The sequence below is a fragment of the Ambystoma mexicanum genome, chromosome 2q (genome assembly GCF_040938575.1).
Source record: "Ambystoma mexicanum isolate Mex_15411 chromosome 2q, UKY_AmexF1_1, whole genome shotgun sequence".
Classification (NCBI taxonomy): Eukaryota; Metazoa; Chordata; class Amphibia; order Caudata; family Ambystomatidae; genus Ambystoma; species Ambystoma mexicanum.
The window spans coordinates 1,434,315,618-1,434,387,706 of NC_090924.1; positions in this window are offsets into that span (position 1 = coordinate 1,434,315,618).

Genomic DNA, 72,089 nt, shown 5'->3' on the forward strand with positions numbered 1-72,089 from the left:
TTTGTCCTACATACTCCACCTGGTTTGTCTCATGTAAGCCCACCTTTGTGCTACATACCCCACCTGTGTTGTCTCATGTAAACCCGCCTTTGCCCTACATACTCCACCTGGTTTGTCTCATGTAAACCCACCGTGGTAGCTTTGTCCTACATACTCCACCTGGTTTGTCTCATGTAAACCCACCTTTGTGCTACATACTCCACCTGGTTTGTCTCATGTAAGCCCACCTTTGTGCTACATACTCCACCTGGTTTGTCTCATGTAAACCCACCTTTGTGCTACATGCTTCACCTGGTTTGTCTCATGTAAACCCACCTTGGTAGCTTTGTCCTACATACTCCACCTGGTTTGTCTCATGTAAGCCCACCTTTGTGCTACATACTCCACCTGGTTTGTCTCGTATAAACCCACCTTTGTACTACATGCTTCACCTGGTTTGCCTCATGTAAACCCACCTTGGTAGCTTTGTCCTACATACTCCACCTGGTTTGTCTCATGTAAACCCACCTTTGTGCTACATGCTTCACCTGGTTTGTCTCATGTAACCCACCTTTGTGCTACATACTCCACCTGGTTTGTCTCATGTTAACCCACCTTGGTAGCTTTGTCCTACATACTCCACCTGGTTTGTCTCATGTAAGCCCACCTTTGTCCTACATACTCCACCTGGTTTGTCTCATGTAAACCCACCTTTGTGCTACATGCTACACCTGGTTTGTCTCATGTAAACCCACCTTGGTAGCTTTGTCCTACATACTTCACCCGGTTTGTCTCATGTAAACCCACCTTTGTGCTACATACTCCACCTGGTTTGTCTCATGTAAGCCCACCTTTGTGCTACATGCTTCACCTGGTTTGTCTCATGTAAACCCACCTTGGTAGCTTTTCCCTACATACTCCACCTGGTTTGTCTCATGTAAACCAACCTTTGTCCTACATACTCCACCTGGTTTGTCTCATGTAAGCCCACCTTTGTGCTACATACCCCACCTATGTTGTCTCATGTAAACCCGCCTTTGTCCTACATACTCCGCATGGTTTGTCTCATGTAAACCCACCTTGGTAGCTTTGTGCTACATACTCCACCTGGTTTGTCTCATGTAAGCCCACCTTTGTGCTACATACTCCACCTGGTTTGTCTCATGTAAACCCACCTTGGTAGCTTTGTCCTACATACTCCACCTGGTTCGTCTCATGTAAACCCACCTTTCTGCTACATACTCCACCTGGTTTGTCTCATGTAAACCCACCTTTGTGCTACATACTCCACCTGGTTTGTCTCATGCAAACCCACCTTTGTGCTACATGCTTCACCTGGTGTGTCTCATGTAGACCCACCTTTGTGCTACATGCTCCACCTGGTTTGTCTCATGTAAGCACACCTTTGTGCTACATGCTTCACCTGGTTTGTCTCATGTAAACCCACCTTGGTAGCTTTGTCCTATATACTCCACCTGACTTGTCTCATGTAAGCCCACCTTTGTGCTGCATGCTTCACCTGGTTTGTCTCATGTAAACCCACCTTGGTAGCTTTGTCCTACATACTCCACCTGGTTTGTCTCATGTAAACCCACCTTTGTGCTACATGCTTCACCTGGTTTGTCTCATGTAAACCCACCTTGGTAGCTTTGTCCTACATACTCCACCTGGTTTGTCTCATGTAAACCCACATTTGTGCTACATGCTTCACCTGGTTTGTCTCATGTAAACCCACCTTGGTAGCTTTGTCCTACATACTCCACCTGGTTTGTCTCATGTAAAGCCACCTTTGTGCTACATACTCCACCTGGTTTGTCTCATGTAAATCCACCTTTGTGCTACATGCTCCACCTGGTTTGTCTCATGTAAACCCACCTTGGTAGCTTTGTCCTACATACTTCACCTGGTTTGTCTCATGTAAGCCCACCTTTGTGCTACATACCCCACCTGTGTTGTCTCATGTAAACCCGCCTTTGTCCTACATACTCCACCTGGTTTGTCTCATGTAAGCCCACCTTTGTGCTACATACCCCACCTGTGTTGTCTCATGTAAACCCGCCTTTGCCCTACATACTCCACCTGGTTTGTCTCATGTAAGCCCACCGTGGTAGCTTTGTCCTACATACTCCACCTGGTTTGTCTCATGTAAACCCACCTTTGTGCTACATACTCCACCTGGTTTGTCTCATGTAAGCCCACCTTTGTGCTACATACTCCACCTGGTTTGTCTCATGTAAACCCACCTTTGTGCTACATGCTTCACCTGGTTTGTCTCATGTAAACCCACCTTGGTAGCTTTGTCCTACATACTCCACCTGGTTTGTCTCATGTAAGCCCACCTTTATGCTACATACTCCACCTGGTTTGTCTCATGTAAACCCACCTTTGTGCTACATGCTTCACCTGGTTTGCCTCATGTAAACCCACCTTGGTAGCTTTGTCCTACATACTCCACCTGGTTTGTCTCATGTAAACCCACCTTTGTGCTACAGGCTTCACCTGGTTTGTCTCATGTAACCCACCTTTGTGCTACATACTCCACCTGGTTTGTCTCATGTAAACCCACCTTGGTAGCTTTGTCCTACATACTCCACCTGGTTTGTCTCATGTAAGCCCACCTTTGTCCTACATACTCCACCTGGTTTGTCTCATGTAAACCCACCTTTGTGCTACATGCTACACCTGGTTTGTCTCATGTAAACCCACCTTGGTAGCTTTGTCCTACATACTTCACCTGGTTTGTCTCATGTAAACCCACCTTTGTGCTACATACTCCACCTGGTTTGTCTCATGTAAGCCCACATTTGTGCTACATGCTTCACCTGGTTTGTCTCATGTAAACCCACCTTGGTAGCTTTGTCCTACATACTCCACCTGGTTTGTCTCATGTAAACCAACCTTTGTCCTACATACTCCACCTGGTTTGTCTCATGTAAGCCCACCTTTGTGCTACATACCCCACCTGTGTTGTCTCATGTAAACCCGCCTTTGCCCTACATACTCCACCTGGTTTGTCTCATGTAAACCCACCGTGGTAGCTTTGTCCTACATACTCCACCTGGTTTGTCTCATGTAAACCCACCTTTGTGCTACATACTCCACCTGGTTTGTCTCATGTAAGCCCACCTTTGTGCTACATACTCCACCTGGTTTGTCTCATGTAAACCCACCTTTGTGCTACATGCTTCACCTGGTTTGTCTCATGTAAACCCACCTTGGTAGCTTTGTCCTACATACTCCACCTGGTTTGTCTCATGTAAGCCCACCTTTGTGCTACATACTCCACCTGGTTTGTCTCATATAAACCCACCTTTGTACTACATGCTTCACCTGGTTTGCCTCATGTAAACCCACCTTGGTAGCTTTGTCCTACATACTCCACCTGGTTTGTCTCATGTAAACCCACCTTTGTGCTACATGCTTCACCTGGTTTGTCTCATGTAACCCACCTTTGTGCTACATACTCCACCTGGTTTGTCTCATGTTAACCCACCTTGGTAGCTTTGTCCTACATACTCCACCTGGTTTGTCTCATGTAAGCCCACCTTTGTCCTACATACTCCACCTGGTTTGTCTCATGTAAACCCACCTTTGTGCTACATGCTACACCTGGTTTGTCTCATGTAAACCCACCTTGGTAGCTTTGTCCTACATACTTCACCTGGTTTGTCTCATGTAAACCCACCTTTGTGCTACATACTCCACCTGGTTTGTCTCATGTAAGCCCACCTTGGTAGCTTTGTGCTACATACTCCACCTGGTTTGTCTCATGTAAGCCCACCTTTGTGCTACATACTCCACCTGGTTTGTCTCATGTAAACCCACCTTGGTAGCTTTGTCCTACATACTCCACCTGGTTCGTCTCATGTAAACCCACCTTTCTGCTACATACTCCACCTGGTTTGTCTCATGTAAACCCACCTTTGTGCTACATACTCCACCTGGTTTGTCTCATGCAAACCCACCTTTGTGCTACATGCTTCACCTGGTGTGTCTCATGTAGACCCACCTTTGTGCTACATGCTCCACCTGGTTTGTCTCATGTAAGCACACCTTTGTGCTACATGCTTCACCTGGTTTGTCTCGTGTAAACCCACCTTGGTAGCTTTGTCCTATATACTCCACCTGGTTTGTCACATGTAAGCCCACCTTTGTGCTGCATGCTTCACCTGGTTTGTCTCATGTAAACCCACCTTGGTAGCTTTGTCCTACATACTCCACCTGGTTTGTCTCATGTAAACCCACCTTTGTGCTACATGCTTCACCTGGTTTGTCTCATGTAAACCCACCTTGGTAGCTTTGTCCTACATACTCCACCTGGTTTGTCTCATGTAAACCCACATTTGTGCTACATGCTTCACCTGGTTTGTCTCATGTAAACCCACCTTGGTAGCTTTGTCCTACATGCTCCACCTGGTTTGTCTCATGTAAAGCCACCTTTGTGCTACATACTCCACCTGGTTTGTCTCATGTAAACCCACCTTTGTGCTACATGCTCCACCTGGTTTGTCTCATGTAAACCCACCTTGGTAGCTTTGTCCTACATACTTCACCTGGTTTGTCTCATGTAAACCCACCTTTGTGCTACATACTCCACCTGGTTTGTCTCATGTAAGCCCACCTTTGTGCTACATGCTTCACCTGGTTTGTCTCATGTAAACCCACCTCGGTAGCTTTGTCCTACATACTCCACCTGGTTTGTCTCATGTAAACCAACCTTTGTCCTACATACTCCACCTGGTTTGTCTCATGTAAGCCCACCTTTGTGCTACATACCCCACCTGTGTTGTCTCATGTAAACCCGCCTTTGTCCTACATACTCCACCTGGTTTGTCTCATGTAAGCCCACCTTTGTGCTACATACCCCACCTGTGTTGTCTCATGTAAACCCGCCTTTGCCCTACATACTCCACCTGGTTTGTCTCATGTAAACCCACCTTTGTGCTACATACTCCACCTGGTTTGTCTCATGTAAGCCCACCTTTGTGCTACATACTCCACCTGGTTTGTCTCATGTAAGCCCACCTTTGTGCTACATGCTTCACCTGGTTTGTCTCATGTAAACCCACCTTGGTAGCTTTGTCCTACATACTCCACCTGGTTTGTCTCATGTAAGCCCACCTTTGTGCTACATACTCCACCTGGTTTGTCTCATGTAAACCCACCTTTGTGCTACATGCTTCACCTGGTTTGTCTCATGTAAACCCACCGTGGTAGCTTTGTCCTACATACTCCACCTGGTTTGTCTCATGTAAACCCACCTTTGTGCTACATACTCCACCTGGTTTGTCTCATGTAAGCCCACCTTTGTGCTACATACTCCACCTGGTTTGTCTCATGTAAACCCACCTTTGTGCTACATGCTTCACCTGGTTTGTCTCATGTAAACCCACCTTGGTAGCTTTGTCCTACATACTCCACCTGGTTTGTCTCATGTAAGCCCACCTTTGTGCTACATACTCCACCTGGTTTGTCTCATATAAACCCACCTTTGTACTACATGCTTCACCTGGTTTGCCTCATGTAAACCCACCTTGGTAGCTTTGTCCTACATACTCCACCTGGTTTGTCTCATGTAAACCCACCTTTGTGCTACATGCTTCACCTGGTTTGTCTCATGTAACCCACCTTTGTGCTACATACTCCACCTGGTTTGTCTCATGTTAACCCACCTTGGTAGCTTTGTCCTACATACCCCACCTGGTTTGTCTCATGTAAGCCCACCTTTGTCCTACATACTCCACCTGGTTTGTCTCATGTAAACCCACCTTTGTGCTACATGCTACACCTGGTTTGTCTCATGTAAACCCACCTTGGTAGCTTTGTCCTACATACTTCACCTGGTTTGTCTCATGTAAACCCACCTTTGTGCTACATACTCCACCTGGTTTGTCTCATGTAAGCCCACCTTTGTGCTACATGCTTCACCTGGTTTGTCTCATGTAAACCCACCTTGGTAGCTTTGCCCTACATACTCCACCTGGTTTGTCTCATGTAAACCAACCTTTGTCCTACATACTCCACCTGGTTTGTCTCATGTAAGCCCACCTTTGTGCTACATACCCCACCTATGTTGTCTCATGTAAACCCGCCTTTGTCCTACATACTCCGCATGGTTTGTCTCATGTAAACCCACCTTGGTAGCTTTGTGCTACATACTCCACCTGGTTTGTCTCATGTAAGCCCACCTTTGTGCTACATACTCCACCTGGTTTGTCTCATGTAAACCCACCGTGGTAGCTTTGTCCTACATACTCCACCTGGTTTGTCTCATGTAAACCCACCTTTGTGCTACATACTCCACCTAGTTTGTCTCATGTAAGCCCACCTTTGTGCTACATACTCCACCTGGTTTGTCTCATATAAGCCCACCTTTGTGCTACATACTCCACCTGGTTTGTCTCATGCAAACCCACCTTTGTGCTACATGCTTCACCTGGTGTGTCTCATGTAGACCCACCTTTGTGCTACATACTCCACCTGGTTTGTCTCATGTAAACCCACCTTTGTGCTACATACTCCACCTGGTTTGTCTCATATAAGCCCACCTTTATACCTTTGTCCTACATACTCCACCTGGTTTGTCTCATGTAAACCCACCTTTGTGCTACATACTCCACCTGGTTTGTCTCATGTAAACCCACCTTTGTGCTACATACTCCACCTGGTTTGTCTCATATAAGCACACCTTTATACCTTTGTCCTACATACTCCACATGGTTTGTCTCATGTAAACCCACCTTTGTGCTACATACTCCACCTGGTTTGTCTCATATAAGCCCACCTTTATACCTTTGTCCTACATACTCCACCTGGTTTGTCTCATGTAAACCCACCTTTGTGCTACATACTCCACCTGGTTTGTCTCATGTAAACCCACCTTTGTGCTACATGCTTCACCTGGTTTGTCTCATGTAAACCCACCTTTGTGCTACATACTCCACCTGGTTTGTCTCATGTAAGCCCACCTTTATACCTTTGTCCTACATACTCCACCTGGTTTGTCTCATGTAAACCCACCTTTGTGCTACATACTCCACCTGGTTTGTCTCATGTAAACCCACCTTTGTGCTACATGCTTCACCTGGTGTGTCTCATGTAAACCCACCTTTGTGCTACATACTCCACCTGGTTTGTCTCATGTAAACCCACCTTTGTGCTACATACTCCACCTGGTTTGTCTCATGCAAACCCACCTTTGTGCTACATGCTTCACCTGGTGTGTCTCATGTAGACCCACCTTTGTGCTACATACTCCACCTGGTTTGTCTCATGTAAACCCACCTTTGTGCTACATACTCCACCTGGTTTGTCTCATGTAAACCCACCTTTGTGCTACATACTCCACCTGGTTTGTCTCATGTAAGCCCACCTTTGTGCTACATGCTCCACCTGGTTTGTCTCATGTAAGCACACCTTTGTGCTACATGCTTCACCTAGTTTGTCTCATGTAAACCCACCTTGGTAGCTTTGTCCTACATACTCCACCTGGTTTGTCTCATGTAAGCCCACCGTTGTGCTGCATGCTTCACCTGGTTTGTCTCATGTAAACCCACCTTGGTAGCTTTGTCCTACATACTCCACCTGGTTTGTCTCATGTAAACCCACCTTTGTGCTACATGCTTCACCTGGTTTGTCTCATGTAAACCCACCTTGGTAGCTTTGTCCTACATACTCCACCTGGTTTGTCTCATGTAAACCCACCTTTGTGCTACATGCTTCACCTGGTTTGTCTCATGTAAACCCACCTTGGTAGCTTTGTCCTACATACTCCACCTGGTTTGTCTCATGTAAAGCCACCTTTGTGCTACATACTCCACCTGGTTTGTCTCATGTACACCCACCTTTGTGCTACATGCTTCACCTGGTGTGTCTCATGTAAACCCACCTTTGTGCTACATACTCCACCTGGTTTGTCTCATGTAAACCCACCTTTGTGCTACATACTCCACCTGGTTTGTCTCATGCAAACCCACCTTTGTGCTACATGCTTCACCTGGTGTGTCTCATGTAGACCCACCTTTGTGCTACATACTCCACCTGGTTTGTCTCATGTAAACCCACCTTTGTGCTACATACTCCACCTGGTTTGTCTCATGTAAACCCACCTTTGTGCTACATACTCCACCTGGTTTGTCTCATGTAAGCCCACCTTTGTGCTACATGCTCCACCTGGTTTGTCTCATGTAAGCACACCTTTGTGCTACATGCTTCACCTAGTTTGTCTCATGTAAACCCACCTTGGTAGCTTTGTCCTACATACTCCACCTGGTTTGTCTCATGTAAGCCCACCGTTGTGCTGCATGCTTCACCTGGTTTGTCTCATGTAAACCCACCTTGGTAGCTTTGTCCTACATACTCCACCTGGTTTGTCTCATGTAAACCCACCTTTGTGCAACATGCTTCACCTGGTTTGTCTCATGTAAACCCACCTTGGTAGCTTTGTCCTACATACTCCACCTGGTTTGTCTCATGTAAACCCACCTTTGTGCTACATGCTTCACCTGGTTTGTCTCATGTAAACCCACCTCGGTAGCTTTGTCCTACATACTCCACCTGGTTTGTCTCATGTAAACCAACCTTTGTCCTACATACTCCACCTGGTTTGTCTCATGTAAGCCCACCTTTGTGCTACATACCCCACCTGTGTTGTCTCATGTAAACCCGCCTTTGTCCTACATACTCCACCTGGTTTGTCTCATGTAAGCCCACCTTTGTGCTACATACCCCACCTGTGTTGTCTCATGTAAACCCGCCTTTGCCCTACATACTCCACCTGGTTTGTCTCATGTAAACCCACCTTTGTGCTACATACTCCACCTGGTTTGTCTCATGTAAGCCCACCTTTGTGCTACATACTCCACCTGGTTTGTCTCATGTCAGCCCACCTTTGTGCTACATGCTTCACCTGGTTTGTCTCATGTAAACCCACCTTGGTAGCTTTGTCCTACATACTCCACCTGGTTTGTCTCATGTAAGCCCACCTTTGTGCTACATACTCCACCTGGTTTGTCCCATGTAAACCCACCTTTGTGCTACATGCTTCACCTGGTTTGTCTCATGTAAACCCACCGTGGTAGCATTGTCCTACATACTCCACCTGGTTTGTCTCATGTAAACCCACCTTTGTGCTACATACTCCACCTGGTTTGTCTCATGTAAGCCCACCTTTGTGCTACATACTCCACCTGGTTTGTCTCATGTAAACCCACCTTTGTGCTACATGCTTCACCTGGTTTGTCTCATGTAAACCCACCTTGGTAGCTTTGTCCTACATACTCCACCTGGTTTGTCTCATGTAAGCCCACCTTTGTGCTACATACTCCACCTGGTTTGTCTCATATAAACCCACCTTTGTACTACATGCTTCACCTGGTTTGCCTCATGTAAACCCACCTTGGTAGCTTTGTCCTACATACTCCACCTGGTTTGTCTCATGTAAACCCACCTTTGTGCTACATGCTTCACCTGGTTTGTCTCATGTAACCCACCTTTGTGCTACATACTCCACCTGGTTTGTCTCATGTTAACCCACCTTGGTAGCTTTGTCCTACATACCCCACCTGGTTTGTCTCATGTAAGCCCACCTTTGTCCTACATACTCCACCTGGTTTGTCTCATGTAAACCCACCTTTGTGCTACATGCTACACCTGGTTTGTCTCATGTAAACCCACCTTGGTAGCTTTGTCCTACATACTTCACCTGGTTTGTCTCATGTAAACCCACCTTTGTGCTACATACTCCACCTGGTTTGTCTCATGTAAGCCCACCTTTGTGCTACATGCTTCACCTGGTTTGTCTCATGTAAACCCACCTTGGTAGCTTTGCCCTACATACTCCACCTGGTTTGTCTCATGTAAACCAACCTTTGTCCTACATACTCCACCTGGTTTGTCTCATGTAAGCCCACCTTTGTGCTACATACCCCACCTATGTTGTCTCATGTAAACCCGCCTTTGTCCTACATACTCCGCATGGTTTGTCTCATGTAAACCCACCTTGGTAGCTTTGTGCTACATACTCCACCTGGTTTGTCTCATGTAAGCCCACCTTTGTGCTACATACTCCACCTGGTTTGTCTCATGTAAACCCACCGTGGTAGCTTTGTCCTACATACTCCACCTGGTTTGTCTCATGTAAACCCACCTTTGTGCTACATACTCCACCTAGTTTGTCTCATGTAAGCCCACCTTTGTGCTACATACTCCACCTGGTTTGTCTCATATAAGCCCACCTTTGTGCTACATACTCCACCTGGTTTGTCTCATGCAAACCCACCTTTGTGCTACATGCTTCACCTGGTGTGTCTCATGTAGACCCACCTTTGTGCTACATACTCCACCTGGTTTGTCTCATGTAAACCCACCTTTGTGCTACATACTCCACCTGGTTTGTCTCATATAAGCCCACCTTTATACCTTTGTCCTACATACTCCACCTGGTTTGTCTCATGTAAACCCACCTTTGTGCTACATACTCCACCTGGTTTGTCTCATGTAAACCCACCTTTGTGCTACATACTCCACCTGGTTTGTCTCATATAAGCACACCTTTATACCTTTGTCCTACATACTCCACATGGTTTGTCTCATGTAAACCCACCTTTGTGCTACATACTCCACCTGGTTTGTCTCATGTAAGCCCACCTTTGTGCTACATACTCCACCTGGTTTGTCTCATGTAAACCCACCTTTGTGCTACATGCTTCACCTGGTTTGTCTCATGTAAACCCACCTTGGTAGCTTTGTCCTACATACTCCACCTGGTTTGTCTCATGTAAGCCCACCTTTGTGCTACATACTCCACCTGGTTTGTCTCATATAAACCCACCTTTGTACTACATGCTTCACCTGGTTTGCCTCATGTAAACCCACCTTGGTAGCTTTGTCCTACATACTCCACCTGGTTTGTCTCATGTAAACCCACCTTTGTGCTACATGCTTCACCTGGTTTGTCTCATGTAACCCACCTTTGTGCTACATACTCCACCTGGTTTGTCTCATGTTAACCCACCTTGGTAGCTTTGTCCTACATACCCCACCTGGTTTGTCTCATGTAAGCCCACCTTTGTCCTACATACTCCACCTGGTTTGTCTCATGTAAACCCACCTTTGTGCTACATGCTACACCTGGTTTGTCTCATGTAAACCCACCTTGGTAGCTTTGTCCTACATACTTCACCTGGTTTGTCTCATGTAAACCCACCTTTGTGCTACATACTCCACCTGGTTTGTCTCATGTAAGCCCACCTTTGTGCTACATGCTTCACCTGGTTTGTCTCATGTAAACCCACCTTGGTAGCTTTGCCCTACATACTCCACCTGGTTTGTCTCATGTAAACCAACCTTTGTCCTACATACTCCACCTGGTTTGTCTCATGTAAGCCCACCTTTGTGCTACATACCCCACCTATGTTGTCTCATGTAAACCCGCCTTTGTCCTACATACTCCGCATGGTTTGTCTCATGTAAACCCACCTTGGTAGCTTTGTGCTACATACTCCACCTGGTTTGTCTCATGTAAGCCCACCTTTGTGCTACATACTCCACCTGGTTTGTCTCATGTAAACCCACCGTGGTAGCTTTGTCCTACATACTCCACCTGGTTTGTCTCATGTAAACCCACCTTTGTGCTACATACTCCACCTAGTTTGTCTCATGTAAGCCCACCTTTGTGCTACATACTCCACCTGGTTTGTCTCATATAAGCCCACCTTTGTGCTACATACTCCACCTGGTTTGTCTCATGCAAACCCACCTTTGTGCTACATGCTTCACCTGGTGTGTCTCATGTAGACCCACCTTTGTGCTACATACTCCACCTGGTTTGTCTCATGTAAACCCACCTTTGTGCTACATACTCCACCTGGTTTGTCTCATATAAGCCCACCTTTATACCTTTGTCCTACATACTCCACCTGGTTTGTCTCATGTAAACCCACCTTTGTGCTACATACTCCACCTGGTTTGTCTCATGTAAACCCACCTTTGTGCTACATACTCCACCTGGTTTGTCTCATATAAGCACACCTTTATACCTTTGTCCTACATACTCCACATGGTTTGTCTCATGTAAACCCACCTTTGTGCTACATACTCCACCTGGTTTGTCTCATATAAGCCCACCTTTATACCTTTGTCCTACATACTCCACCTGGTTTGTCTCATGTAAACCCACCTTTGTGCTACATGCTTCACCTGGTTTGTCTCATGTAAACCCACCTTGGTAGCTTTGTCCTACATACTCCACCTGGTTTGTCTCATGTAAGCCCACCTTTGTGCTACATACTCCACCTGGTTTGTCTCGTATAAACCCACCTTTGTACTACATGCTTCACCAGGTTTGCCTCATGTAAACCCACCTTGGTAGCTTTGTCCTACATACTCCACCTGGTTTGTCTCATGTAAACCCACCTTTGTGCTACATGCTTCACCTGGTTTGTCTCATGTAACCCACCTTTGTGCTACATACTCCACCTGGTTTGTCTCATGTTAACCCACCTTGGTAGCTTTGTCCTACATACTCCACCTGGTTTGTCTCATGTAAGCCCACCTTTGTCCTACATACTCCACCTGGTTTGTCTCATGTAAACCCACCTTTGTGCTACATGCTACACCTGGTTTGTCTCATGTAAACCCACCTTGGTAGCTTTGTCCTACATACTTCACCCGGTTTGTCTCATGTAAACCCACCTTTGTGCTACATACTCCACCTGGTTTGTCTCATGTAAGCCCACCTTTGTGCTACATGCTTCACCTGGTTTGTCTCATGTAAACCCACCTTGGTAGCTTTGCCCTACATACTCCACCTGGTTTGTCTCATGTAAACCAACCTTTGTCCTACATACTCCACCTGGTTTGTCTCATGTAAGCCCACCTTTGTGCTACATACCCCACCTATGTTGTCTCATGTAAACCCGCCTTTGTCCTACATACTCCGCATGGTTTGTCTCATGTAAACCCACCTTGGTAGCTTTGTGCTACATACTCCACCTGGTTTGTCTCATGTAAGCCCACCTTTGTGCTACATACTCCACCTGGTTTGTCTCATGTAAACCCACCTTGGTAGCTTTGTCCTACATACTCCACCTGGTTCGTCTCATGTAAACCCACCTTTCTGCTACATACTCCACCTGGTTTGTCTCATGTAAACCCACCTTTGTGCTACATACTCCACCTGGTTTGTCTCATGCAAACCCACCTTTGTGCTACATGCTTCACCTGGTGTGTCTCATGTAGACCCACCTTTGTGCTACATGCTCCACCTGGTTTGTCTCATGTAAGCACACCTTTGTGCTACATGCTTCACCTGGTTTGTCTCATGTAAACCCACCTTGGTAGCTTTGTCCTATATACTCCACCTGGTTTGTCTCATGTAAGCCCACCTTTGTGCTGCATGCTTCACCTGGTTTGTCTCATGTAAACCCACCTTGGTAGCTTTGTCCTACATACTCCACCTGGTTTGTCTCATGTAAACCCACCTTTGTGCTACATGCTTCACCTGGTTTGTCTCATGTAAACCCACCTTGGTAGCTTTGTCCTACATACTCCACCTGGTTTGTCTCATGTAAACCCACATTTGTGCTACATGCTTCACCTGGTTTGTCTCATGTAAACCCACCTTGGTAGCTTTGTCCTACATACTCCACCTGGTTTGTCTCATGTAAAGCCACCTTTGTGCTACATACTCCACCTGGTTTGTCTCATGTAAATCCACCTTTGTGCTACATGCTCCACCTGGTTTGTCTCATGTAAACCCACCTTGGTAGCTTTGTCCTACATACTTCACCTGGTTTGTCTCATGTAAACCCACCTTTGTGCTACATACTCCACTTGGTTTGTCTCATGTAAGCCCACCTTTGTGCTACATGCTTCACCTGGTTTGTCTCATGTAAACCCACCTCGGTAGCTTTGTCCTACATACTCCACCTGGTTTGTCTCATGTAAACCAACCTTTGTCCTACATACTCCACCTGGTTTGTCTCATGTAAGCCCACCTTTGTGCTACATACCCCACCTGTGTTGTCTCATGTAAACCCGCCTTTGTCCTACATACTCCACCTGGTTTGTCTCATGTAAGCCCACCTTTGTGCTACATACCCCACCTGTGTTGTCTCATGTAAACCCGCCTTTGCCCTACATACTCCACCTGGTTTGTCTCATGTAAACCCACCGTGGTAGCTTTGTCCTACATACTCCACCTGGTTTGTCTCATGTAAACCCACCTTTGTGCTACATACTCCACCTGGTTTGTCTCATGTAAGCCCACCTTTGTGCTACATACTCCACCTGGTTTGTCTCATGTAAACCCACCTTTGTGCTACATGCTTCACCTGGTTTGTCTCATGTAAACCCACCTTGGTAGCTTTGTCCTACATACTCCACCTGGTTTGTCTCATGTAAGCCCACCTTTATGCTACATACTCCACCTGGTTTGTCTCATGTAAACCCACCTTTGTGCTACATGCTTCACCTGGTTTGCCTCATGTAAACCCACCTTGGTAGCTTTGTCCTACATACTCCACCTGGTTTGTCTCATGTAAACCCACCTTTGTGCTACAGGCTTCACCTGGTTTGTCTCATGTAACCCACCTTTGTGCTACATACTCCACCTGGTTTGTCTCATGTAAACCCACCTTGGTAGCTTTGTCCTACATACTCCACCTGGTTTGTCTCATGTAAGCCCACCTTTGTCCTACATACTCCACCTGGTTTGTCTCATGTAAACCCACCTTTGTGCTACATGCTACACCTGGTTTGTCTCATGTAAACCCACCTTGGTAGCTTTGTCCTACATACTTCACCTGGTTTGTCTCATGTAAACCCACCTTTGTGCTACATACTCCACCTGGTTTGTCTCATGTAAGCCCACATTTGTGCTACATGCTTCACCTGGTTTGTCTCATGTAAACCCACCTTGGTAGCTTTGTCCTACATACTCCACCTGGTTTGTCTCATGTAAACCAACCTTTGTCCTACATACTCCACCTGGTTTGTCTCATGTAAGCCCACCTTTGTGCTACATACCCCACCTGTGTTGTCTCATGTAAACCCGCCTTTGCCCTACATACTCCACCTGGTTTGTCTCATGTAAACCCACCGTGGTAGCTTTGTCCTACATACTCCACCTGGTTTGTCTCATGTAAACCCACCTTTGTGCTACATACTCCACCTGGTTTGTCTCATGTAAGCCCACCTTTGTGCTACATACTCCAGCTGGTTTGTCTCATGTAAACCCACCTTTGTGCTACATGCTTCACCTGGTTTGTCTCATGTAAACCCACCTTGGTAGCTTTGTCCTACATACTCCACCTGGTTTGTCTCATGTAAGCCCACCTTTGTGCTACATACTCCACCTGGTTTGTCTCATATAAACCCACCTTTGTACTACATGCTTCACCTGGTTTGCCTCATGTAAACCCACCTTGGTAGCTTTGTCCTACATACTCCACCTGGTTTGTCTCATGTAAACCCACCTTTGTGCTACATGCTTCACCTGGTTTGTCTCATGTAACCCACCTTTGTGCTACATACTCCACCTGGTTTGTCTCATGTTAACCCACCTTGGTAGCTTTGTCCTACATACTCCACCTGGTTTGTCTCATGTAAGCCCACCTTTGTCCTACATACTCCACCTGGTTTGTCTCATGTAAACCCACCTTTGTGCTACATGCTACACCTGGTTTGTCTCATGTAAACCCACCTTGGTAGCTTTGTCCTACATACTTCACCTGGTTTGTCTCATGTAAACCCACCTTTGTGCTACATACTCCACCTGGTTTGTCTCATGTAAGCCCACCTTTGTGCTACATGCTTCACCTGGTTTGTCTCATGTAAACCCACCTTGGTAGCTTTGCCCTACATACTCCACCTGGTTTGTCTCATGTAAACCAACCTTTGTCCTACATACTCCACCTGGTTTGTCTCATGTAAGCCCACCTTTGTGCTACATACCCCACCTATGTTGTCTCATGTAAACCCGCCTTTGTCCTACATACTCCGCATGGTTTGTCTCATGTAAACCCACCTTGGTAGCTTTGTGCTACATACTCCACCTGGTTTGTCTCATGTAAGCCCACCTTTGTGCTACATACTCCACCTGGTTTGTCTCATGTAAACCCACCTTGGTAGCTTTGTCCTACATACTCCACCTGGTTCGTCTCATGTAAACCCACCTTTCTGCTACATACTCCACCTGGTTTGTCTCATGTAAACCCACCTTTGTGCTACATACTCCACCTGGTTTGTCTCATGCAAACCCACCTTTGTGCTACATGCTTCACCTGGTGTGTCTCATGTAGACCCACCTTTGTGCTACATGCTCCACCTGGTTTGTCTCATGTAAGCACACCTTTGTGCTACATGCTTCACCTGGTTTGTCTCGTGTAAACCCACCTTGGTAGCTTTGTCCTATATACTCCACCTGGTTTGTCACATGTAAGCCCACCTTTGTGCTGCATGCTTCACCTGGTTTGTCTCATGTAAACCCACCTTGGTAGCTTTGTCCTACATACTCCACCTGGTTTGTCTCATGTAAACCCACCTTTGTGCTACATGCTTCACCTGGTTTGTCTCATGTAAACCCACCTTGGTAGCTTTGTCCTACATACTCCACCTGGTTTGTCTCATGTAAACCCACATTTGTGCTACATGCTTCACCTGGTTTGTCTCATGTAAACCCACCTTGGTAGCTTTGTCCTACATGCTCCACCTGGTTTGTCTCATGTAAAGCCACCTTTGTGCTACATACTCCACCTGGTTTGTCTCATGTAAACCCACCTTTGTGCTACATGCTCCACCTGGTTTGTCTCATGTAAACCCACCTTGGTAGCTTTGTCCTACATACTTCACCTGGTTTGTCTCATGTAAACCCACCTTTGTGCTACATACTCCACCTGGTTTGTCTCATGTAAGCCCACCTTTGTGCTACATGCTTCACCTGGTTTGTCTCATGTAAACCCACCTCGGTAGCTTTGTCCTACATACTCCACCTGGTTTGTCTCATGTAAACCAACCTTTGTCCTACATACTCCACCTGGTTTGTCTCATGTAAGCCCACCTTTGTGCTACATACCCCACCTGTGTTGTCTCATGTAAACCCGCCTTTGTCCTACATACTCCACCTGGTTTGTCTCATGTAAGCCCACCTTTGTGCTACATACCCCACCTGTGTTGTCTCATGTAAACCCGCCTTTGCCCTACATACTCCACCTGGTTTGTCTCATGTAAACCCACCTTTGTGCTACATACTCCACCTGGTTTGTCTCATGTAAGCCCACCTTTGTGCTACATACTCCACCTGGTTTGTCTCATGTAAGCCCACCTTTGTGCTACATGCTTCACCTGGTTTGTCTCATGTAAACCCACCTTGGTAGCTTTGTCCTACATACTCCACCTGGTTTGTCTCATGTAAGCCCACCTTTGTGCTACATACTCCACCTGGTTTGTCTCATGTAAACCCACCTTTGTGCTACATGCTTCACCTGGTTTGTCTCATGTAAACCCACCGTGGTAGCTTTGTCCTACATACTCCACCTGGTTTGTCTCATGTAAACCCACCTTTGTGCTACATACTCCACCTGGTTTGTCTCATGTAAGCCCACCTTTGTGCTACATACTCCACCTGGTTTGTCTCATGTAAACCCACCTTTGTGCTACATGCTTCACCTGGTTTGTCTCATGTAAACCCACCTTGGTAGCTTTGTCCTACATACTCCACCTGGTTTGTCTCATGTAAGCCCACCTTTGTGCTACATACTCCACCTGGTTTGTCTCATATAAACCCACCTTTGTACTACATGCTTCACCTGGTTTGCCTCATGTAAACCCACCTTGGTAGCTTTGTCCTACATACTCCACCTGGTTTGTCTCATGTAAACCCACCTTTGTGCTACATGCTTCACCTGGTTTGTCTCATGTAACCCACCTTTGTGCTACATACTCCACCTGGTTTGTCTCATGTTAACCCACCTTGGTAGCTTTGTCCTACATACCCCACCTGGTTTGTCTCATGTAAGCCCACCTTTGTCCTACATACTCCACCTGGTTTGTCTCATGTAAACCCACCTTTGTGCTACATGCTACACCTGGTTTGTCTCATGTAAACCCACCTTGGTAGCTTTGTCCTACATACTTCACCTGGTTTGTCTCATGTAAACCCACCTTTGTGCTACATACTCCACCTGGTTTGTCTCATGTAAGCCCACCTTTGTGCTACATGCTTCACCTGGTTTGTCTCATGTAAACCCACCTTGGTAGCTTTGCCCTACATACTCCACCTGGTTTGTCTCATGTAAACCAACCTTTGTCCTACATACTCCACCTGGTTTGTCTCATGTAAGCCCACCTTTGTGCTACATACCCCACCTATGTTGTCTCATGTAAACCCGCCTTTGTCCTACATACTCCGCATGGTTTGTCTCATGTAAACCCACCTTGGTAGCTTTGTGCTACATACTCCACCTGGTTTGTCTCATGTAAGCCCACCTTTGTGCTACATACTCCACCTGGTTTGTCTCATGTAAACCCACCGTGGTAGCTTTGTCCTACATACTCCACCTGGTTTGTCTCATGTAAACCCACCTTTGTGCTACATACTCCACCTAGTTTGTCTCATGTAAGCCCACCTTTGTGCTACATACTCCACCTGGTTTGTCTCATATAAGCCCACCTTTGTGCTACATACTCCACCTGGTTTGTCTCATGCAAACCCACCTTTGTGCTACATGCTTCACCTGGTGTGTCTCATGTAGACCCACCTTTGTGCTACATACTCCACCTGGTTTGTCTCATGTAAACCCACCTTTGTGCTACATACTCCACCTGGTTTGTCTCATATAAGCCCACCTTTATACCTTTGTCCTACATACTCCACCTGGTTTGTCTCATGTAAACCCACCTTTGTGCTACATACTCCACCTGGTTTGTCTCATGTAAACCCACCTTTGTGCTACATACTCCACCTGGTTTGTCTCATATAAGCACACCTTTATACCTTTGTCCTACATACTCCACATGGTTTGTCTCATGTAAACCCACCTTTGTGCTACATACTCCACCTGGTTTGTCTCATATAAGCCCACCTTTATACCTTTGTCCTACATACTCCACCTGGTTTGTCTCATGTAAACCCACCTTTGTGCTACATACTCCACCTGGTTTGTCTCATGTAAACCCACCCTTGTGCTACATGCTTCACCTGGTTTGTCTCATGTAAACCCACCTTTGTGCTACATACTCCACCTGGTTTGTCTCATGTAAGCCCACCTTTATACCTTTGTCCTACATACTCCACCTGGTTTGTCTCATGTAAACCCACCTTTGTGCTACATACTCCACCTGGTTTGTCTCATGTAAACCCACCTTTGTGCTACATGCTTCACCTGGTGTGTCTCATGTAAACCCACCTTTGTGCTACATACTCCACCTGGTTTGTCTCATGTAAACCCACCTTTGTGCTACATACTCCACCTGGTTTGTCTCATGCAAACCCACCTTTGTGCTACATGCTTCACCTGGTGTGTCTCATGTAGACCCACCTTTGTGCTACATACTCCACCTGGTTTGTCTCATGTAAACCCACCTTTGTGCTACATACTCCACCTGGTTTGTCTCATGTAAACCCACCTTTGTGCTACATACTCCACCTGGTTTGTCTCATGTAAACCCACCTTTGTGCTACATGCTCCACCTGGTTTGTCTCATGTAAGCACACCTTTGTGCTACATGCTTCACCTAGTTTGTCTCATGTAAACCCACCTTGGTAGCTTTGTCCTACATACTCCACCTGGTTTGTCTCATGTAAGCCCACCGTTGTGCTGCATGCTTCACCTGGTTTGTCTCATGTAAACCCACCTTGGTAGCTTTGTCCTACATACTCCACCTGGTTTGTCTCATGTAAACCCACCTTTGTGCTACATGCTTCACCTGGTTTGTCTCATGTAAACCCACCTTGGTAGCTTTGTCCTACATACTCCACCTGGTTTGTCTCATGTAAACCCACCTTTGTGCTACATGCTTCACCTGGTTTGTCTCATGTAAACCCACCTTGGTAGCTTTGTCCTACATACTCCACCTGGTTTGTCTCATGTAAAGCCACCTTTGTGCTACATACTCCACCTGGTTTGTCTCATGTACACCCACCTTTGTGCTACATGCTTCACCTGGTGTGTCTCATGTAAACCCACCTTTGTGCTACATACTCCACCTGGTTTGTCTCATGTAAACCCACCTTTGTGCTACATACTCCACCTGGTTTGTCTCATGCAAACCCACCTTTGTGCTACATGCTTCACCTGGTGTGTCTCATGTAGACCCACCTTTGTGCTACATACTCCACCTGGTTTGTCTCATGTAAACCCACCTTTGTGCTACATACTCCACCTGGTTTGTCTTATGTAAACCCACCTTTGTGCTACATACTCCACCTGGTTTGTCTCATGTAAGCCCACCTTTGTGCTACATGCTCCACCTGGTTTGTCTCATGTAAGCACACCTTTGTGCTACATGCTTCACCTAGTTTGTCTCATGTAAACCCACCTTGGTAGCTTTGTCCTACATACTCCACCTGGTTTGTCTCATGTAAGCCCACCGTTGTGCTGCATGCTTCAGCTGGTTTGTCTCATGTAAACCCACCTTGGTAGCTTTGTCCTACATACTCCACCTGGTTTGTCTCATGTAAACCCACCTTTGTGCTACATGCTTCACCTGGTTTGTCTCATGTAAACCCACCTTGGTAGCTTTGTCCTACATACTCCACCTGGTTTGTCTCATGTAAACCCACCTTTGTGCTACATGCTTCACCTGGTTTGTCTCATGTAAACCCACCTCGGTAGCTTTGTCCTACATACTCCACCTGGTTTGTCTCATGTAAACCAACCTTTGTCCTACATACTCCACCTGGTTTGTCTCATGTAAGCCCACCTTTGTGCTACATACCCCACCTGTGTTGTCTCATGTAAACCCGCCTTTGTCCTACATACTCCACCTGGTTTGTCTCATGTAAGCCCACCTTTGTGCTACATACCCCACCTGTGTTGTCTCATGTAAACCCGCCTTTGCCCTACATACTCCACCTGGTTTGTCTCATGTAAACCCACCTTTGTGCTACATACTCCACCTGGTTTGTCTCATGTAAGCCCACCTTTGTGCTACATACTCCACCTGGTTTGTCTCATGTAAGCCCACCTTTGTGCTACATGCTTCACCTGGTTTGTCTCATGTAAACCCACCTTGGTAGCTTTGTCCTACATACTCCACCTGGTTTGTCTCATGTAAGCCCACCTTTGTGCTACATACTCCACCTGGTTTGTCTCATGTAAACCCACCTTTGTGCTACATGCTTCACCTGGTTTGTCTCATGTAAACCCACCGTGGTAGCTTTGTCCTACATACTCCACCTGGTTTGTCTCATGTAAACCCACCTTTGTGCTACATACTCCACCTGGTTTGTCTCATGTAAGCCCACCTTTGTGCTACATACTCCACCTGGTTTGTCTCATGTAAACCCACCTTTGTGCTACATGCTTCACCTGGTTTGTCTCATGTAAACCCACCTTGGTAGCTTTGTCCTACATACTCCACCTGGTTTGTCTCATGTAAGCCCACCTTTGTGCTACATACTCCACCTGGTTTGTCTCATATAAACCCACCTTTGTACTACATGCTTCACCTGGTTTGCCTCATGTAAACCCACCTTGGTAGCTTTGTCCTACATACTCCACCTGGTTTGTCTCATGTAAACCCACCTTTGTGCTACATGCTTCACCTGGTTTGTCTCATGTAACCCACCTTTGTGCTACATACTCCACCTGGTTTGTCTCATGTTAACCCACCTTGGTAGCTTTGTCCTACATACCCCACCTGGTTTGTCTCATGTAAGCCCACCTTTGTCCTACATACTCCACCTGGTTTGTCTCATGTAAACCCACCTTTGTGCTACATGCTACACCTGGTTTGTCTCATGTAAACCCACCTTGGTAGCTTTGTCCTACATACTTCACCTGGTTTGTCTCATGTAAACCCACCTTTGTGCTACATACTCCACCTGGTTTGTCTCATGTAAGCCCACCTTTGTGCTACATGCTTCACCTGGTTTGTCTCATGTAAACCCACCTTGGTAGCTTTGCCCTACATACTCCACCTGGTTTGTCTCATGTAAACCAACCTTTGTCCTACATACTCCACCTGGTTTGTCTCATGTAAGCCCACCTTTGTGCTACATACCCCACCTATGTTGTCTCATGTAAACCCGCCTTTGTCCTACATACTCCGCATGGTTTGTCTCATGTAAACCCACCTTGGTAGCTTTGTGCTACATACTCCACCTGGTTTGTCTCATGTAAGCCCACCTTTGTGCTACATACTCCACCTGGTTTGTCTCATGTAAACCCACCGTGGTAGCTTTGTCCTACATACTCCACCTGGTTTGTCTCATGTAAACCCACCTTTGTGCTACATACTCCACCTAGTTTGTCTCATGTAAGCCCACCTTTGTGCTACATACTCCACCTGGTTTGTCTCATATAAGCCCACCTTTGTGCTACATACTCCACCTGGTTTGTCTCATGCAAACCCACCTTTGTGCTACATGCTTCACCTGGTGTGTCTCATGTAGACCCACCTTTGTGCTACATACTCCACCTGGTTTGTCTCATGTAAACCCACCTTTGTGCTACATACTCCACCTGGTTTGTCTCATATAAGCCCACCTTTATACCTTTGTCCTACATACTCCACCTGGTTTGTCTCATGTAAACCCACCTTTGTGCTACATACTCCACCTGGTTTGTCTCATGTAAACCCACCTTTGTGCTACATACTCCACCTGGTTTGTCTCATATAAGCACACCTTTATACCTTTGTCCTACATACTCCACATGGTTTGTCTCATGTAAACCCACCTTTGTGCTACATACTCCACCTGGTTTGTCTCATATAAGCCCACCTTTATACCTTTGTCCTACATACTCCACCTGGTTTGTCTCATGTAAACCCACCTTTGTGCTACATACTCCACCTGGTTTGTCTCATGTAAACCCACCTTTGTGCTACATGCTTCACCTGGTTTGTCTCATGTAAACCCACCTTTGTGCTACATACTCCACCTGGTTTGTCTCATGTAAGCCCACCTTTATACCTTTGTCCTACATACTCCACCTGGTTTGTCTCATGTAAACCCACCTTTGTGCTACATACTCCACCTGGTTTGTCTCATGTAAACCCACCTTTGTGCTACATGCTTCACCTGGTGTGTCTCATGTAAACCCACCTTTGTGCTACATACTCCACCTGGTTTGTCTCATGTAAACCCACCTTTGTGCTACATACTCCACCTGGTTTGTCTCATGCAAACCCACCTTTGTGCTACATGCTTCACCTGGTGTGTCTCATGTAGACCCACCTTTGTGCTACATACTCCACCTGGTTTGTCTCATGTAAACCCACCTTTGTGCTACATACTCCACCTGGTTTGTCTCATGTAAACCCACCTTTGTGCTACATACTCCACCTGGTTTGTCTCATGTAAACCCACCTTTGTGCTACATGCTCCACCTGGTTTGTCTCATGTAAGCACACCTTTGTGCTACATGCTTCACCTAGTTTGTCTCATGTAAACCCACCTTGGTAGCTTTGTCCTACATACTCCACCTGGTTTGTCTCATGTAAGCCCACCGTTGTGCTGCATGCTTCACCTGGTTTGTCTCATGTAAACCCACCTTGGTAGCTTTGTCCTACATACTCCACCTGGTTTGTCTCATGTAAACCCACCTTTGTGCTACATGCTTCACCTGGTTTGTCTCATGTAAACCCACCTTGGTAGCTTTGTCCTACATACTCCACCTGGTTTGTCTCATGTAAACCCACCTTTGTGCTACATGCTTCACCTGGTTTGTCTCATGTAAACCCACCTTGGTAGCTTTGTCCTACATACTCCACCTGGTTTGTCTCATGTAAAGCCACCTTTGTGCTACATACTCCACCTGGTTTGTCTCATGTACACCCACCTTTGTGCTACATGCTTCACCTGGTGTGTCTCATGTAAACCCACCTTTGTGCTACATACTCCACCTGGTTTGTCTCATGTAAACCCACCTTTGTGCTACATACTCCACCTGGTTTGTCTCATGCAAACCCACCTTTGTGCTACATGCTTCACCTGGTGTGTCTCATGTAGACCCACCTTTGTGCTACATACTCCACCTGGTTTGTCTCATGTAAACCCACCTTTGTGCTACATACTCCACCTGGTTTGTCTTATGTAAACCCACCTTTGTGCTACATACTCCACCTGGTTTGTCTCATGTAAGCCCACCTTTGTGCTACATGCTCCACCTGGTTTGTCTCATGTAAGCACACCTTTGTGCTACATGCTTCACCTAGTTTGTCTCATGTAAACCCACCTTGGTAGCTTTGTCCTACATACTCCACCTGGTTTGTCTCATGTAAGCCCACCGTTGTGCTGCATGCTTCAGCTGGTTTGTCTCATGTAAACCCACCTTGGTAGCTTTGTCCTACATACTCCACCTGGTTTGTCTCATGTAAACCCACCTTTGTGCTACATGCTTCACCTGGTTTGTCTCATGTAAACCCACCTTGGTAGCTTTGTCCTACATACTCCACCTGGTTTGTCTCATGTAAACCCACCTTTGTGCTACATGCTTCACCTGGTTTGTCTCATGTAAACCCACCTCGGTAGCTTTGTCCTACATACTCCACCTGGTTTGTCTCATGTAAACCAACCTTTGTCCTACATACTCCACCTGGTTTGTCTCATGTAAGCCCACCTTTGTGCTACATACCCCACCTGTGTTGTCTCATGTAAACCCGCCTTTGTCCTACATACTCCACCTGGTTTGTCTCATGTAAGCCCACCTTTGTGCTACATACCCCACCTGTGTTGTCTCATGTAAACCCGCCTTTGCCCTACATACTCCACCTGGTTTGTCTCATGTAAACCCACCTTTGTGCTACATACTCCACCTGGTTTGTCTCATGTAAGCCCACCTTTGTGCTACATACTCCACCTGGTTTGTCTCATGTAAGCCCACCTTTGTGCTACATGCTTCACCTGGTTTGTCTCATGTAAACCCACCTTGGTAGCTTTGTCCTACATACTCCACCTGGTTTGTCTCATGTAAGCCCACCTTTGTGCTACATACTCCACCTGGTTTGTCTCATGTAAACCCACCTTTGTGCTACATGCTTCACCTGGTTTGTCTCATGTAAACCCACCGTGGTAGCTTTGTCCTACATACTCCACCTGGTTTGTCTCATGTAAACCCACCTTTGTGCTACATACTCCACCTGGTTTGTCTCATGTAAGCCCACCTTTGTGCTACATACTCCACCTGGTTTGTCTCATGTAAACCCACCTTTGTGCTACATGCTTCACCTGGTTTGTCTCATGTAAACCCACCTTGGTAGCTTTGTCCTACATACTCCACCTGGTTTGTCTCATGTAAGCCCACCTTTGTGCTACATACTCCACCTGGTTTGTCTCATATAAACCCACCTTTGTACTACATGCTTCACCTGGTTTGCCTCATGTAAACCCACCTTGGTAGCTTTGTCCTACATACTCCACCTGGTTTGTCTCATGTAAACCCACCTTTGTGCTACATGCTTCACCTGGTTTGTCTCATGTAACCCACCTTTGTGCTACATACTCCACCTGGTTTGTCTCATGTTAACCCACCTTGGTAGCTTTGTCCTACATACCCCACCTGGTTTGTCTCATGTAAGCCCACCTTTGTCCTACATACTCCACCTGGTTTGTCTCATGTAAACCCACCTTTGTGCTACATGCTACACCTGGTTTGTCTCATGTAAACCCACCTTGGTAGCTTTGTCCTACATACTTCACCTGGTTTGTCTCATGTAAACCCACCTTTGTGCTACATACTCCACCTGGTTTGTCTCATGTAAGCCCACCTTTGTGCTACATGCTTCACCTGGTTTGTCTCATGTAAACCCACCTTGGTAGCTTTGCCCTACATACTCCACCTGGTTTGTCTCATGTAAACCAACCTTTGTCCTACATACTCCACCTGGTTTGTCTCATGTAAGCCCACCTTTGTGCTACATACCCCACCTATGTTGTCTCATGTAAACCCGCCTTTGTCCTACATACTCCGCATGGTTTGTCTCATGTAAACCCACCTTGGTAGCTTTGTGCTACATACTCCACCTGGTTTGTCTCATGTAAGCCCACCTTTGTGCTACATACTCCACCTGGTTTGTCTCATGTAAACCCACCGTGGTAGCTTTGTCCTACATACTCCACCTGGTTTGTCTCATGTAAACCCACCTTTGTGCTACATACTCCACCTAGTTTGTCTCATGTAAGCCCACCTTTGTGCTACATACTCCACCTGGTTTGTCTCATATAAGCCCACCTTTGTGCTACATACTCCACCTGGTTTGTCTCATGCAAACCCACCTTTGTGCTACATGCTTCACCTGGTGTGTCTCATGTAGACCCACCTTTGTGCTACATACTCCACCTGGTTTGTCTCATGTAAACCCACCTTTGTGCTACATACTCCACCTGGTTTGTCTCATATAAGCCCACCTTTATACCTTTGTCCTACATACTCCACCTGGTTTGTCTCATGTAAACCCACCTTTGTGCTACATACTCCACCTGGTTTGTCTCATGTAAACCCACCTTTGTGCTACATACTCCACCTGGTTTGTCTCATATAAGCACACCTTTATACCTTTGTCCTACATACTCCACATGGTTTGTCTCATGTAAACCCACCTTTGTGCTACATACTCCACCTGGTTTGTCTCATATAAGCCCACCTTTATACCTTTGCCCTACATACTCCACCTGGTTTGTCTCATGTAAACCCACCTTTGTGCTACATACTCCACCTGGTTTGTCTCATGTAAACCCACCTTTGTGCTACATGCTTCACCTGGTTTGTCTCATGTAAACCCACCTTTGTGCTACATACTCCACCTGGTTTGTCTCATGTAAGCCCACCTTTATACCTTTGTCCTACATACTCCACCTGGTTTGTCTCATGTAAACCCACCTTTGTGCTACATACTCCACCTGGTTTGTCTCATGTAAACCCACCTTTGTGCTACATGCTTCACCTGGTGTGTCTCATGTAAACCCACCTTTGTGCTACATACTCCACCTGGTTTGTCTCATGTAAACCCACCTTTGTGCTACATACTCCACCTGGTTTGTCTCATGCAAACCCACCTTTGTGCTACATGCTTCACCTGGTGTGTCTCATGTAGACCCACCTTTGTGCTACATACTCCACCTGGTTTGTCTCATGTAAACCCACCTTTGTGCTACATACTCCACCTGGTTTGTCTCATGTAAACCCACCTTTGTGCTACATACTCCACCTGGTTTGTCTCATGTAAGCCCACCTTTGTGCTACATGCTCCACCTGGTTTGTCTCATGTAAGCACACCTTTGTGCTACATGCTTCACCTAGTTTGTCTCATGTAAACCCACCTTGGTAGCTTTGTCCTACATACTCCACCTGGTTTGTCTCATGTAAGCCCACCGTTGTGCTGCATGCTTCACCTGGTTTGTCTCATGTAAACCCACCTTGGTAGCTTTGTCCTACATACTCCACCTGGTTTGTCTCATGTAAACCCACCTTTGTGCTACATGCTTCACCTGGTTTGTCTCATGTAAACCCACCTTGGTAGCTTTGTCCTACATACTCCACCTGGTTTGTCTCATGTAAACCCACCTTTGTGCTACATGCTTCACCTGGTTTGTCTCATGTAAACCCACCTTGGTAGCTTTGTCCTACATACTCCACCTGGTTTGTCTCATGTAAAGCCACCTTTGTGCTACATACTCCACCTGGTTTGTCTCATGTAAACCCACCTTTGTGCTACATGCTCCACCTGGTTTGTCTCAAATAAACCCACCTTGGTACCTTTGTCCTACATACTTCACCTGGTTTGTCTCATGTAAACCCACCTTTGTGCTACATACTCCACCTGGTTTGTCTCATGAAAGGCCACCTTTGTGCTACATGCTTCACCTGGTTTGTCTCATGTAAACCCACCTCGGTAGCTTTGTCCTACATACTCCACCTGGTTTGTCTCATGTAAACCAACCTTTGTCCTACATACTCCACCTGGTTTGTCTCATGTAAGCCCACCTTTGTGCTACATACCCCACCTGTGTTGTCTCATGTAAACCCGCCTTTGTCCTACATACTCCACCTGGTTTGTCTCATGTAAGCCCACCTTTGTGCTACATACCCCACCTGTGTTGTCTCATGTAAACCCGCCTTTGTCCTACATACTCCACCTGGTTTGTCTCATGTAAATGTAAACCCACCGTGGTAGCTTTGTCCTACATACTCCACCTGGTTTGTCTCATGTAAACCCACCTTTGTGCTACATACTCCACCTGGTTTGTCTCATATAAGCCCACCTTTGTGCTACATACTCCACCTGGTTTGTCCCATGTAAACCCACCTTTGTGCTACATGCTTCACCTGGTTTGTCTCATGTAAACCCACCTTGGTAGCTTTGTCCTACATACTCCACCTGGTTTGTCTCATGTAAGCCCACCTTTGTGCTACATACTCCACCTGGTTTGTCTCATGTAAACCCACCTTTGTGCTACATGCTTCACCTGGTTTGTCTCATGTAAACCCACCTTTGTGCTACATGCTTCACCTGGTTTGTCTCATGTAAACCCACCTCGGTAGCTTTGTCCTACATACTCCACCTGGTTTGTCTCATGTAAACCAACCTTTGTCCTACATACTCCACCTGGTTTGTCTCATGTAAACCCACCTTGGTAGCTTTGTCCTACATACTCCACCTGGTTTGTCTCATGTAAGCCCACCTTTGTGCTACATACTCCACCTGGATTGTCTCATGTAAACCCACCTTTGTGCTACATACTCCACCTGGTTTGTCTCATGTAAACCCACCTTTGTGCTACATGCTTCACCTGGTTTGTCTCATGTAAACTCACCTTTGTGCTACATGCTTCACCTGGTTTGTCTCATGTAAACCCACCTCGGTAGCTTTGTCCTACATATTCCACCTGGTTTGTCTCATGTAAACCAACCTTTGTCCTACATACTCCACCTGGTTTGTCTCATGTAAACCCACCTTGGTAGCTTTGTCCTACATACTCCACCTGGTTTGTCTCATGTAAGCCCACCTTTGTGCTACATACTCCACCTGGATTGTCTCATGTAAACCCACCTTTGTGCTACATACTCCACCTGGTTTGTCTCATGTAAACCCACCTTTGTGCTACATACTCCACCTGGTTTGTCTCATGTAAACCCACCTTGGTAGCTTTGTCCTACATACTCCACCTGGTTTGTCTCATGTAAGCCCACCTTTGTGCTACATGCTTCACCTGGTTTGTCTCATGTAAGCCCACCTTTATACCTTTGTCCTACATACTCCACCTGGTTTGTCTCATGTAAACCCATCTTTGTGCTACATACTCCACCTGGTTTGTCTCATGTAAACCCACCTTGGTAGCTTTGTCCTACATACTCCACCTGGTTTGTCTCATGTAAGCCCACCTTTGTGCTACATGCTTCACCTGGTTTGTCTCATGTAAGCCCACCTTTATACCTTTGTGCTACATACTCCACCTGGTTTGTCTCATGTAAACCCACCTTTGTGCTACATACTCCACCTGGTTTGTCTCATGTAAACCCACCTTGGAAGCTTTGTCCTACATACCCCACCTGTGTTGTCTCATGTAAACCCGCCTTTGTCCTACATACTCCACCTGGTTTGTCTCATGTAAACCCACCTTGGTAGCTTTGTCCTACATACTCCACCTGGTTTGTCTCATGTAAGCCCACCTTTGTGCTACATGCTTCACCTGGTTTGTCTCATGTAAGACCACCTTTATACCTTTGTCCTACATACTCCACCTGGTTTGTCTCATGTAAACCCACCTTTGTGCTACATACTCCACCTGGTTTGTCTCATGTAAACCCACCTTGGTAGCTTTGTCCTACATACTCCACCTGGTTTGTCTCATGTAAGCCCACCTTTGTGCTACATACGCCACCTGGATTGTCTCATGTAAACCCACCTTTGTGGTACATACTCCACCTGGTTTCTCTCATGTAAACCCACCTTTGTGCTACATACTCCACCTGGTTTGTCTCATGTAAACCCACCTTTGTGCTACATACTCCACCTGGTTTGTCTCATGTAAGCCCACCTTTGTGCTACATGCTTCACCTGGTTTGTCTCATGTAAGCCCACCTTTATACCTTTGTCCTACATATTCCACCTGGTTTGTCTCATGTAAACCCACCTTTGTGCTACATACTCCACCTGGTTTGTCTCATGTAAGCCCACCTTTATACCTTTGTCCTACATACTCCACCTGGTTTGTCTCATGTAAGTCCACCTTTGTGCTACATGCTTCTCCTGGTTTGTCTCATGTAAGCCCACCTTTATACCTTTGTCCTACATACTCCACCTGGTTTGTCTCATGTAAACCCACCTTGGTAGCTTTGTCCTACATACTCCACCTGGTTTGTCTCATGTAAGCCCACCTTTGTGCTACATGCTTCACCTGGTTTGTCTCATGTAAACCCACCTTGGTAGCTTTGTCCTACATACTCCACCTGGTTTGTCTCATGTAAGCCCAACTTTATACCTTTGTCCTACATACTCCACCTGGTTTGTCTCATGTAAACCCACCTTTGTGCTACATACTCCACCTGGTTTGTCTCATATAAGCCCACCTTTATACCTTTGTCCTACATACTCCACCTGGTTTGTCTCATGTAAACCCACCTTTGTGCTACATACTCCACCTGGTTTGTTTCATGTAAACCCACCTTTGTGCTACATGCTTCACCTGGTTTGTCTCATGTAAACCCACCTTTGTGCTACATACTCCACCTGGTTTGTCTCATTTAAGCCCACCTTTATACCTTTGTCCTACATACTCCACCTGGTTTGTCTCATGTAAACCCACCTTTCTGCTACATACTCCACCTGGTTTGTCTCATGTAAACCCACCTTTGTGCTACATACTCCACCTGGTTTGTCTCATGCAAACCCACCTTTGTGCTACATGCTTCACCTGGTGTGTCTCATGTAGACCCACCTTTGTGCTACATACTCCACCTGGTTTGTCTCATGTAAACCCACCTTTGTGCTACATACTCCACCTGGTTTTTCTCATGTAAACGCACCTTTGTGCTACATGCTCCACCTGGTTTGTCTCATGTAAGCCCACCTTTGTGCTACATGCTCCACCTGGTTTGTCTCATGTAAGCACACCTTTGTGCTACATGCTTCACCTGGTTTGTCTCATGTAAACCCACCTTGGTAGCTTTGTCCTATATACTCCACCTGGTTTGTCTCATGTAAGCCCACCTTTGTGCTGCATGCTTCACCTGGTTTGTCTCATGTAAACCCACCTTGGTAGCTTTGTCCTACATACTCCACCTGGTTTGTCTCATGTAAACCCACCTTTGTGCTACATGCTTCACCTGGTTTGTCTCATGTAAACCCACCTTGGTAGCTTTGTCCTACATACTCCACCTGGTTTGTCTCATGTAAACCCACATTTGTGCTACATGCTTCACCTGGTTTGTCTCATGTAAACCCACCTTGGTAGCTTTGTCCTACATACTCCACCTGGTTTGTCTCATGTAAAGCCACCTTTGTGCTACATACTCCACCTGGTTTGTCTCATGTAAATCCACCTTTGTGCTACATGCTCCACCTGGTTTGTCTCATGTAAACCCACCTTGGTAGCTTTGTCCTACATACTTCACCTGGTTTGTCTCATGTAAACCCACCTTTGTGCTACATACTCCACCTGGTTTGTCTCATGTAAGCCCACCTTTGTGCTACATGCTTCACCTGGTTTGTCTCATGTAAACCCACCTCGGTAGCTTTGTCCTACATACTCCACCTGGTTTGTCTCATGTAAACCAACCTTTGTCCTACATACTCCACCTGGTTTGTCTCATGTAAGCCCACCTTTGTGCTACATACCCCACCTGTGTTGTCTCATGTAAACCCGCCTTTGTCCTACATACTCCACCTGGTTTGTCTCATGTAAGCCCACCTTTGTGCTACATACCCCACCTGTGTTGTCTCATGTAAACCCGCCTTTGCCCTACATACTCCACCTGGTTTGTCTCATGTAAACCCACCGTGGTAGCTTTGTCCTACATACTCCACCTGGTTTGTCTCATGTAAACCCACCTTTGTGCTACATACTCCACCTGGTTTGTCTCATGTAAGCCCACCTTTGTGCTACATACTCCACCTGGTTTGTCTCATGTAAACCCACCTTTGTGCTACATGCTTCACCTGGTTTGTCTCATGTAAACCCACCTTGGTAGCTTTGTCCTACATACTCCACCTGGTTTGTCTCATGTAAGCCCACCTTTATGCTACATACTCCACCTGGTTTGTCTCATGTAAACCCACCTTTGTGCTACATGCTTCACCTGGTTTGCCTCATGTAAACCCACCTTGGTAGCTTTGTCCTACATACTCCACCTGGTTTGTCTCATGTAAACCCACCTTTGTGCTACATGCTTCACCTGGTTTGTCTCATGTAACCCACCTTTGTGCTACATACTCCACCTGGTTTGTCTCATGTAAACCCACCTTGGTAGCTTTGTCCTACATACTCCACCTGGTTTGTCTCATGTAAGCCCACCTTTGTCCTACATACTCCACCTGGTTTGTCTCATGTAAACCCACCTTTGTGCTACATGCTACACCTGGTTTGTCTCATGTAAACCCACCTTGGTAGCTTTGTCCTACATACTTCACCTGGTTTGTCTCATGTAAACCCACCTTTGTGCTACATACTCCACCTGGTTTGTCTCATGTAAGCCCACATTTGTGCTACATGCTTCACCTGGTTTGTCTCATGTAAACCCACCTTGGTAGCTTTGTCCTACATACTCCACCTGGTTTGTCTCATGTAAACCAACCTTTGTCCTACATACTCCACCTGGTTTGTCTCATGTAAGCCCACCTTTGTGCTACATACCCCACCTGTGTTGTCTCATGTAAACCCGCCTTTGCCCTACATACTCCACCTGGTTTGTCTCATGTAAACCCACCGTGGTAGCTTTGTCCTACATACTCCACCTGGTTTGTCTCATGTAAACCCACCTTTGTGCTACATACTCCACCTGGTTTGTCTCATGTAAGCCCACCTTTGTGCTACATACTCCACCTGGTTTGTCTCATGTAAACCCACCTTTGTGCTACATGCTTCACCTGGTTTGTCTCATGTAAACCCACCTTGGTAGCTTTGTCCTACATACTCCACCTGGTTTGTCTCATGTAAGCCCACCTTTGTGCTACATACTCCACCTGGTTTGTCTCATATAAACCCACCTTTGTACTACATGCTTCACCTGGTTTGCCTCATGTAAACCCACCTTGGTAGCTTTGTCCTACATACTCCACCTGGTTTGTCTCATGTAAACCCACCTTTGTGCTACATGCTTCACCTGGTTTGTCTCATGTAACCCACCTTTGTGCTACATACTCCACCTGGTTTGTCTCATGTTAACCCACCTTGGTAGCTTTGTCCTACATACTCCACCTGGTTTGTCTCATGTAAGCCCACCTTTGTCCTACATACTCCACCTGGTTTGTCTCATGTAAACCCACCTTTGTGCTACATGCTACACCTGGTTTGTCTCATGTAAACCCACCTTGGTAGCTTTGTCCTACATACTTCACCTGGTTTGTCTCATGTAAACCCACCTTTGTGCTACATACTCCACCTGGTTTGTCTCATGTAAGCCCACCTTTGTGCTACATGCTTCACCTGGTTTGTCTCATGTAAACCCACCTTGGTAGCTTTGCCCTACATACTCCACCTGGTTTGTCTCATGTAAACCAACCTTTGTCCTACATACTCCACCTGGTTTGTCTCATGTAAGCCCACCTTTGTGCTACATACCCCACCTATGTTGTCTCATGTAAACCCGCCTTTGTCCTACATACTCCGCATGGTTTGTCTCATGTAAACCCACCTTGGTAGCTTTGTGCTACATACTCCACCTGGTTTGTCTCATGTAAGCCCACCTTTGTGCTACATACTCCACCTGGTTTGTCTCATGTAAACCCACCTTGGTAGCTTTGTCCTACATACTCCACCTGGTTCGTCTCATGTAAACCCACCTTTCTGCTACATACTCCACCTGGTTTGTCTCATGTAAACCCACCTTTGTGCTACATACTCCACCTGGTTTGTCTCATGCAAACCCACCTTTGTGCTACATGCTTCACCTGGTGTGTCTCATGTAAGCACACCTTTGTGCTACATGCTTCACCTGGTTTGTCTCATGTAAACCCACCTTGCTTTGTCCTATATACTCCACCTGGTTTGTCTCATGTAAGCCCACCTTTGTGCTGCATGCTTCACCTGGTTTGTCTCATGTAAACCCACCTTGGTAGCTTTGTCCTACATACTCCACCTGGTTTGTCTCATGTAAACCCACCTTTGTGCTACATGCTTCACCTGGTTTGTCTCATGTAAACCCACCTTGGTAGCTTTGTCCTACATACTCCACCTGGTTTGTCTCATGTAAACCCACATTTGTGCTACATGCTTCACCTGGTTTGTCTCATGTAAACCCACCTTGGTAGCTTTGTCCTACATGCTCCACCTGGTTTGTCTCATGTAAAGCCACCTTTGTGCTACATACTCCACCTGGTTTGTCTCATGTAAACCCACCTTTGTGCTACATGCTCCACCTGGTTTGTCTCATGTAAACCCACCTTGGTAGCTTTGTCCTACATACTTCACCTGGTTTGTCTCATGTAAACCCACCTTTGTGCTACATACTCCACCTGGTTTGTCTCATGTAAGCCCACCTTTGTGCTACATGCTTCACCTGGTGTGTCTCATGTAAACCCACCTCGGTAGCTTTGTCCTACATACTCCACCTGGTTTGTCTCATGTAAACCAACCTTTGTCCTACATACTCCACCTGGTTTGTCTCATGTAAGCCCACCTTTGTGCTACATACCCCACCTGTGTTTTCTCATGTAAACCCGCCTTCGTCCTACATACTCCACCTGGTTTGTCTCATGTAAGCCCACCTTTGTGCTACATACCCCACCTGTGTTGTCTCATGTAAACCCGCCTTTGCCCTACATACTCCACCTGGTTTGTCTCATGTAAACCCACCTTTGTGCTACATACTCCACCTGGTTTGTCTCATGTAAGCCCACCTTTGTGCTACATACTCCACCTGGTTTGACTCATGTAAACCCACCTTTGTGCTACATGCTTCACCTGGTTTGTCTCATGTAAACCCACCTTGGTAGCTTTGTCCTACATACTCCACCTGGTTTGTCTCATGTAAGCCCACCTTTGTGCTACATACTCCACCTGGTTTGTCTCATGTAAACCCACCTTTGTGCTACATGCTTCACCTGGTTTGTCTCATGTAAACCCACCGTGGTAGCTTTGTCCTACATACTCCACCTGGTTTGTCTCATGTAAACCCACCTTTGTGCTACATACTCCACCTGGTTTGTCTCATGTAAGCCCACCTTTGTGCTACATACTCCACCTGGTTTGTCTCATGTAAACCCACCTTTGTGCTACATGCTTCACCTGGTTTGTCTCATGTAAACCCACCTTGGTAGCTTTGTCCTACATACTCCACCTGGTTTGTCTCATGTAAGCCCACCTTTGTGCTACATACTCCACCTGGTTTGTCTCATATAAACCCACCTTTGTACTACATGCTTCACCTGGTTTGCCTCATGTAAACCCACCTTGGTAGCTTTGTCCTACATACTCCACCTGGTTTGTCTCATGTAAACCCACCTTTGTGCTACATGCTTCACCTGGTTTGTCTCATGTAACCCACCTTTGTGCTACATACTCCACCTGGTTTGTCTCATGTTAACCCACCTTGGTAGCTTTGTCCTACATACTCCACCTGGTTTGTCTCATGTAAGCCCACCTTTGTCCTACATACTCCACCTGGTTTGTCTCATGTAAACCCACCTTTGTGCTACATGCTACACCTGGTTTGTCTCATGTAAACCCACCTTGGTAGCTTTGTCCTACATACTTCACCTGGTTTGTCTCATGTAAACCCACCTTTGTGCTACATACTCCACCTGGTTTGTCTCATGTAAGCCCACCTTTGTGCTACATGCTTCACCTGGTTTGTCTCATGTAAACCCACCTTGGTAGCTTTGCCCTACATACTCCACCTGGTTTGTCTCATGTAAACCAACCTTTGTCCTACATACTCCACCTGGTTTGTCTCATGTAAGCCCACCTTTGTGCTACATACCCCACCTATGTTGTCTCATGTAAACCCGCCTTTGTCCTACATACTCCGCATGGTTTGTCTCATGTAAACCCACCTTGGTAGCTTTGTGCTACATACTCCACCTGGTTTGTCTCATGTAAGCCCACCTTTGTGCTACATACTCCACCTGGTTTGTCTCATGTAAACCCACCGTGGTAGCTTTGTCCTACATACTCCACCTGGTTTGTCTCATGTAAACCCACCTTTGTGCTACATACTCCACCTAGTTTGTCTCATGTAAGCCCACCTTTGTGCTACATACTCCACCTGGTTTGTCTCATGTAAACCCACCTTGGTAGCTTTGTCCTACATACTCCACCTGGTTGGTCTCATGTAAACCCACCTTTGTGCTACATGCTTCACCTGGTTTGTTTCATGTAAACCCACCTTGGTAGCTTTGTCCTACATACTCCACCTGGTTTGTCTCATGTAAACCCACCTTTGTGCTACATGCTTCACCTGGTTTGTCTCATGTAAACCCACCTTTGTGCTACATACTCCACCTGGTTTGTCTCATGTAAACCCACCTTGGTAGCTTTGTCCTACATACTCCACCTGGTTTGTCTCATGTAAACCCACCTTTGTGCTACATGCTCCACCTGGTTTGTCTCATGTAAACCCACCTTGGTAGCTTTGTCCTACATACTCCACCTGGTTTGTCTCATGTAAACCCACGTTTGTGCTACATGCTCCACCTGGTTTGTCTCATGTAAACCCACCTTGGTAGCTTTGTCCTACATACTCCACCTGGTTTGTCTCATGTAAACCCACCTTTGTGCTACATGCTTCACCTGGTTTGTCTCATGTAAACCCACCTTTGTGCTACATGCTTCACCTGGTTTGTCTCATGTAAACCCACCTTTGTGCTACATGCTTCACCTGGTGTGTCTCATGTAAACCCACCTTTGTGCTACATACTCCACCTGGTTTGTCTCATGAAAGCCCACCTTTGTGCTACATGCTTCACCTGGTTTGTCTCATGTAAACCCACCTTGGTAGCTTTGTCCTACATACTCCACCTGGTTTGTCTCATGTAAGCCCACCTTTGTGCTACATACTCCACCTGGTTTGTCTCATGTAAGCCCACCTTTGTGCTACATGCTTCACCTGGTTTGTCTCATGTAAACCCACCTTTGTGCTACATACTCCACCTGGTTTGTCTCATGTAAGCCCACCTTTGTGCTACATACTCCACCTGGTTTGTCTCATGTAAACCCACCTTGGTAGCTTTGTCCTACATACTCCACCTGGTTTGTCTCATGTAAGCCCACCTTTGTGCTACATGCTTCACCTGGTTTGTCTCATGAAACCCACCTTTGTGCTACATACTCCACCTGGTTTGTCTCATGTAAACCCACCTTTGTGCTACATGCTCCACCTCATTTGTCTCATGTAAACCCACCTTGGTAGCTTTGTCCTACATACTCCACCTGGTTTGTCTCATGTAAGCCCACCTTTATACCTTTGTCCTACATACTCCACCTGGTTTGTCTCATGTAAACCCACCTTTGTGCTACATACTCCACCTGGTTTGTCTCATGTAAACCAACCTTTGTCCTACATACTCCACCTGGTTTGTCTCATGTAAATCCACCTTTATACATTTGTCCTACATACTCCATCTGGTTTGTCTCATGTAAATCCACCTTTATACATTTGTCCTACATACTCCACCTGGTTTGTCTCATGTAAACCCACCTTTGTACCTTTGCCCTTCATACTCCACCTGTGTTGTCTCATGTAAACCCACCTCTGTCCTACATACTTCACCTGGTTTGCCTCATGTAAACCCACTGTTGTACCTTTGTCCTACATACTCCACCTGTGTTGTCTCATGTAAACCCACCTTTGTCCTACATGTTCCACCGGTGTTGTCTCATGTAAACCCCCTTTGTCCTATATGCGTCTAGCTCTGCCGTTTGTACCCCTCCGCAGTCTTCTGTACTGCCACTCATGTGTTTCATGGAAGTTCTCAATTTTCCATTTAACTCCATCTTCACCTCATGTACTTGCTCCATTTGCCTTACGTAACCCAATCTTTTTCGATTACCCCACCTTTGTCCAATCTAGCACCACGCCATGGCCTCTTGTGCATCCACTTGTGTCGCTTCTACTTGTAAATGTGTGCTCCCACTTTTGTTGGGTCATGTTCCCCTTCCTTCATCGCATGTACCCCCGTCTTTGTAGTTTCTTATAGTCTCAACTTTGTTAGATGTATATCCACAATACATGTATCCTCGCCTTTGCCTCATGAACTCCAATCTGTACCTCATCTAACCCTCCAAAACTCCTCCTGGTGTCATGTACCCACATTGTAGCGGTCTTATGCACCCCTATCATTGCCCCGCCTTTACCTCACGTACCACATCTTAATAGTCTCATTTACACCCATATTTTCCGCATGTACTTTGGTCATAGTCTGACATACTCCTCAGATAGTTTCCCATCATTTCCCTAGTACTCTGGTTCTCCCTCAAGTACCCTGTTGTATAGTATTGTCCCATGATCCCTGCCCACCTCTGTCCAACGCACCACTTGCTTTGTTCCGTGGGACCCCTTTCTTGGTCTCAAGTGCACTCACCGTTGCAGCCTCACTTACCTTTATCATCATGTAACGCCCTGTGGTGTCTCATGTATTCCCACCGATGCCTCTTCTATCCTTTCCTTTGCAGCTCACCTACCTTTATCTTCATGCCATGCACCCCTCTGTAGCCTCATACATTCCCAGGATTGCCTTGTGCAGCCTCACCTGTGCTGCCTCACTTACCTTTATCTTAATGTCATGTACCCTCTCTGTTGCCTCATGCATTCCCAGCATTGTCTCCTGTAGCCTCACCTTTGCTGCCTCACTTACCTTTATCTTCATGCCATGTACCCCAACTGTTGCCTCATGCATTCCAGCATTGTCTCGTGTAGCCTGACATTTGCTGCCTCACTTATGTTTATCTTCATGACATGTACACCCTCTGTTGCCTCATGCCTTTCCAGCATCATCTCGTGTAGAATCACCTTTGCTACCTCACTTACCTTTATCGTCATGCCATGTACCCCTTCTGTTGCCTCATGCATTCCCAACATTGGCTTGTGTTGCCTCACCTTTACTGCATCACTTACCTTTATCTTCATGCCATGTACCCCTTCTGTTGCCTCATGCATTCCCCGCATTGGCTCGTGTAGCCTCACCTTAGCTGCCTCACTTACCTTTATCTTCATGCCATGCACCCCCTCTGTTGCCTCGTGCATTCCCAGCAATGCCTCGTGTAGCCTCAACTTTGCTGCCTCACTTAGCTTTATCTTCATGCCATGTACCCCCTCTGTTGCCTCATGCATTCCCAGCATCGTCTCGTGTAGACTCACCTTTGCTGCCTCACTTACATTGATCTTCATGCCATGTACACCCCTATGTTGCCTCATGCATTCCCATAATCGTCTAGTGTAGCCTCACCTTTGCTGCCTCACTTACCTTGATCTTCATGCCATGTACCCTCTATGTTGCCTCATGCATTCCCAGCATCGTCTCGTGTAGCCTCACCTTTGCTGCCTCACTTACCTTGATCTTCATTCCATGTACCCCCTCTGTTGCCTCATGCATTCCCAGCATCGTCTCGTGTAGCCTCACCTTTGCTGCCTCACTTACGTTTGTCTTCATGTCATGTACCTCTTCTGTTGCCTCATGCATTCCCAGCATCGTCTCATGTAGCCTCACCTTTGCAGCCTCACTTACATTGATCTTCATGCCATGTACACCCTCTGTTGCCTCATGCATTCCCAGCATCAGCATCGTCCTGTGTAGCCTCACCTTTGCTGCCTCACTTACCTTTGTCTTCATGCCATGTACCCCCTCTGTTGCCTCATGCATTCCCAGCATCGTCTCGTGTAGACTCACCTTTGCTGCCTCACTTACATTGATCTTCATGCCATGTACACCCCTATGTTGCCTCATGCATTCCCATAATCGTCTAGTGTAGCCTCACCTTTGCTGCCTCACTTGCCTTGATCTTCATGCCATGTACCCTCTATGTTGCCTCATGCATTCCCAGCATCGTCTCGTGTAGCCTCACCTTTGCTGCCTCACTTACGTTGATCTGCATGCCATGTACCCCCTCTGCTGCCTCATGCATTCCCAGCATCGTCTCATGTATCCTCACCTTTGCTGCCTCACTTACCTAGATCTTCATGCCATGTACCCCCCTCTGTTGCCTCATGCATTGCCAGCATTGTCTCGTATAGCCTCACCTTTGCTGCCTCACTTAGCTTTGTCTTCATGCCATGTACCCCCTCCATTGCCTCATGCATTCCCAGCATCGTCTCCTGTAGCCTCACATTTGCTGCCTAACTTACCTTTATCTTCATGCCATGTACCCCCTCTGTTGCCTCATGCATTCCAGGCATTGTCTTGTGTAGCCTCACCTTTGCAGCTCACTTACCTTAATCTTCATGCCATGTATGTACCCCCTCTGTTGCCTCATGCATTCCCAGCATCGTCTCGTGCAGCCTCACCTTTGCAGCTCACTTACCTTTATCTTCATGCCATGTACCCCCTCTGTTGCCTCATGCATTCCAGGCTTTGTCTCGTGTAGCCTCAGGTTTGCAGGTCACTTATCTTAATCTTCATTCCATGTACCCCCTCTGTTGCCTCATGCATTCCCAGCATCATCTTGTGCAGCCTCAACTTTGCTGCCTCACTTAACTTTATCCTCATGCCATGTACCCCCTCTGTTGCCTCATGCATTGCTAGCATTGTCTCGTGTAGCCTCACCTTTACTGCCTAACTTCCCCTTATCTTCATGCCATGTACCTCCTCTGTTGCCTCATGCATTCCCAGCATTGCCTCGTGTAGCCTCACCTTTGCTGCCTCACTTACCTTGATCGTCATGCCATGTACCCTGCTCTGTTGCCTCATGCATTCCCAGCATCGTCTCGTGTAGCCTCACCTTTTCTGCCTCACTTACCTTTATCTTAATGCCATGTACCCCCTCTGTTGTCTCATGCATTACCAGCATCGTCTCGTGTAGCCTCACCTTTGCTGCCTCACTTACCTTGATCTTCATGCCATGTACCCCCTCTGTTGCCTCATGTATTCCTAGCATTGTCTCGTGTAGCTGGACCTTTACTGCCTAACTTACCCTTATCTTCATGCCATGTACCTCCACTGTTGTCTCATGCATTCCCAGAATTGTCTCGTGTAGCCTCACCTTTGCTGCCTCGCTTACCTTGATCATCATGCCATGTACCTCCTCTGTTGCCTCATGCATTCCCAGCATTAGCTCGTGTAGCCTCACCTTTGCTGCCTCACTTACCTTGATCGTCATGCCATGTACCCCGCTCTGTTGCCTCATGCATTCCCAGCATCGACTCCTGCAGCCTCACCTTTTCTGCCTCACTTACCTTTATCTTCATGCCATGTACCCCCTCTGTTGTCTCATGCATTACCAGCATCGTTTCGTGTAGCCTCACCTTTACTGCCTCACTTACCTTGATCTTCAAGCCATGTACCCCCTCTGTTGCCTCATGCATTCGCAGCATCGTCTCGTGTAGCCTCACCTTTGCTGCCTCACTTACCATTGTCTTCATGCCATGCACCCCTCTGTTGCCTCATGCATTCCCAGCATTGTCTCGTGTAGCCTCACCTTTGCTGCCTCACTTACCTTTATCTTCATGCCATGCACCCATCTGTTGCCTCATGCATTCCCAGCATTGTCTTGTGTAGCCTCACATTTGCTGCCTCACTTACCTTTGTCTTCATGCCCTGTACCCCTTCTGTTTCCTCATGTATTCCCAGCATTGTCTCGCGAAGCCTCACCTTTGCTGCCTCACTTACCTTGATCTTCATGCCAGGTACCCTCTCTGTTGCCTCATGCATTCCCAGCATTTTCTTGTGTAGCCTCACCTTTGCAGCTCACTTACCTTTATCTTTATGCCATGTACCCACTCTGTTGCCTCATGCATTCCCAGAATTTCCTCGTTTAGCCTCACCTTTGCTGCCTCACTTATCTTTATCTTCATGCCATGTACCCCCTTTGTTGCCTCATGCATTCCCAGCATCGTCTCGTGCAGCCTCACTTTTGCTGCCTCAATTAACTTTATCCTCTTGCCATGTACGCCCTCTGTTGCCTCATGCATTCCCAGCATTGTTTTGTGCAGTCTCACCTTTACTGCCTCACTTAACTTTATCTTCATGCCATGTATTCCCTCTTTTGCCTCATGCATTCCCAGCATTGCCTCATCTAGCCTCAGCTTTGCTGCCTCACTTACCTTGATCGTCATGCCATGTCCCCGCTCTGTTGCCTCATGCATTGCCAGCATCGTCTCGTGTAGCTTCACCTGTGCTGCCTCACTTAGCTTTATCTTCATGCCATGCACCCCCTCTGTAGCCTCATGCATTCCCAGCATCGTCTCGTGTTGTGGAAACAGAGAAATTGACATGAGGCCGGGAAGCCCAAATGGAAACACACCAACACAGGTTACAAAGGACCATATAAAGCGCTTTATTTCAAAGTTACAAAGTTACCAAGTTATCAAAGTCAATTGACATGCGAATAGCTATTCGGCCCTCTGACTAACACACGAACCTTCAACGTTAGGTTCGCACTGAAAGTGGGAGAGACCGATCATCGGGATGCTTGGGTTTTTTATACATTTAGTACTGCATTGGCCAGCCCTCTTACAAGTTAACCATTTCTGGAACCATGGCTAGGGTTCGTAGCCAGGTCGAACATGCAATCTCCATATATTAGATCGGTTCCGCTGATACAGTTACATATTTACACCTAGGTTAAACAGAGGACAGGGTCTTAGTTCATGACCCTTACAAGTAGCCTGCGGACATATTATTCATTCACGTGTGCGGAGGTCACCATGGCCGAAGTCTTACTCGCAATGTCATTCGGCCTCCATTTTGTGATTCGGGGTGACTTCCACACTGCAAGAATACCTAAAATGGCGGCTAGATCCAAGATGGCAGCTTACACAATACATTAAGGTCAAGACCTTGCCGCGGAACCCATGTTCACAATATTCTTTAGACAGCTTGGCGTAGGCCAACATACAATGCGATTGGGGTCACAATATTATATCGATTTCCACAGACCCTCCTTTTGGCCTATGCCAAGTGCTAAAACATAGTTTTCTAATACTTTCGAAAATACTTGAAGGCATTATCATTCATAGGTTCCGCATCATTGTCTGAAATATCAATAGCCATAAGGTCGTTCGTAAGAACTTCTTGCAACATGAACTCTTTAGATGCTGTCTTCGGAGTGTATATCTTATGCCCTATTGCGCTCATTACCTGGGCACAACATTCCCCCATCATTCCGCATATACTTGGGAGGCATTGAAAACAACAGCAAAGAAATAACAAGTCCCTAAAATACCTAAAATGACAGAAAGCACCTTCCACCCCCAAGATCGTAGAAAATCCCAAAACCAAGTACTAAGGCTCCAGTCTCCTACAGGGATATGGACTTCAGAACTAAGAGTGTGTAAATTCTGAATTGCTTTAAATATTGTTGGTGAAGAATCTGGTACGAAAACGCAACAAGCGGACCCCACTAATTTACATACTCCACCTCGTTCGGCTAAAATGACATCTAATGCCATTCGATTTTGAAGTGCTACCAATCTTATCGCCTTTTGCTCTAAGGTCATATTGTAAAGTATGTCCGTGGTCCGGTTGATCGTTTTCTCCAATACCCTCGCTAATCCCCTAATGTTTTCTGAATTTGCTATTTGTCCCCAAAAGGGGACTACTGATTTGGCTATATCCCCGAACACTTGTCCGGGGGTATCTCCATCACTATCTCGTCGCGGGCGAGCCTTGGATACCTCTAAGGTACTGGCTATAAATACACCTGGTAACAATATCCCTAAATAACAAGTCCCCTGCCAATCCTTGGGCAACCAGGGAAAAGCTAAACTACCACAAACAAAATAAACGGGTCCCCCTACATACAAAGGCCTATTTTCCCCAGTCAAATTTACAATATGTATACAAGGCTCAAAATCTCCCATTGGCCTAGTGCCATTTCTTTGTACACAGAAAGGGACAGAATCAGGATTGTGATTTACAGAATAAGAAGGAGGCATGGCATCCTTATTGCCTATCGGAGCCATCTTGAAAGAAACTAGATTTTGGAAAGGAAAGGAAAGTTTATCAGACGGCCTAATAGAAGCGATATTAGGTCTACTCCTATTTGCGAAAAGTGAGCATCCCAGGGGAGTCAATTCACGTCTCTCAAATTCATTCAAATTAGTGCCATCGAAGTTCCCTGAGATGCTATCATTCCATCGGCCAAAGAAGAGTGCTCTAAGAGAGGCATAGCAGGAAGTCGTTAGAGGTAAGGGATGTATATACCATCCCAGTCCCTTGTTCCCATGTTGTGGCAAATGCGTGCAAATCCAACAATTACTCTTATTAAAAATAGCATGCGTAGCATTCATCACTATCATCAGAGTGTTATTATGATATTTCTGTCCATGCCGAGTGTCCCTAGGGGACAGAGTGTGAAGGTGTACAAAGGGAGTCAAAACAGTTGGTACAATTTCGGTCGGTAACAGAGGCTTCAAAGGATAAATCTCTTCAAAGTACCAAAGTCCCACGGCAGCAGTTGCAAAACTAACAGTAATCAAAACAAGAACACAACAGTACGTTTTCAGGGCCCAGGCACATTGTCCATTGTTCGAACTGGTCACCTCCTTATCTAATAGTTCAATACGAGGAGCAGCGGTGAAGGCGGCAGGCATCATGGTTATCCCGATCGACGGCCCCAATGTTCGTTGCTGGCGGCACTTCGGCCGCGCGACTTCTTAGTCCTCCCCAACTCTAGCCAACAGAACCCCCCCTTTTTCTTTGTTCCAAAAAAAAAAAAGGGAAGACAATAGTATTTCAATCACTCCTTCTTCCTTTCAAATGCACTATACTCGTGCAGCGCGTGGTCGAAGGTTGTACCTGATGGTACCCAAGTTTACCGAATCCAAAAGCAAAGTATCGTCGCTCCCTGAGGGGAGCGTCACGTCGGTGGCGACGGAAGTCGCAGAACTTGAAACAAGAGTTTCCGGAAGTGATTGATCAAGGGAGTGCGGAGACAAAATGGACGGCTCCCCGAGCTCCTCAGGCTCAGAGAACTTCTCCGACGCACTCACAACGCTGCTTGCTACTCCGAGATCAGAGAGTGTAGCATCAGCAAGGGGTTCTGTTTCTTCTGTAACGTGTGGCGTCGGGTGAGGGATCTTCTTGATGTGCGTTGCATGTATCCAGTTCTTCTTTCCTGCCACCCGCACTGCCGTCCTGGTGACCAATAAAACCTGGTAGGGTCCCCGCCAGCGAGGCGCGAGACAGGAAGACCTTTCGTAGGCCTTTACCAGGATCCAGCTGCCAGGCAATATATCGTGTCCTGGGCCCGTAAACCGTACAGGTAAGGCGGCATTCACCTGGTGGTAGATGAAATACAGATTTTTAGTCAATTGATTACAATAATCTACAAGCAATACATTCTCCACATCCCTCAGGGCTTTAGGTTTAGGGAGGCCCCAAATATTAGCAGGCCTTCCCATCACTACCTCAAATGGAGAAAGCCCAGTTCTAGTCTGGGGTGTGGTGCGCATAGTTAACAATACAATAGGTAAAGCATCTGGCCATTTCAATTTAGTCTCAGCACATGTTTTCGCAAGTTTGTTTTTCAAAATACCGTTGTGTCTTTCTACCAACCCCGCACTTTGAGGGTGCCTAGCTGAATGAAAACGTTTCTCAATCCCTAAGGCAACACATATTTGCAATATTACAGCTGCGATGAAATGTGGGCCGTTATCCGACCAGATTATCCTCGGGAGCCCAAATCGAGGAAAATATTCTTTCACCAAGATCTTTGCGGTGGTCATGGCGGTAGCATCTTTGGCAGGGAAAGCCTCGACCCACTTGCTAAAAGCACAAATGATAACAAGAACATATTTCAAGTTATTACAACGTTCCATTTCAATGAAATCAAGGTGAATGGTTTCAAAGGGGACAGAGGGGGGCCCGAAACTTCCCCTTGGAGTCACTGTCCCTTTACCCACATTGTGTTGTAGGCAAATCATACAATTACTAACATGTCTTTTTGCAGTTTCCAAAATTTTATCATTCACCCAAACCTGCTGTAATATCTTCGCAATTTGCTGGGCACACACATGTGTTGGACCGTGTGCCATTGTGACCATTGCTAATACATAAGAATCAGGAAGCAACCATTTCCCGTCAGATGCGTCCACCCAACACCCTTCGTCATCCAATTTCCCCATGCCTTCAGCCCATTTCCTAGATTCATCAACAGAGGCATCAGTCTGAATATCTCGCACAGACCCAATGCCTTCATCTATTATACAACCATCTCTCACTTCCCTTGCGGTATACATGTCTGTGCTAAGGTCTGTAGCTGTTTGTCTAGCTATCGAGTCTGCAAAAGCATTTCCTTTGCCCACATCATCTATGACCTTACGATGAGCTGCACATTTCATAATCGCTAGTTTTTTAGGGAGTGAGAGTGCTGAAAGTAACTGTACTATTAAGGGACCATGCTGAATCTTGGTCCCATGTGAGGTCAGAAACCCTCTTTCCGACCACAATTTTCCGAAGTTGTGAGCCACCCCAAAGGCGTACTGACTATCCGTATAAATATTAACTCTATGCCCTTGGGAGAGCTCACAAGCACGAGTCAACGCTATAATCTCTGCGGCCTGCGCAGAGTTATGCGGAATCCTTTTAGTTTCTACGATCTTGTTCAAAGTAGTAACTGCATAAGCAGCTGTAGATGTGCCATTCGGAAGTTTAAAGCAGGAGCCATCACAAAACAGCTCCCCTTCCGCATTCTCCAAAGGAGTATCTGAGAAGTCTATTCTGCCCTTTGTTTCTTGTTCGGTGGCGTACAGGCAGTCATGTGATCCATCATCGCCGCAAGCAGAAGTTTGCGGGAGAGGCAAAAGTTCAGCCGGATTGAGAACACAACACCTTTTAATTTGGATATGAGGAGCAAATAGAACTAATTCATACCTGGTCAACCGGGCAGAAGTAAGGTGTTGTGTTTGAGTTTTATTCAATAGAATATCAACAGAGTGAGGTACCATCAGAATCAAATCGTGGCCTAGGACCATCCCCTCACTCTGTTTTACAGACGCAGCAGCAGCAGCAACAGCGCGCAGACATCGCGGCAAAGCGCATGCGACAGGATCGAGGGCGGAGGAATAATAGCCGCACGGCCTATTCTTCCCTCCATGTTCCTGCGTTAACACAGACAAAGCACATCCATTACATTCATGCACAAACAACACAAAGGCCTTATCGTAATTTGGTGTACCCAGAACCGGTGCTGAACACAGCGCGGCTTTGAGAAGCTCAAATGATCGTTGATATTCCGATTCCCATGGCAGTGGCAAAGAAATGCCCTTCCTCGTCAAAGCCAACATCGGTTTTACCACTAGGGCAAAGTTCGGGATCCACAGTCTACAGTAGGACGCCATCCCTATCAGGGCTCTGACTTCCTTCTGTGTTTTTGGGACAGACATGCCAGAAATGTGTTTTATTCGTTCAGGTGTCAATCTTCTCCCCTCCTTTGACAGGAGGTAGCCTAAATAGGCAACCTCCTGGCAACAATATTGAAATTTCTTAAGTGAAGCTTTGTGACCATGTTCAGCTAAATGAACAAGCAACAATATAGTGCCTTCTTTACAAGCTTTCTCAGAGTCTGCAGCTAAGAGCAAATCGTCTACATATTGAAGCAGCGTGCAAGTAGGTGGCAGTTCAAGGGTGTCGAGCTGCTCTTTTAAGGCTCTACTATAGATACTAGGACTTTCAGTGTACCCTTGAGGTGCCCTTGTGAATGTAAATGAGCGTCCCCCCAAGGTGAACGCAAACAAATACCTGCTCTCCTTGTGTATCGGAATACTAAAGAAGGCGTTTTTCAAATCTACGACACTGAAGTGCGTAGCCGTAGCAGGGATCATTGTTAAGATTGTTGTTACATCCGGCACGATTGGAAATTGTGGGGCCACTACCCGGTTAATAGCACGAAGATCTATTATAAACCGGTACGGAATTGCATTGTCGCCTTTCTTATATACCGGTAAGATCGGACTATTACATAAGCTACCTGTAATCTCTTCGATCACTCCACGATGTACAAAATCGGAGACAATGCATTTCAGAGCGCGCTCGCCCTCAACTGAAATTTTATATTGCGGAATGCGAGGTAGTTTAACCCCATGTTTCAAGACTATCTTAACGGGCTCAACGTGCAATATTCCGACATCATTGTCGTCTATTGCCCACAAACATTCCGGGACAATGCCGAACTCGGAAGGTAGAGGTCGGGTCAAATACTGGGAGTTAAAAGGTTGCTGTGGTGAAACTGTCAATCTTATTCCGTCACGGGTACAATGGATCACTGCATTCTATTTCTTCAACAAATTCAACCCCAGCAAGTTTTCTCCACAGTTTGAAGTAAGAAGAAAAGGGCACTGGTCTGTAAAAGGGCCCAAAGAAACGGATACCGGCGCAGAGACCGGACAAACAGTTGGTATACCAGAGAACCCTATAGAAACGTTTGTTTGCCCTGACAGGGGAATGTTTGGAACCCGAGAATGGTCAATGGAGCACTTCTGCGCTCCAGTGTCGATCAAGAACTGATGTTTCCTATTCCCCACCAATAATTCAACATAGGGGCCCTTCTGAATAACGGGAATAGGTAAAGGTTCCAAACGCTGCTTCGGGCAATCCTAGTAAGGCAGAACTTCATCAAAGGGAAGTTCCTCAGAAAGGTAGACGGCGGAAGGGTGATCAAATATATTTCTTGAGTCCATACTCGAAGTCTGATTTTCCTGTGAAAAAGGTTGCTGGGGATCTCGTAGAAGCTGACCCCTATCAGGACCCCCTGCTCCAGGGCGGCCCCGTGGTCGCCTACCCATACCTCCGAATGTGCCTCCTGACCTCTGACGGAGGGCAGGGCACTGTGCTCGCCAGTGACCTTCCTGGCGGCAATAAGCACACTGATTAATATTTATAGAATTTAGAGGAGTATTTCCTCTTGGAATGTACTGACCTCTAGTTTGTGTCGTACCTCCTCTGGGGTGCCTGACAATTTGCTGCAACAATACCTTAGTCTTTAGGTCACCCCTTCTTTTTTCGATTTTCTCTTTTTCGTTATTAACCCGATTCTCATAATACTGAGCCATATGCAGAACCTCTGACTGAGATTTTGCCTGCCAAGCGCTTTCTGAGGACATAATTTGTGACTGGATGTCGGGCAACAATCCACGCACAAATTTGTCCACAAACAACCTCTTCCCTGACTCTGTACCCAAATCCTGTCCACTGAAGTCGGAGAACACCTGTTCAAAACTATTAAAGAATTCAGTGGTACCTTCAGTTTTTCCTTGGACACAGGCCGTAAGCTTGTCCCAAATAATCCTTTTTTCTGGAATTATAGTTTTCAATTTGGCAACTATTCTATCAGGTAAAGTGAGTATTACCTGGGGTGGTTTCTCACCAGCTGGTCGTTCCCCATCTATTCTAGTTAGATTTACCCATGTATCCCCTAACCCCGGCACATCATCTACTGTCCGTACCTGCTTCCATACATCAACAGGTAAAAGCACTGGAAACAATAAATCCATGTCACTTAAGGTGAACACGGAAGACTGCAAAACGGATTCTATTTCTTTATAAAACCCTGTCGGGTTCTTCCTAATATCAGGGACTGATTGTCTGATCGTGTTCACTTCCTGTCGTGAACAAACTGTGATACATAGTGTGCTGGGATATCCACCGCGGGAGCACCAGTCGCCGCGTTGGCGGGGATTTCTACTTTTGGGACAAGGGTCGGAGGGACCTCTCTCATAGGCAACTGAGATATAGGGACCTCCGACCGCTTACTGAGTAATAAGGCCAAATCAAGCGCTAAAGCAGCTGTGGAAGTGTCAGGCGAAAAAGCTCTTTTACAAATACCTAATAACTCTGTGGGGCAACCAACCTTCTTTCTTATACATTCTTCCTGCAAGTGCTGTACCATCACTTGAATTACCTTCCTTTGCATTTCTACCGTATATTGACTATATGTATCGTATACCTCATCCGGCGGTATTGATGAATCCGAGATCCATCGAACCGCATCTCTAGTACAGATCCGTACTTCCTCGGGTGCTGATTTTCGGCACGAAAGGAACCGTTTCTGCATATATATCCTATCGTCCTCATCATCCTCATTTTGTAATCTTTCAAAATCCTGTCTAAACTCAAACAATCTATCAACATGTCCATATACTTTCTGTTCGGTATCCCTTGAGAGTGCCAAAGCGTTCAGATCTCTCACCTCTTGTGGGAGATCCGAAGTCTGCAATCTACCCCACATTACACCTAAATGAATCCCCAGTCCTTCAATAAAAACGTTTTTCTCGGGAAAATCATGCAAATTAGATAATGTTGAAAATACATCAGTTTGATCACCTTTTTCCATGCAATGTTTAGCCCAAGCAAATAGTTCCTGTTTCCTGCCCGCAGGAACAGTACTACGAGTCACTATCCTTGACCCTGCAACAGGATCTGATTTAATAAACACAGGACTCCCCGAAATCGAAAGTGTAGGTGAACCTAACATGGGTGCAGGGGAAAGAGGTAATGTAACAGACGAAATAGACGGAGGAGCGACAACTAAGGAACTAGGGGTAGTAGGCTGTGTAAGAGGAGTAGGAATAACGATAGGAGCAATAGCAGGAATGGGAAGAGCACCCACAACAGGAGCCTACGGAGGTGGCGCTGAAGAATCAGGCCTCCGTTCGTTTAATATTTTCTCAATAAACTCCTCGGAAACATGGAAATCTTTAGAAGGGTAAATTTTCTGGACTCCGAGCGAAAAAGCTCTGTCCATTTTCTGGGTTTCATCTAATCGTTTTTCCTTGTCATTTAACAATGCCTTTTCGGCATTCGTTTTATGACGTCGTGCATGTTTATCCCTACTTTTAAGCTGCTGCAATGCTTCCTTTTTCCAATTTTGTAACACATCAAAGGCTGCTGGCCTAGCCTTCTTTTTAAGCAAGATCGACACTAAGTATTCAATACGGGGGATCTCAAAACTACCATTGATTGGCCACTGAAATTCGGAGGCATTTCTGGTCTGTCTGTGCCAAATGTCATTAAATACAATACTACCAATGCCATACTTACAGTACATAGTACACGCCGGCGACCCCTCCTGTGGTGCCGGACGGCTAAATTCCAAAGATTGTCGATCGCTGCGGAATAGAGCCCTAAAACAGCTAGACAATTTCCCAGGCATTTCTCAAAGAATTGGTGTTACCTGGTCCAATAATTGTGTCTGCAGATACAATACGCCAAATTCAAATTGTCAGGGTTAAATTAAGAGCCGGGTCACGACTACACCTGACCAAACCTAAGGAGGACCATACGGTTTTCAAAGGACTTCAACTAACAAATTTTACCTGCGTTCAGTGGTTTCGGCAAATCTGCCCGCCTCGGATTTGGACCCTCGTCAAGATGCCGTGTCAGACCGCACGACTATCGCCCAAGGATCGGATCGTGCAGCGCTGCCGAGGTATCGCGTCTCGATCGGTCGGGCCCGCAGAATCACACCGTCCGATCCCGATTCGATAGTCTGCGTCAACCTTCAATGATCCGGCATCAATCTTGAGGGTCCCTATTCGGGCGCCAACTGTGGAAACAGAGAAATTGACATGAGGCCGGGAAGCCCAAATGGAAACACACCAACACAGGTTACAAAGGACCATATAAAGCGCTTTATTTCAAAGTTACAAAGTTACCAAGTTATCAAAGTCAATTGACATGCGAATAGCTATTCGGCCCTCTGACTAACACACGAACCTTCAACGTTAGGTTCGCACTGAAAGTGGGAGAGACCGATCATCGGGATGCTTGGGTTTTTTATACATTTAGTACTGCATTGGCCAGCCCTCTTACAAGTTAACCATTTCTGGAACCATGGCTAGGGTTCGTAGCCAGGTCGAACATGCAATCTCCATATATTAGATCGGTACCGCTGATACAGTTACATATTTACACCTAGGTTAAACAGAGGACAGGGTCTTAGTTCATGACCCTTACAAGTAGCCTGCGGACATATTATTCATTCACGTGTGCGGAGGTCACCATGGCCGAAGTCTTACTCGCAATGTCATTCGGCCTCCATTTTGTGATTCGGGGTGACTTCCACACTGCAAGAATACCTAAAATGGCGGCTAGATCCAAGATGGCAGCTTACACAATACATTAAGGTCAAGACCTTGCCGCGGAACCCATGTTCACAATTTTCTTTAGACAGCTTGGCGTAGGCCAACATACAATGCGATTGGGGTCACAATATTATATCGATTTCCACAGTGTAGCCTCACCTTTGCTGCCTCACTTACGTTTGTCTTCATGCCATGTACCTCCTCTGTTACCTCATGCATTACCAGCATTGTCTCATGTATCCTCACGTTTGCTGCTTCACTTGCATTGATCTTCATGTCATGTACCCCCTATATTGCCTCATGCATTCCCATAATCATCTCATGTAGCCTCACCTTTGCTGCCTCACTTACCTTGATCTTCATGCCATGTACCCTCTATGTTGCCTCATGCATTTCCAGCATCGTCTCGTGAAGCCTCACCTTTGCTGCCTCACTTACCTTTATCTTCATGCCATGTACCCCTTCTGCTGCCTCATGCATTCCCAGCATCGTCTCGTGTATCCTCACCTTTGCTGCCTCACTTACCTAGATCTTCATGCCATGTACCCCCCTCTGTTGCCTCATGCATTGCCAGCATCGTCTCGTGTAGCCTCACATTTGCTGCCTCACTTAGCTTTGTCTTCATGCCATGTACCCCCTCCATTGCCTCATGCATTCCCAGCATCGTCTCCTGAAGCCTCACCTTTGCTGCCTCACTTACCTTTATCTTCATGTCATGTACCCCCTCTGTTGCCTCATGCATTCCCAGCATTGTCTTGTGTAGCCTCACCTTTGCAGCTCACTTACCTTAATCTTCATGCCATGTATGTACCCCCTCTGTTGCCTCATGCATTCCCAGCATTGTCTCGTGTAGCCTCAGGTTTGCAGGTCACTTACCTTAATCTCCATTCCATGTACCCCCTCTGTTGCCTCATGCATTCCCAGCTTTGTCTCGTGTAGCCTCACCTTTGCTGCCTCACTGACCTTGATCTTCATGCCATGTACCCGCTCTGTTGCTTCATGCATTCCCAGCATCGTCTTGTGCAGCATCACCTTTGCTGCCTCACTTAACTTTATCTTCATGCCATGTACCCCCTCTGTTGCCTCATGCATTCCTAGCATTGTCTCGTGTAGCCTCATCTTTACTGCCTAACTTACCCTTATCTTCATGCCATGTACCTCCTCTGTTGCCTCATGCATTCCCAGCATTGCCTCGTGTAGCCTCACCTTTGCTGCCTCACTTACCTTGATCGTCATGCAATGTACCCTGCTCTGTTGCCTCATGCATTCCCAGCATTGTCTCGTGTAGCCTCTCCTTTGCTGCCTCACTTACCTTTATCTTCATGCCATGTACCCCCTCTGTTGCCTCATGTATTCCCAGCATTGTCTTGTGTAGCCTCACCTTTGCTGCCTCACTTACCTTTGTCGTCATGCCATGCACCCCTCTGTTGCCTCATGCATTCCCAGCATCATCTCGTGTAGCCTCGCCTTTTCTGCCTCACTTACCGTTGTCTGCATACCATGCACCCCTCTGTTGCCTCATGCATTCCCAGCATTGTCTCGTGTAGCCTCACCATTGCTGCCTCACTTACCTCTGTGTTCCTGCCATGTACCCCCTTTGTTGCCTCATGCTTTCCCAGCATTGTCACGTGTAGCTTCACATTTGCTGCCTCACTTACCTTTATCTTCATGCCATGCACCCCTCTGTTGCCTCAAGCATTCCCTGCATTGTCTCGTGTAGCCTGACTGTTGCTGCCTCACTTACCTTTGTGTTCTTGCCATGTACCCCCTCTGTTGCCTCATGCATTCCCAGCATTGTCTCGCATAGCCTCACCTTTGCTGCCTCACTTACCTTTAGCTTCATGCCATGCACCCATCTGTTGCCTCATGCATTCCCAGCATTGTCTTGTGTAGCCTCACATTTGCTGCCTCACTTACCTTTGTCTTCATGCCCTGTACCCCCTCTGTTTCCTCATGTATTCCCAGCATTGTCTCGCGTAGCCTCACCTTTGCTGCCTCACTTACCTTGATCTTCATGCCATGTACCCTCTCTGTTGCCTCATGCATTCCCAGCATTTTCCTGTGTAGCCTCACCTTTGCAGCTCACTTACCTTTATCTTCATGCCATGCACCCACTCTGTTGCCTCATGCATTCCCAGAATTTCCTCATTTAGCCTCACCTTTGCTGCCTCACTTATCTTTATCTTCATGCCATGTACCCCCTCTGTTGCCTCATGCATTCCCAGCATCGTCTCGTGCAGCCTCACCTTTGCTGCCTCAATTAACTTTATCCTCTTGCCATGTACGCCCTCTGTTGCCTCATGCATTCCCAGCATTGTCTTGTGTAGTCTCACCTTTACTGCCTCACTTAACTTTATCTTCATGCCATGTATTCCCTCTTTTGCCTCCTGCATTCCCACCATTGCCTCGTCTAGCCTCAGCTTTGCTGCCTCACTTACCTTGATCGTCATGCCATGTCCCCCGCTCTGTTGCCTCATGCATTCCCAGCATCGTCTCGTGTAGCTTCACCTGTGCTGCCTCACTTAGCTTTATCTTCATGCCATGCACCCCCTCTGTAGCCTCATGCATTCCCAGCAGCGTCTCGTGTAGCCTCAACTTTGCTGCCTCACTTACGTTTGTCTTCATGCCATGTACCTGCTCTGTTACCTCATGCATTACCAGCATTGTCTCGTGTATCCTCACGTTTGCTGCTTCACTTGCATTGATCTTCATGTCATGTACCCCCTATATTGCCTCATGCATTCCCATAATCATCTCATGTAGCCTCACCTTTGCTGCCTCACTTACCTTGATCTTCATGCCATGTACCCTCTATGTTGCCTCATGCATTTCCAGCATCGTCTTGTGAAGCCTCACCTTTGCTGCCTCACTTACCTTGATCTTCATGCCATGTACCCCTTCTGCTGCCTCATGCATTCCCAGCATCGTCTCGTGTATCATCACCTTTGCTGCCTCACTTACCTAGATATTCATGCCATGTACCCCCCTCTGTTGCCTCATGCATTGCCAGCATCTTCTCGTGTAGCCTCACCTTTGCTGCCTCACTTAGCTTTGTCTTCATGCCATGTACCCCTCCATTGCCTCATGCATTCCCAGCATCGTCTCCTGAAGCCTCACCTTTGCTGCCTCACTTACCTTTATCTTCATGTCATGTACCTCCTCTGTTGCCTCATGCATTCCCAGCATTGTCTTGTGTAGCCTCACCTTTGCAGCTCACTTACCTTAATCTTCATGCCATGTATGTACCCCCTCTGTTGCCTCATGCATTCCCAGCATTGTCTCGTGTAGCCTCAGGTTTGCAGGTCACTTACCTTAATCTCCATTCCATGTACCCCCTCTGTTGCCTCATGCATTCCCAGCTTTGTCTCGTGTAGCCTCACCTTTGCTGCCTCACTGACCTTGATCTTCATGCCATGTACCCCCTCTGTTGCTTCATGCATTCCTAGCATTGTCTCGTGTAGCCTCATCTTTACTGCCTAACTTACCCTTATCTTCATGCCATGTACCTCCTCTGTTGCCTCATGCATTCCCAGCATTGCCTCGTGTAGCCTCACCTTTGCTGCCTCACTTACCTTGATCGTCATGCCATGTACCCTGCTCTGTTGCCTCATGCATTTCCAGCATTGTCTCGTGTAGCCTCACCTTTGCTGCCTCACTTACCTTTATCTTCATGCCATGTACCCCCTCTGTTGCCTCATGTATTCTCAGCATTGTCTTGTGTAGCCTCACCTTTGCTGCCTCACTTACCTTTGCCGTCATGCCATGCACCCCTCTGTTGCCTCATGCATTCCCAGCATCATCTCGTGTAGCCTCGCCTTTTCTGCCTAACTTACCGTTGTCTGCATACCATGCACCCCTCTGTTGCCTCATGCATTCCCAGCATTGTCTCGTGTAGCCTCACCTTTGCTGCCTCACTTATGTTTGTCTTCATGCCATGTACCTCCTCTGTTGCCTCATGCATTCCCAGCATTGTCTCGTGTATCCTCACGTTTGCTGCTTCACTTGCATTGATCTTCATGTCATGTACCCCCTATATTGCCTCATGCATTCCCATAATCATCTCATGTAGCCCCACCTTTGCTGCCTCACTTACCTTGATCTTCATGCCATGTACCCTCTATGTTGCCTAATGCATTCCCAGCATCGTCTCGTGAAGCCTCACCTTTGCTGCCTCACTTACCTTGATCTTCATGCCATGTACCCCTTCTGCTGCCTCATGCATTCCCAGCATCGTCACGTGTATCCTCACCTTTGCTGCCTCACTTACCTAGATCTTCATGCCATGTACCCCCCTCTGTTGCCTCATGCATTGCCAGCATCGTCTCGTGTAGCCTCACCTTTGCTGCCTCACTTAGCTTTGTCTTCATGCCATGTACCCCCTCCATTGCCTCATGCATTCCCAGCATCATCTCCTGAAGCCTCACCTTTGCTGCCTCACTTACCTTTATCTTCATGCCATGTACCCCCTTTGTTGCCTCATGCATTCCCAGCATTGTCTTGTGTAGCCTCACCTTTGCAGCTCACTTACCTTAATCTTCATGCCATGTATGTACCCCCTCTGTTGCCTCATGCATTCCCAGCATTGTCTCATGTAGCCTCAGGTTTGCAGGTCACTTACCTTAATCTCCATTCCATGTACCCCCTCTGTTGCCTCATGTACTCCCAGCTTTGTCTCGTGTAGCCTCACCTTTGCTGCCTCACTGACCTTGATCTTCATGCCATGTACCCCCTCTGTTGCTTCATGCATTGCCAGCATTGTCTCGTGCAGCCTGACCTTTGCTGCCTCACTTAACTTTATCTTCATGCCATGTACCCCCTCTGTTGCCTCATGCATTCCTAGCATTGTCTCGTGTAGCCTCACCTTTACTGCCTAACTTACCCTTATCTTCATGCCATGTACCTCCTCTGTTGCCTCATGCATTCCCAGCATTGCCTCGAGTAGCCCTACCTGTGCTGCCTCACTTACCTTGATCGTCATGCCATGTACCCCCTCTGTTGCCTCATGCATTCCCAGCATTGTCTCGCATAGCCTCACCTTTGCAGACACACTTACCTTTATCTTCATGCCAAGCACCCCTCTGTTGCCTCATGCATTCCCAGCATCGTCTCCTGTTGCCCCACCTTTGCTGCCTCACTTACCTTTAGCTTCATGCCATGCACCCATCTGTTGCCTCATGCATTCCCAGCATTGTCTTGTGTAGCCTCACATTTGCTGCCTCACTTACCTTTGTCTTCATGCCCTGTACCCCCTCTGTTTCCTCATGTATTCCCAGCATTGTCTCGCGTAGCCTCACCTTTGCTGCCTCACTTACCTTGATCTTCATGCCATGTACCCTCTCTGTTGCCTCATGCATTCCCAGCATTTTCCTGCGTAGCCTCACTTTGCAGCTCACTTACCTTTATCTTTATGCCATGTACCCACTCTGTTGCCTCATGCATTCCCAGAATTTCCTCGTTTAGCCTCACCTTTGCTGCCTCACTTATCTTTATCTTCATGCCATGTACCCCCTCTGTTGCCTCATGCATTCCCAGCATCGTCTCGTGCAGCCTCACCTTTGCTGCCTCAATTAACTTTATCCTCTTGCCATGTACGCCCTCTGTTGCCTCATGCATTCCCAGCATTGCCTCGTCTAGCCTCAGCTTTGCTGCCTCACTTACCTTGATCGTCATGCCATGTCCCCCGCTCTGTTGCCTCATGCATTCCCAGCATCATCTCGTGTAGCCTCGCCTTTTCTGCCTCACTTACCGTTGTCTGCATACCATGCACCCCTCTGTTGCCTCATGCATTCCCAGCAGTCTCGTGTAGCCTCACCGTTGCTGCCTCACTTACCTCTGTGTTCCTGCCATGCACCCCTCTGTTGCCTCATGCATTCCCTGCATTGTCTCGTGTAGCCTGACTGTTGCTGCCTCACTTACCTTTGTGTTCTTGCCATGTACCCCCTCTGTTGCCTCATGCATTCCCAGCATTGTCTCGCATAGCCTCACCTTTGCTGCCTCACTTACCTTTAGCTTCATGCCATGCACCCATCTGTTGCCTCATGCATTCCCAGCATTGTCTTGTGTAGCCTCACATTTGCTGCCTCACTTACCTTTGTCTTCATGCCCTGTACCCCCTCTGTTTCCTCATGTATTCCCAGCATTGTCTCGCGTAGCCTCACCTTTGCTGCCTCACTTACCTTGATCTTCATGCCATGTACCCTCTCTGTTGCCTCATGCATTCCCAGCATTTTCCTGTGTAGCCTCACCTTTGCAGCTCACTTACCTTTATCTTCATGCCATGTACCCACTCTGTTGCCTCATGCATTCCCAGAATTTCCTCGTTTAGCCTCACCTTTGATGCCTCACTTATCTTTATCTTCATGCCATGTACCCCCTCTGTTGCCTCATGCATTCCCAGCATTGTCTTGTGTAGTCTCACCTTTACTGCCTCACTTAACATTATCTTCATGCCATGTATTCCCTCTTTTGCCTCATGCATTCCCAGCCTCCGCTTTGCTGCCTCACTTACCTTGATCGTCATGCCATGTCCCCCGCTCTGTTACCTCATGCATTCCCAGCATCGTCTCGTGTAGCTTCACCTGTGCTGCCTCACTTAGCTTTATCTTCATGCCATGCACCCCCTCTGTAGCCTCATGCATTCCCAGCAGTGTCTTGTGTAGCCCCACCTTTGCTGCCTCACTTACGTTTGTCTTCATGCCATGTACCTCCTCTGTTGCCTCATGCATTCCCAGCATTGTCTCGTGTATCCTCACGTTTGCTGCTTCACTTGCATTGATCTTCATGTCATGTACCCCCTATATTGCCTCATGCATTCCCATAATCATCTCATGTAGCCTCACCTTTGCTGCCTCACTTATCTTGATCTTCATGCCATGTACCCTCTTCTTTGCCTAATGCATTCCCAGCATCGTCTCGTGAAGCCTCACCTTTGCTGCCTCACTTACCTTGATCTTCATGCCATGTACCCCTTCTGCTGCCTCATGCATTCCCAGCATCGTCACATGTATCCTCACCTTTGCTGCCTCACTTACCTAGATCTTCATGCCATGTACCCCCCTCTGTTGCCTCATGCATTGCCAGCATCGTCTCGTGTAGCCTCACCTTTGCTGCCTCACTTAGCTTTGTCTTCATGCCATGTACCCCCTCCATTGCCTCATGCATTCCCAGCATCATCTCCTGAAGCCTCACCTTTGCTGCCTCACTTACCTTTATCTTCATGCCATGTACCCCCTTTGTTGCCTCATGCATTCCCAGCATTGTCTTGTGTAGCCTCACCTTTGCAGCTCACTTACCTTAATCTTCATGCCATGTATGTACCCCCTCTGTTGCCTCATGCATTCCCAGCATTGTCTCGTGTAGCCTCAGGTTTGCAGGTCACTTACCTTAATCTCCATTCCATGTACCCCCTCTGTTGCCTCATGTACTCCCAGCTTTGTCTCGTGTAGCCTCACCTTTGCTGCCTCACTGACCTTGATCTTCATGCCATGTACCCCCTCTGTTGCTTCATGCATTCCCAGCATTGTCTCGTGCAGCCTCACCTTTGCTGCCTCACTTAACTTTATCTTCATGCCATGTACCCCCTCTGTTGCCTCATGCATTCCTAGCATTGTCTCGTGTAGCCTCACCTTTACTGCCTAACTTACCCTTATCTTCATGCCATGTACCTCCTCTGTTGCCTCATGCATTCCCAGCATTGCCTCGTGTAGCCCTACATGTGCTGCCTCACTTACCTTGATCGTCATGCCATGTACCCTGCTCTGTTGCCTCATGCATTCCCAGCATTGTCTCGTGTAGCCTCACTGTTGCTGCCTCACTTACCTTTGTGTTCTTGCCATGTACCCCCTCTGTTGCCTCATGCATTCCCAGCATTGTCTCGCATAGCCTCACCTTTGCAGACACACTTACCTTTATCTTCATGCCAAGCACCCCTCTGTTGCCTCATGCATTCCCAGCATCTTCTCCTGTTGCCTCACCTTTGCTGCCTCACTTACCTTTAGCTTCATGCCATGCACCCATCTGTTGCCTCATGCATTCCCAGCATTGTCTTGTGTAGCCTCACATTTGCTGCCTCACTTACCTTTGTCTTCATGCCCTGTACCCCCTCTGTTTCCTCATGTATTTCCAGCATTGTCTCGCGTAGCCTCACCTTTGCTGCCTCACTTACCTTGATCTTTATGCCATGTACCCACTCTGTTGCCTCATGCATTCCCAGAATTTCCTCGTTTAGCCTCACCTTTGCTGCCTCACTTATCTTTATCTTCATGCCATGTACCCCCTCTGTTGCCTCATGCATTCCCAGCTTCGTCTCGTGCAACCTGACCTTGCTGCCTAAATTAACTTTATCCTCTTGCCATGTACGCCCTCTGTTGCCTCATGCATTCCCAGCATTGTCTTGTGTAGTCTCACCTTTACTGCCTCACTTAACTTTATCTTCATGCCATGTATTCCCTCTTTTGCCTCATGCATTCCCAGCATTGCCTCGTCTAGCTCAGCTTTGCTGCCTCACTTACCTTGATCGTCATGCCATGTCCCCCGCTCTGTTGCCTCATGCATTCCCAGCATCGTCTCGTGTAGCTTCACCTGTGCTGCATCACTTAGCTTTATCTTCATGCCATGCACCCCCTCTGTAGCCTCATGCATTCCCAGCATCGTCTCGTGTAGCCCCACCTTTGCTGCCTCACTTACGTTTGTCTTCATGCCATGTACCTCCTCTGTTGCCTCATGCATTCCCAGCATTGTCTCGTGTATCCTCACGTTTGCTGCTTCACTTGCATTGATCTTCATGTCATGTACCCCCTATATTGCCTCATGCATTCCCATAATCATCTCATGTAGCCTCACCTTGGCTGCCTCACTTACCTTGATCTTCATGCCATGTACCCTCTATGTTGCCTCATGCATTCCCAGCATCGTCTCATGAAGCCTCACCTTTGCTGCCTCACTTACCTTGATCTTCATGCCATGTACCCCTTCTGCTGCCTCATGCATTCCCAGCATCGTCTCGTGTATCATCACCTTTGCTGTCTCACTTACCTAGATCTTCATGCCATGTACCCCCCTCTGTTGCCTCATGCATTGCCAGCATCGTCTCCTGAAGCCTCACCTTTGCTGCCTCACTTGCCTTTATCTTCATGCCATGTACCCCCTCTGTTGCCTCATGCATTCCCAGCATTGTCTTGTGTAGCCTGACCTTTGCAGCTCACTTACCTTAATCTTCATGCCATGTATGTACCCCCTCTGTTGCCTCATGCATTCCCAGCATTGTCTCGTGTAGCCTCAGGTTTGCAGGTCACTTACCTTAATCTCCATTCCATGTACCCCCTCTGTTGCCTCATGTACTCCCAGCTTTGTCTCGTGTAGCCTCACCTTTGCTGCCTCACTGACCTTGATCTTCATGCCATGTACCCCCTCTGTTGCTTCATGCATTCCCAGCATTGTCTCGTGCAGCCTCACCTTTGCTGCCTCACTTAACTTTATCTTCATGCCATGTACCCCCTCTGTTGCCTCATGCATTCCTAGCATTGTCTCGTGTAGCCTCACCTTTACTGCCTAACTTACCCTTATCTTCATGCCATGTACCTCCTCTGTTGCCTCATGCATTCCCAGCATTGCCTCGTGTAGCCCTACCTGTGCTGCCTCACTTACCTTGATCGTCATGCCATGTACCCTGCTCTGTTGCCTCATGCATTCCCAGCACTATCTCGTGTAGCCTCACCTTTCCAGCCTCACTTACCTTTATCTTCATGCCATGTACCCACTCTGTTGGCTCATGCATTCCCAGAATTGCCTCGTATAGCCTCACCTTTGATGCCTCACTTAGCTTTATCTTCATGCCATGTACCCCCTCTGTTGCCTCATGCATTCCCAGCATTGTCTCGTGTAGCCTCATCTTTGCAGCTCACTTACCTTGATCGGCATGCCATGTCCCCCGCTCTGTTGCCTCATGTATTCCCAGCATCATCTTGTATAGCCTCAACTTTGCTGCCTCACTTACCTTTATCTTCATGCCATGTACCCTCTATGTTGCCTCATGCATTCCCAGCATCGTCTCATGTAGCCCAACCATTGCTGCCTCATTTATCTTGATCTTCATGCCATGTACCCCTCTGTTGCCTCATGCATTCCCAGCATTGTCTCGTGTAGCCTCACCTTTGCTGCCTCACTTTGCTTTGTCTTCATGCCATGTACCCGTCTATTGCCTCATGCATTCCCAGCATCGTCTCCTGTAGCCTCGTCTTTGCTGCCGCACTTACCTTTATCTTCATGCCATGTACCCCCTCTGTTGCCTCATGAATTCCCATCATTGTCTTGTGTAGCCTCACCTTTGCAGCTCACTTACCTTAATCTTCATGCCATGTACCCCCTCTGTTGCCTCATGCATTCCCAGCATTGTCTCGTGTAGCCTCACCTTTCCAGCCTCACTGACCTTGATCTTCATGCCATATACCCCCTCTGTTGCCTCATGCATTCCCAGCATCGTCTCGTGCAGCCTCACCTTTGCTGCCTCACTTACCTTTATCTTCATGCCATGTACCTCCTCTGTTGCCTCATGCATTCCCAGCATTGCCTCGTGTAGCCTCACCTTTGATGCCTCACTTAGCTTTATCTTCATGCCATGTACCCTCTCTGTTGCCTCATGCATTCCCAGCATCATCTCGTGTAGTCTCACCTTTACAGCTCAATTACCTTAATGTTCATGCCATGTACCCCCCCCTGTTGCCTCATGCACTCCTAGCATGTCTTGTGTAGCCTCACCTTTCCAGCTCACTTACCTTAAAGTTCATGCCATGTACCCCCTCTGTTGCCTCATGCATTCCCAGCATCGTCTCGTGTAGCCTCACCTGTGCTGCCTCACTTACCTTTGGCTTCATGCCATGTACCCCCTCTGTTGCCTCATGATTTCCCAGCATTGTCTTGTGTAGCCTCACCTTTGCTGCCTCACCTACCTTGATCTTCATGACAGTACCCCCTCTGTTGCCTCATGCATTCCCAGCATCGTCTTGTGTAGCCTCACCTTTGCTGCCTCACTTACCTTTATCTTCATGCCATGCACCCTCTGTTGCCTCATGCATTCCCAGCATCGTCTTGTGTAGCCTTACCCTTGCTGCCTCACTTACCTTTATCTTCATGCCATGTACCCCCTCTGTTGCCTCATGCATTCCCAGCATTGTCTCGCGTAGCCTCACCTTTGCTGCCTCAGTCACCTTTGTCTTCATGCCATGTGCCCCCTCTGTTGCCTCATGCATTCCCAGCATTGTCTCGCGTAGTCTCACCTTTACTGCCTCACTTACCTTTATCTTCATGCCATGCACCCTCTGTTGCCTCATGCATTCCCAGCATCGTCTTGTGTAGCCTCAACTTTGCTGCCTCACTTACCTTTATCTTCATGCCATGTACCCTCTATGTTGCCTCATGCATTCCCAGCATCGTCTCATGTAGCCATACCATTGCTGCCTCATTTATCTTGATCTTCATGCCATGTACCCCTCTGTTGCCTCATGCATTCCCAGCATTGTCTGGTGTAGCCTCACCTTTGCTGCCTCACTTTGCTTTGTCTTCATGCCATGTACCCCTCTATTGCCTCATGCATTCCCAGCATCGTCTCCTGTAGCCTTGCCTTTGCTGCCGCACTTACCTTTATCTTCATGCCATGTACCCCCTCTGTTGCCTCATGCATTCCCATCATTGTCTTGTGTAGCCTCACCTTTGCAGCTCACTTACCTTAATCTTCATGCCATGTACCCCCTCTGTTGCCTCATGCATTCCCAGCATTGTCTCGTGTAGCCTCACCTTTCCAGCCTCACTGACCTTGATCTTCATGCCATATACCCCCTCTGTTGCATCATGCATTCCCAGCATCGTCTCGTGCAGCCTCACCTTTGCTGCCTCACTTACCTTTATCTTCATGCCATGTACCTCCTCTGTTGCCTCATGCATTCCCAGCATTGCCTCTTCTAGCCTCACCTTTGATGCCTCACTTAGCTTTATCTTCATGCCATGTACCCTCTCTGTTGCCTCATGCATTCCCAGCATTGTCTCGTGTAGCCTCACCTTTGCAGCTCACTTACCTTGATCTTCATGCCATGTACCCCCTCTGTTGCCTCATGCATTCCCAGCATCATCTCGTGTAGTCTCACCTTTGCAGCTCAATTACCTTAATGTTCATGCCATGTACCCCCCCCTGTTGCCTCATTCACTCATAGCATGTCTTGTGTAGCCTCACCTTTCCAGCTCACTTACCTTAATGTTCATGCCATGTACCCCCTCTGTTGCCTGATGCATTCCCAGCATCGTCTCGTGTAGCCTCACCTGTGCTGCCTCACTTACCTTTGGCTTCATGCCATGTATCCCCTCTGTTGCCTCATGATTTCCCAGCATTGTCTTGTGTAGCCTCACCTTTGCTGCCTCACTTACCTTGATCTTCATGACAGTACCCCCTCTGTTGCCTCATGCATTCACAGCATCGTCTTGTGTAGCCTCACCTTTGCTGCCTCACTTACCTTTATCTTCATGCCATGCACCCTCTGTTGCCTCATGCATTCCCAGCATCGTCTTGTGTAGCCTTACCCTTGCTGCCTCACTTACCTTTATCTTCATGCCATGCACCCTTCTGTTGCCTCATGCATTCCCAGCATGGTCTCGTGTAGACTCACCTTTGCTGCCTCACTTACCTTTGTCTTCATGCCATGTACCCCCTCTGTTGCCTCATGCATTCCCAGCATTGTCTCGCGTAGCCTCACCTTTGCTGCCTCAGTCACCTTTGTCTTCATGCCATGTGCCCCCTCTGTTGCCTCATGCATTCCCAGCATTGTCTCGCGTAGTCTCACCTTTACTGCCTCACTTACCTTTATCTTCATGCCATGTACTCCCTCTGTTGCCTCATGCATTCCCAGCATTGCCGCAGCTAGCATCACCTTTGCTGCCTCACTTACCTTGATCGTCATGCCATGTCCCCCACTATGTTGCCTCATGCATTCCCAGCATCGTCTTGTGTAGCCTCAACTTTGCTGCCTCACTTACCTTTATCTTCATGCCATGTACCCGCTCTGTTGCCTAAGCATTCCCAGCATCGTCTCGTGTAGCCTCACCTTTGCTGCCTCACTTACCTTTGTCTTCATGCCATGTACCCCCTCTGTTGCCTCATGCGTTCCCAGCATTGTCTCGCGTAGCCTCACCTTTGCTGCCTCAGTCACCTTTTGTCTTCATGCCATGTACCCCCTCTGTTGCCTCATGCATTTTCAGCATTGTCTCGCGTAGCCTCACCTTTGCTGCCTCAGTCACCTTTGTCTTCATGCCATGTACCCCCTCTGTTGCCTCATGCATTCCCAGCATTGTCTCGCGTAGTCTCACTTTTACTGCCTCACTTACCTTTATCTTCATCCCATGTACTCCCTCTGTTTCCTCATGCATTCCCAGCATTGCCGCAGCTAGCCTCACGTTTGCTGCCTCACTTACCTTGATCGTCATGCCATGTCCCCCACTATGTTGCCTCATGCATTCCCAGCATCGTCTCATGTAGCCTCAACTTTGCTGCCTCACTTACCTTTATCTTCATGCCATGTACCCGCTCTGTTGCCCCATGCATTCCCAGAATTGCCTCGTATAGCCTCACCTTTGCTGCCTCACTTACCTTTATCTTCATGCCATGCACCCCCTCTGTTGCCTCATGCATTCCGAGCATTGTCTCACGTAGCCTCACCTTTGCTGCCTCAGTCACCTTTTGTCTTCATGCCATGTACCCCCTCTGTTGCCTCATGCTTTACCAGCATTGTCTTGTGTAGCCTCACGTTTGCAGGTCACTTACCTTTATCTTCATGCCATGTACCCCCTCTGTTGCCTCATGCATTCCGAGCATTGTCTCGCGTAGCCTCACCTTTGCTGCCTCAGTCACCTTTTGTCTTCATGCCATGTACCCCCTCTGTTGCCTCATGCATTTGCAGCATTGTCTCGCGTAGCCTCACCTTTGCTGCCTCACCTACCTTTATCTTTATGCCATGCACCCCTCTGTTGCCTCATGCATTCCCAGCATTGTCTCGTGAAGCCTCACCTTTGCTGCCTCACCTACCTTTATCTTCATGCCATGCACCCCCTGTTGCCTCATGCATTCCCAGCATTGTCTCGAGTAGCCTCACCTTTGCTGCCTCACTTAGCTTTATCTTCATGCCATGTCCTCCCTCTGTTGCCTCATGCATTCCCAGCATTGTCTCGTGAAGCCTCACCTTTGCTGCCTCACCTACCTTTATCTTCATGCCATGCACCCCTCTGTTGCCTCATGCATTCCCAGCATTGTCTCGTGAAGCCTCACCTTTGCTGCCTCACCTACCTTTATCTTCATGCCATGTACCCCCTCTGTTGCCTCATGCATTCCCAGCATTGTCTCGCGTAGTCTCACCTTTACTGCCTCACTTACCTTTATCTTCATGCCATGTCCTCCCTCTGTTGCCTCATGCATTCCCAGCATTGCCGCAGCTAGCCTCACCTTTGCTGCCTCACTTACCTTGATCGTCATGCCATGTCCCCCACTATGTTGCCTCATGCATTCCCAGCATCGTCTCGTGTAGCCTCAACTTTGCTGCCTCATTTACCTTTATCTTCATGCCATGTACCCTCTCTGTTGCCTCATGCATTCCCAGAATTGCCTCGTATAGCCTCACCTTTGCTGCCTCACTTACCTTTATCTTCATGCCATGTACCCCCTCTGTTGCCTCATGCATTCCGAGCATTGTCTCACGTAGCCTCACCTTTGCTGCCTCAGTCACCTTTTGTCTTCATGCCATGTACCCCCTCTGTTGCCTCATGCATTCCGAGCATTGTCTCGCGTAGCCTCACCTTTGCTGCCTCAGTCACCTTTTGTCTTCATGCCATGTACCCCCTCTGTTGCCTCATGCATTCCCAGCATTGTCTCGCGTAGCCTCACCTTTGCTGCCTCACCTACCTTTATCTTTATGCCATGCACCCCTCTGTTGCCTCAAGCATTCCCAGCATTGTCTCGTGTAGCCTCACCTTTGCTGCCTCACCTACCTTTGTCTTCATGCCATGTACCCCCTCTGTTGCCTGATGCATTCCCAGCATTGTCTCACTTAGCCTCACCTTTGCTGCCTCACTTACCTTTATCTTCATGCCATGTACCCCCTCTGTTGGCTCATGCATTCCCAGCATTACCTTTATCTTCATGCCATGTACCCCCTCTGTTGCCTCATGCATTCCCAGCATTGTCTCACGTAGCCTCACCTTTTCTGCCTCACCTACCTTTGTCTTTATGCTATGTACCCCCTCTGTTGCCTCATGCATTCCCAGTATTGTCTCGCGTAGCCTCACCTTTGCTGAATCACCTACCTTTGTCTTCATGCCATGTACCCCCTCTGTTGCCTCATGCATTCCCGGCATTGTCTCGCGTAGCCTCCCCTTTGCTGCCTCACCTACCTTTGTCTTCATGCCATGTACCCCCTCTGTTGCCTCATGCCTTGCCAGCATTGACTCGCGTAGCCTCACCTTTGCAGACTCACTTACCTTTATCTTCATGCCATGCACCCCTCTGTTGCCTCATGCATTCCCAGCATTGTCTCGCGTAGCCTCACCTTTGCTGCCTCACTTCCCTTTATCTTCATGCCATACACCACTCTGTTGCCTCATGCCTTGCCAGCATTGTCTCGCGTAGCCTCACCTTTGCTGCCTCACCTACCTTTGTCTTCATGCCATGTACCCCCTCTGTTGCCTCATGCATTCCCAGCATTGTTTCGCGTAGCCTCACCTTTGCTGCCTCACCTACTTTTGTCTTCATGCCATGTACCCCCTCTGTTGCCTGATGCATTCCCAGCATTGTCTCGCGTAGCCTCACCTTTGCTGCCTCACCTACCTTTGTCTTCATGCCATGTACTCCCTCTGTTGCCTCATGCATTCCCAGCATTGTCTCGCGTAGCCTCACATTTGCTGCCTCACCTACCTTTGTCTTCATGCATGTACCCCCTCTGTTGCCTCATGCATTCCCAGCATTGTCTCGCATAGCCTCACCTTTGCTGCCTCACCTACCTTTGTCTTCATGCCATGTACCCCCTCTGTTGCCTCATGCCTTGCCATTATTGTCTCGCGTAGCCTCACCTTTGCTGCCTCACCTACCTTTGTCTTCATGCCATGTACCCCCTCTGTTGCCTCATGCCTTGCCATTATTGTCTCGCGTAGCCTCACCTTTGCTGCCTCACCTACCTTTGTCTTCATGCCATGTACCCCCTCTGTTGCCTCATGCCTTGCCAGCATTGTCTCGCGTAGCCTCACCTTTGCTGCCTCACCTACCTTTGTCTTCATGCCATGTACCCCCTCTGTTGCCTCATGCCTTGCCAGCATTGTCTCGCGTAGCCTCACCTTTGCTGCCTCACCTACCTTTGTCTTCATGCCATGTACCCCCTCTGTTGCCTCATGCCTTCCCAGCATTGTCTCGCGTAGCCTCACCTTTGCTGCCTCACCTACTTTTGTCTTCATGCCATGTACCCCCTCTGTTGCCTCATGCCTTGCAGCATTGTCTCGCGTAGCCTCACCTTTGCTGCCTCACCTACCTTTGTCTTCATGCCATGTACCCCCTCTGTTGCCTCATGCCTTGCCAGCATTGTCTCGCGTAGCCTCACCTTTGCTGCCTCACCTACCTTTGTCTTCATGCCATGTACCCCCTCTGTTGCCTCATGCATTCCCAGCATCGTCTCGTGTAGCCTCACCTGTGCTGCCTCACTTACCTTTGGCTTCATGCCATGTACCCCCTCTGTTGCCTCATGATTTCCCAGCATTGTCTTGTGTAGCCTCACCTTTGCTGCCTCACTTACCTTGATCTCCATGACAGTACCCCCTCTGTTGCCTCATCCATTCCCAGCATCGTCTTGTGTAGCCTCACCTTTGCTGCCTCACTTACCTTTATCTTCATGCCATGCACCCTCTGTTGCCTCATGCATTCCCAGCATCGTCTTGTGTAGCCTTACCCTTGCTGCCTCACTTACCTTTATCTTCATGCCATGTACCCCCTCTGTTGCCTCATGCATTCCCAGCATTGTCTCGCGTAGCCTCACCTTTGCTGCCTCAGTCACCTTTGTCTTCATGCCATGTGCCCCCTCTGTTGCCTCATGCATTCCCAGCATTGTCTTGCGTAGTCTCACCTTTACTGCCTCACTTACCTTTATCTTCATGCCATGCACCCTCTGTTGCCTCATGCATTCCCAGCATCGTCTTGTGTAGCCTCAACTTTGCTGCCTCACTTACCTTTATCTTCATGCCATGTACCCTCTATGTTGCCTCATGCATTCCCAGCATCGTCTCATGTAGCCATACCATTGCTGCCTCATTTATCTTGATCTTCATGCCATGTACCCCTCTGTTGCCTCATGCATTCCCAGCATTGTCTGGTGTAGCCTCACCTTTGCTGCCTCACTTTGCTTTGTCTTCATGCCATGTACCCCTCTATTGCCTCATGCATTCCCAGCATCGTCTCCTGTAGCCTCGCCTTTGCTGCCGCACTTACCTTTATCTTCATGCCATGTACCCCCTCTGTTGCCTCATGCATTCCCATCATTGTCTTGTGTAGCCTCACCTTTGCAGCTCACTTACCTTAATCTTCATGCCATGTACCCCCTCTGTTGCCTCATGCATTCCCAGCATTGTCTCGTGTAGCCTCACCTTTCCAGCCTCACTGACCTTGATCTTCATGCCATATTCCCCCTCTGTTGCATAATGCATTCCCAGCATCGTCTTGTGCAGCCTCACCTTTGCTGCCTCACTTACCTTTATCTTCATGCCATGTACCTCCTCTGTTGCCTCATGCATTCCCAGCATTGCCTCTTCTAGCCTCACCTTTGATGCCTCACTTACCTTTATCTTCATGCCATGCACCCTCTGTTGCCTCATGCATTCCCAGCATCGTCTTGTGTAGCCTTACCCTTGCTGCCTCACTTACCTTTATCTTGATGCCATGTACCCCCTCTGTTGCCTCATGCATTCCCAGCATTGTCTCGCGTAGCCTCACCTTTGCTGCCTCAGTCACCTTTGTCTTCATGCCATGTGCCCCCTCTGTTGCCTCATGCATTCCCAGCATTGTCTTGCGTAGTCTCACCTTTACTGCCTCACTTACCTTTATCTTCATGCCATGCACCCTCTGTTGCCTCATGCATTCCCAGCATCGTCTTGTGTAGCCTCAACTTTGCTGCCTCACTTACCTTTATCTTCATGCCATGTACCCTCGATGTTGCCTCATGCATTCCCAGCATCGTCTCATGTAGCCATACCATTGCTGCCTCATTTATCTTGATCTTCATGCCATGTACCCCTCTGTTGCCTCATGCATTCCCAGCATTGTCTGGTGTAGCCTCACCTTTGCTGCCTCACTTTGCTTTGTCTTCATGCCATGTACCCCTCTATTGCCTCATGCATTCCCAGCATCGTCTCCTGTAGCCTCGCCTTTGCTGCCGCACTTACCTTTATCTTCATGCCATGTACCCCCTCTGTTGCCTCATGCATTCCCATCATTGTCTTGTGTAGCCTCACCTTTGCAGCTCACTTACCTTAATCTTCATGCCATGTACCCCCTCTGCTGCCTCATGCATTCCCAGCATTGTCTCGTGTAGCCTCACCTTTCCAGCCTCACTGACCTTGATCTTCATGCCATATACCCCCTCTGTTGCCTCATGCATTCCCAGCATCGTCTCGTGCAGCCTCACCTTTGCTGCCTCACTTACCTTTATCTTCATGCCATGTACCTCCTCTGTTGCCTCATGCATTCCCAGCATTGCCTCTTCTAGCCTCACCTTTGATGCCTCACTTAGCTTTATCTTCATGCCATGTACCCTCTCTGTTGCCTCATGCATTCCCAGCATTGTCTCGTGTAGCCTCACCTTTGCAGCTCACTTACCTTGATCTTCATGCCATGTACCCCCTCTGTTGCCTCATGCATTCCCAGCATCATCTCGTGTAGTCTCACCTTTGCAGCTCAATTACCTTAATGTTCATGCCATGTACCCCCCCTGTTGCCTCATGCACTCCTAGCATGTCTTGTGTAGCCTCACCTTTCCAGCTCACTTACCTTAATGTTCATGCCATGTACCCCCTCTGTTGCCTCATGCATTCCCAGCATCGTCTCGTGTAGCCTCACCTGTGCTGCCTCACTTACCTTTGGCTTCATGCCATGTATCCCCTCTGTTGCCTCATGATTTCCCAGCATTGTCTTGTGTAGCCTCACCTTTGCTGCCTCACTTACCTTGATCTTCATGACAGTACCCCCTCTGTTGCCTCATGCATTCCCAGCATTGTCTTGTGTAGCCTCACCTTTGCTGCCTCACTTACCTTTATCTTCATGCCATGCACCCTCTGTTGCCTCATGCATTCCCAGCATCGTCTTGTGTAGCCTTACCCTTGCTGCCTCACTTACCTTTGTCTTCATGCCATGTACCCCCTCTGTTGCCTCATGCATTCCCAGCATTGTCTCGCGTAGCCTCACGTTTGCTGCCTCAGTCACCTTTGTCTTCATACCAGGTGCCCCCTCTGTTGCCTCATGCATTCCCAGCATTGTCTCGCGTAGTCTCACCT